We start from the raw sequence: 72,089 nt of genomic DNA, 5'->3' as shown, positions 1-72,089 counted from the left end.
ATTACCACATCCACTACTTCTACTACTGACTGACCAAATGATTACTTAAACATTGTGAAATAAATTACCATTAGGCAAATGGTTGTCTGTATCCACCCATACACCTGGCTGACTTGACAAATTTCCATAAAATGATAGACAAGGTCTCACATAGGCTGTAATTAACACATTATGTATACCCTAGGATGGGATTTATGGAAGTATTATTAACACTAAATATATTGGGCTTTCCTGCACATGAATCTTGTATTCCTTAGCTAGATGAACTCTGCAGTTCCAGTGGGGAAAGGAAAGGGACTGTACAGTGTTGTCCGGAAATATTTGAAAAATATCTTTCTCCTTCGCCTTCTTGTAAGTACAGCACACCCACAAATGACCGTGTGAGCAAGGGCCCTTCCAGCTCTGAGTTCAGCTTCACAGATGTCTGTCACCTGGTTCTAAGGAAATGTGCAAGTGTTTGTGAAAAGAGCAGAACTTCATTATTATTGTGGGAATTTGAAACCATTCTGAACTTTGCCCTGCCATTGCCTGTCAAACATATTTAAAGAGAAATAGCATGGCTCATTTTTCAGCAACCAGTGAAAGCCTGCACTATAGGTTCTTTTCCTGTAAAACAGGGTTGGTGGGGGAATGTAGAGCTTCATCTATTGGGAGCTCTCCTGGGTGATCTGCAGTAGATTACCAAGATTTCCAGACTTCTCATGAAAACTTCAATCTTACTTTTTAAAAAAGAGCAATTACTTACAGTTGTAGTATCAAGTCCCCCCAAATGTCATGTTGTTCCAAGTAGAGTAGTTGTTGCAAACCAACACCAAACAAATCCTTATCATATCCACACTTATGCAACTTCCCTTGATTCAGTTGGAATTAGACCAGCTACTTTTAGTTACTTTTTAAAAGTGGCATATGAATCTCAAATGTACTCCATTATGATTAATTCTCCCCATTCCTGGATAAGAGACATGTAAGAAACTATGAAAAAATGTGAATGTAGGAAAATATACATCTAGAAGTATGAACTAGGCAGGAAAATGTAGGAGAAAATAATTTATTTTTCAATGTGAGATAAACAATAATATTATTTAAGTTTGGAATACTGTAGTTGAAAAACACCAAAAAGTTCTAGATAGGAAGTAACAAATATGACATGGATTATTGTTATACCTATTTAATGGCAAAGACAAAGGCAAAGGGTGCTCAACCTGAAGATAATGGAGCAGAGGACAGAACAGGGGAATGTCAGAGAGTGGAAGAAGGGGAGGAGTTAGGTTGGGGTCGCGCACCTGAAGACGCCGTGCAGGAGGACCCTGGTGAAGCCAAAGAGGACAGGCTGGAACTGGCTCAAGGAGAAACAGCTGGGACTGGGGCGAGGGCCGGGGAGGAGGTGGTCCCGGGGGGGGGGGGGAGAAAAGGGGGGGAAAAGGGGGGCCGGGGGGGGGGAGAGAGGGCGGAAGTGGACGCAGGGGGGGGAAAGAGAGACAGGCTATGAGAAGGAGATAGGGGCCCGGGTACGAGACACCTGGGCGGCTGAAGTAAACCACTGGCACTTCCAAGGGCGCGGGACAGCAGGCGGTCTGGGAAGTGACCGGGAAGACCCGGTAGAGGGTTTATTCACTTATCAGGTCCACCTTTTGCTCTTAGACGGAGACGCTGGTCCATACCAAGACCAGCCTGTGATTAACCCTGGTCCACAACTGCTTTGGGACATACGGGGTCAGTGTTGGCCAACGGAGTGGGGTGCTAAGGAGAGGCCAGGGAGAGAAGTGGGCCCTGGGGTGGCAGGCTCCAGCCCAGAAGCAGAATTACAACACTAGTTACAAGGACGGTGAAGTAACCAGTCCGTGTTTTGTTGTTGCCCCACTTGGGCTTGTTAAAGTTACATTAAAGAAGTATTGAGCATCCGTTGGTGTATGCTCATGGCCCCTCCTCACCTACCGGCGTAGCCCGGGGCTCGGCGACAGGAAATTTCAGCACAGAATAAGTAAAGAGATAGTACAGGAATACCTGTTTAACCTAAACGAATATAAGTCTCCAGGACCAGATGAACTACATCCAGGAGTATTAAAAGAACTGGCAAATGTAATATCAGAGCCACTGGCAATAATCTTTGAAAACTCCTGGAGAATAGGAGAAGTACCAGCAGACTGGAGGAGGGCAAACATTGTCCCCATCTTCAAAAAGGGGGGGAAAAGAGGATCCAAACAATTATCGTCCAGTTAGTCAGACATCAATACCAGGAAAGATTCTAGAGCAGATCATTAAGCATAGAGTCTGTGAACATTTAGATAGCAATGCCATAATCACAAAAATTCAACACGGGTTTCAGAGAAAGAAGTCATGCCAGACAAACCTGATCTCTTTTTTTGATAAAATTACCAGCTTGTTAGATGAAGGGAATGCTTTGGATATAGTATATCTTGATTTCAGTAAGGCCTTTGACAAAGTTCCCCATGATATTCTTGCAAACAAGCTTGTAGAATGTGAGCTAGACAAGGCAACTGTCACATGGATTTGTAATTGGTTGACCAGCCAAACCCAAAGGGTGCTCAACAATGGCTCCTTTTCATCCTGGAGAGAAGTGACCAGTGGGGTCCCACAGGGCTCTGTCCTGGGCCCAGTGCCATTCAACATCTTTATCAATGACTTGGAGCACAAAATTGGGGGCATACTTATCAAATTTGCAGATGACACCAAATTAGGAGGAGTAGCTAATACCCTAGAGGACAGAATCAAGATTCAAAATGACCTGAACAGACTAGAAAGCTGGGCCAAAGCTAACAAAATTAAATTCAACACAGAGAAATGTAAGGTACTGCACTTAGGGTGGAAAAATGAAATGCACAGATATAGGCTGAGGGACACCTGGCTGAATGAAACTACGTGTGAAAGGGATCTAGGAGTCCAAGTAGACCACAAGTTGAACATGAGTCAACAGTGCGATGCAGCAGCAAACAAGGCCAATGCGATTTTAGGCTACATCAATAGAAGTAGATCTACATCAAGGGAAGTAATAGTGTCATTCTATTCTGCTTTGGTCAGGCCTCACCTGGAATACTGTGTCCAGTTCTGGGCACCACAATTCAGAAAGGACATTGAGAAACTGGAGCGTGTCCGGAGGAGGGCGACTAAAATGTTGAAGGGTCTGGAAACCATGTCCTATGAGGAACGACTTGGGGAGCTGGGGATGTTTAGCCTGGACAAGAGAAGGTTAAGAGGTGATATGATAGCCTTGTTTAAATATTTGAAGGGATGTCATGTTGAGGAGGGAGCAAACTTGTTTTCGGCTGTTCCAGAGAACAGGACCTGGAACAATGGATGCAAACTACAGGAAAAGAGATTCAACCTCAACATTAGGAGGGACATCTTGACAGTAAGGGCTGTTCAACAGTGGAACAAACTCCCTAGGAGTGTAGTGGAGTCTCCTTCCTTAGAGGTCTTCAAACAGATGCTGGATGGCCATCTGTCAGGGATGCTTTGATTTAGATTTCCCTTGCGGTCTCTTCCAACTTTACGATTCTATGAAGATTTTCACACAGCATCGTTATACCGTTCTTTTATCATCCCAAAGTGTTGTGGAATCGTCTTAACAGACAGACGATTCCAAAAGATTTTCACATGAGGCTGTTAGTGTTCTTAAATCGTTGCTAAATCATTCTTAAATCATTGCTGTGTCCAGTGTGTGAATGTAACTGTTTTGAAATCGTTTTGTAATCATTTATTGCTGAATTCTGATATATCAACATTTTAAGAACACTAACAGCCTCATGTGAAAATCTTTTCGAATTGTCTGTCTGTTAAGACAATTCCACTACACTTTGGGACGATAAAGGAACGGCATAACGATGCTGTGTGAAAATCTTCTATGATTCTATGAAATGTCAATGCAGAATGTGTGAATATGCTGTATCAATGTTTTTTAACTGTCATGAAAAATATTAATAAAAACTATTATTTAAAAACGTGGCAAGAGGCACCACACAATCCAGCACCTGAACTATGTGATAGTCCTCCTCCACTCCATAATATTATAATATTATAATATTAAAATAACTAAAAAATATTGTGCCATTCCAAAGGGAGTGAAGTTCATCATCACTGAGTTATAATATAACTTAGTTATACCCATGTTCATTTATTCATTCATTTATTCATTATTCATTCATTTATGGAACCAAAACTGCTTACAATATTGTACTATATAATATTTAACATTTTACTTTAACTTACAATATAAGTAAGATGTTAAACATTATACAATACAAAAAGTTTTAAAATTCAATTAAAACATTGATTTAAAATAATTAAAACATTCAACACGTGATAAAAAAAAAAACAGAACATCCCTTGGGCATCCTTCCACCCCAGCCAAATACAAGTTGAAGATGTCTTTAAATAGAAGGTCTTTGCCTGCCAGCAAAAATATTCCAGACAGGGGCCCAAACATGCCTCCCTAGAAAGGGAGTTCATAGCTTAGGAGCCAACACTGACAAGGCTCTCTCCCATGTCCTCACCAAATGTGCCTGTGAGGATTGTGAGACTGAGAGAAAGCCTTGCCTTGAAGATCATAACACTTCTTATTGCTTTATCAGACTAGGGGGCAAACAGGATTAAAACGAGAGTTAAACTAGAGAAAACCAGGAAATGCCTGATGTTTATCACACAACATTTCCTGGTTTTCTCTAGTTTAATTCTTTATAAATCCTGTTTGCCCCCTAGTGTGATAAAGCAGTTAAGCTCATATGGGGAGACAGTGGTTTTCAGATAGGTTGTAGCATAGGGCTTTATAGGTCAACACCAACTTTTCACACTGTGCCCAGAAATGGACTGATAGCTAGTGAAGCTGTTTCAGGAAGGGAGTTATGGTCCCTATAACCATCCTTAGTCAGCAATATAGCCACAGAAAGGCATGTGTCACAGTAGCCAGATCATGAGATGAGTGCAGCTGGCGCACTAGATTTAATTGCCCAAATCAGGCTCAGGGATGAGTCCAGGATGCCCAAATTGCAAACCTAAGATTTTATAGTGAGTTTAAACTCTCTCCCCATCCAACGAGATTTACATATAGAAAAACCCACAAAAAGAGTAACAAGTTATTTCTTATTTGAAGGCCCTTTTCTTCCTATATATGTCTGCCTGAGAACGGGGATGCCCCTCCTTTGTCTTCCATCACCGGGAAAAATGTGTGAGGAAATGAGAGAAGGCATTCTCAGCTGGGAACCCTGGCTGTGGATTGCCCTCCCACTGAAGATTCAATTGGTGCCAGCTTTCTGACATCATTGTAAACTTGTTTTTTTTAAAAAACAAAAGCCTTTGGGACCTAATGACTTCACCCAACATGAATACATACATAGTTTTGCATTGTTTTAACTTTGTTTGTTAAACTGTGCAATTGTTTAATATGTTATCTTCGTATCCATGAATTCTTCACCTATGGTTCAAGCATCCATCACTTGAAAACATTTTAAAAAATATATAGGCCTGTTACAGACTGCCAAAATAAAGCTGCTTCGGGTCTCTTTGGAGGTATGCTGTTTAAATGATGCATGGGTCCTAAGAGTCCGGAGGTCGCGCCAAAGCCACACTCCATTCCTAAGCACTGGAGGGCAGCTTTGGTGCAGCTTCTGGATTCTTCGGATGCATGCATCATTTAAACAGCATACCTCCAAAGAGACCCGAAGCAGCTTTATTTTGGCAGTCTGTAACAGGCCTTTAATTCCAAAAAGCAAACCTTGATTTTGCCATTTTATGTAAGGGACACTATTTTACAATGCCATTGTATTTAATGAGACTTGAGCAACCACAGATTTTGGTATCCATGGCAGGGGAGGAGGAGGCTTGGAACTAAACCCCAATGGATGACAAGAGACCACTGTATAAAGAATGTTTAAATTGTTCCATTGGTCTAAATTTTATCGTTCAGCTGATTTTCTCATAGGAAACTCATATGGGGCAGGATAGAAATATTAGAAATCAATAAATAAACTTCTAACCAATTTCTGCATATTGGTTAAAATATATCTATTTTCTTTATATCAAAAGATCTCAGAACTGGGTACAAAACAAAGAAAAGAAGAATATTAAACTAATTTTAGACGTCCACAACAGAGGTGGGGGAGTCTGATCCCTGAGTCTTAGGTAACCTCGACCCCCTTTCTGTGGGCTACCACTCCCCCTTGAGCCCTCCCAAATCTTCAGGACCATGATTTTTTGTTAAAAAATATTATATCCTGCAATGGTGTTACACTTTTATCTGAACCCTCTCCCAACCTTATTAAAAGCTTTAAAACTGGCTGAAATGCAAACCAGAAGTAGATTCCTGGTTCGTATTTCAGCTGATTTTTAGTCAAGAATGCATGAATGAGTATCCCAGCATGGGGCATGGGGGCACAAAATGTGCCCCCCACTGCATTTGCCCCCCATTCTAAAACAATAACCATATGAATTGCTTCATAAGTTAGTGTGCCATGCTTGCATGGAAGCCACAAGGCTCTTCTGTGTGCTGTGCCAACTTTAGTGCTTTTGCTGCCCGAGGGAGCAGTTGTGACGTGTTGGCTCCAGGCTCAGGGTACAACCCAGGAAAAGCTTTATCTAGATGGGGACTGCATAAACTGGCCTCTGATCATTTCTGAACTGCAGCATATATATAGACATATGCTATGGCAAGCATTTTGTGGAGCTGAGCAATGGGCTGTAACATGATTTAGTACTATACGCATAAATATTTTGGGGAAGAAAATATATCATGGAAAACTGAATCTTTGACCTGATCCAGTTTTTCTGGATGAGTGCCAGAGTTATGTCAAAACTCCATTACTGAGGGAGGATTTATTCTAGCACATGTGGTATGCTTTCTTTATGCTCACTTCAATATTCCCCCTCACCCCTTCAAATGTGTTGCTACATATTAAAAGGGTGAACTGTTCTTAACAGTAACCATTTACACAGCACTTTTAGAGCCATGTGCCAAATAGATTTCTGCTGAAGTTAGTAGCACTAAGTTCCATGGGCTGCTATTGTAGGTATGTTTAGGATTACAATATTAAAATCAAACTACACACAACATTTCTCTTCTCTGAATTAGTTCAGAACAATAGCTCCTGCCACAGTGCCAGTTAGAACTGTATTGTCCCTATACCATTCAAAATAGGTATGTGTGTGACTCTCATTTGTTGTGTGACTCTCATTTGTTTTGCCTCAGTATGGCATAAATCCAATCCTGCCCAGAGAGAGAGAGAGAGAGAGAGAGAGAGAGAGAGAGAGAGAGGTTACAAAAGGGCAAAGTACATGGTAAAAATTAATGAGCAGTTTGATCCTAAGGGAATCCCAAACATACTTTCCAGTAGGAAATCCTGTGGGAAGGAGGGAAGGAACATATGTAGTACTGTACACAGTACAAAAGCATCTGAGGTCTACAAAATGCTACCAACTTCTTTCTTTCAGTTAGTCTCAAAGGTACTACAAGATCTCTCTACATACTGTAGTACACAGTGTTGTCAATATTATAATGCTTTATATAACACAAGGGTGGGCATCATGAGCAACATCACCAAATGTTGTTTCACTTCAAGTCCCAGCATTCCTCACTATTGGGTTTTCTGGCTATGCCAACAAGGAGTTGGAGTCCAACACCATGGTACGTACCCTCCCCAGTATAGTGTTATTTTGGTGCATAGTCAATTTACTGAATAAAAGGAGTAAAACAAAAGCAGTGTGCTTTAGGGGCAAAAGAAGAGGAAGGAGAGGACAGTCTGGTCATCTCAAACTGAGCTCACTTTGTAAGGTAGCATTAACCCTTTCTGGGTTCATGCAAAGGAAAAATCTCTACTTGATTACAAAGGTGGGGTTTTAGTATAGGTCAGTGAGTAAGGAGAGCAGAAAGAAGCCTATGGAGCTGGAGAGGTAAAGGGATGTGAGACCATAATGAGGTGGTTGGAAGGAGAACCCTGTGATGTTTGTGGAGTGGTCATGAGGGATTTCCCTCCCTTGGACTGGCTTGAGTCTTTGCATGCACCTTCCCACTCGGGCCCTCCGTTCTGGTAGTCAAAGTCAGCTGTCCCAGCCCAGGGTTTCCTCTGCCCCATCTAGGATTCGCCTCTTTTCACTTACTGCCCCTCACTCCTGGAACCTTCTTCCCTCGCGAGCAAGGGCCATCACTTCATTAACCAGCTTCAAAACGGAGTTGAAGACCATCCTGTTCAGAGAAGCATTCCCAGACATTGCGTGATTGTCACTTGCTATCTGATGTTCTTTTTGTTGCCTGTTTTATTGAACCATTTCCTGTATTGCTATGTGTTTTATTTGTATTATCCTATCATTTCTTAGATTGTACACCATAGGCAGGTTTACTCTTTTATATTTGTTGTTTTTATGTACAGCGCTGCGCAAATCTACAGTGCTATATAAATAAAGAATATTATTATTATTATTATTATTATTATTATTATTATTATTATTATTACCTACCAGAATCAGTGAGCTTTAATGGGAAATAGGGATTTGAAAATGTCCCATTCTTTTTTTCCATTGTTGTTCTCCAATTTTGGGTTTCCTTTCTTGACTGAAATTCATACATATTTTAATATATTTTCTTAATGTGCACAGTTTATTGCATTTTATTTATTGCACAGGACTTTCTTAAATGACTGAATCACGTTTGTATTTATTTTTTTCTTTTGTACACTTGTCTAGTTATTTGCATGTGCACTATTTCATTTAAGTGAAAGTCTTGTAAGCCTCACAGATGTGTGCATTCTCAAAGTGTGAGCATTCTCAGTGTTTCTTCTTGCTGTGAGTCTTAAGCAGTGTGGAAAGCTTACCTTTGATGAGTCTGTTGAATCCAATGGAATGCTTTCCCATCCCTAGTGGTGAAGCCAGAAAATCTTAAAGGACAATTGTGCCTTCAGCAACCTTACAGGTGAATAAACAAACTTGCTTGCCTAGTAGTCTCTCTTCCTTCTCAGTCTGTTTTCTTTTGGGTATGGAAGATGAGGCATTTGTTAGTCCCAGCTAACCAGATTTCCCACCTTCTCTTTTGTCCTTCCATTTTCTTGTGCCAGACTTTATCCTGGAAGCCTTTGCCTGCTTCATCTTTTGTTCATGCAGTTACCATGAAGGAAACCGTTGGCAGTGACTACACTGAGGGTGCTGGAGTGGGATCACAGTTCAGCACCCTGGGCTAGACATAACTAGCTACATAGGGTAGGGTTTGGCAGTGGGATAGAGTCTCCTTCCACCTTTGACTGTGGGAAACTAAATAGTAGCTTTTTTTCAGCACACCACCCAGATAGATGTGCTAATTTCACCAACTCTTCTGCCACAAAAATGGGAAGGTAAAAAAAAAAAAGATATAAGCAACAGATGTTAAAATTAATCTCTTTGGCACAGCTTTGGAAAACCAAACTGAGGTTCTACCATTCTGTCACATGGACTGCAATTAATACTATGGGGAATTCTTTAGCACCCCAATTCCCTGGGGTTTGGTTTCAGGATCGCCTGTAGATACCAAACTCCATGGATATTCAGTTAAATACAACCCTGATCAGGGTATAGGGACATTGCCTGTGCTGGATGGGGTTACACTGCCCCTGAAATCTCAGGCTCACAGTTTGGGTGTGCTCCTGGACTCCACTCTGAGCCTGGATGGCCAGGTTTCAGTAGTGGCCAGGTGTGTATTTGCACAGCTAAAACTTGTGCGCCAGCTGTACCCATTCCTTGAGACATCAGATCTGGCTACAGTGACACCTGCCTTGATTATATCCCATTTGGACTACTACAATGCACTTTACTTGGGGCTGCTTTTGGAAACTGTTTGGAAACTTTAGCATGTGCAAAATGCTGCTGTCAGAATGCTGACTGGGGCCAGTTATAGGGACCACATAACTCCCTTGCTGAAACAGCTTCACTGGCTACTGGTTCATTTCTGGCACAGTGTGAGTATGACTTATAAAGCCCTAAACAGCTTAGGGCCAGATTGTTTGAGATACTGTTATCTCCCCATACAAACCTGCTAGAGCGCTAAGATCTTCCGGGGAAGGCTTTCTCTTGGTCCCACCACCATCACAGGCTCGCCTGGTGAGGACATGAGAGAGGGCTGTCTCGGTGAATGCTCCTGCCCTCTGGAATGCCCTTCTACAGGAAGCAAGGGCAGCCCCCTCCTTGCTTGCCTTTCATTGGCAGGTAAAAATGGCTCTGTTCAGGCAGGCTTTTAATGTATAGTTATGGGATGGATTTTATATGGGATGGTATTGTTATTCTATTGTGGTTTTAATATTTGCAATATATATATATATATATATATGATATTTAATTTTTAATTTTTTTATTGCAATATGTTTTTAAAATTGTTAGTATGAGCTGCTTTGGGTCCCTTCAGGGAGAAAGGCAGGACAGAAATATATAGGCAAAATCAGTTTGCTTTTTGGAATTTATATATATATTTGGAATATTTTCAAGCCATGGGTGCTTGTGGATACAGAGAGTTAACTGTATCTGAAATTATGTTAAATAAAACTTCTTTTGCTTAAAGCTGCTTTGGATAAGGAACTAATGAATAAGTTGTTAACAGAAGGTAGTTTAAAAAATGTCACAGGGTGCTTGATTGGAATAAAAGTGTCCTTTGTTTATTTCTTGATAGGTCTTAAACAATACCATTTTGAAAACAGAATAAGAATATGTTAATTATATTGGTGTGCTATTGGGGGGAGGGGGAGGGGACATGATTCTTGTTTTGAACAAAGTCAAAATATGTAAGTGATGCAAAAGTAAATGCTATCCAGTTTTGAAGTTTAATTCAATTAAACTTCAAATTAATGGGTTTAATTATGGTGCATCAGGTCATATGAAATTGTCCCCAGCAAACACATTAAGAAGAACAGTGTAACTTCATATATATAATCACAGAACTGCTATGAGTGAACTAATCTTATCTGCCCCAGCAATCTGCAGTTTCAGAACCTGTTGAATATTATTATAAATGAGAACCGTCTGTTTCCTTAAGGTTACTTTTATTTTTAAAAAAATCATATTCCAAGGTCTCAAAATTCCACCTCCCCATCCTAAATTGCTCCAGATGTTTCAATGGTGAGAGGTTTCTTTATGACATCAGAGTAGATTGAGGCAATGACAGAGATGTTAGGGGAAAATGAGATCATTATAATGATGAAACGGATTGGACATCATAGGAAAGAGATGGGGAGAACAGAAAGAAGAGATTGCAAGAATGAGAAGGAAATCTGAGACTTTTGTGCTGATGTCCTTAGGACCAGTAGAGCAGGGATTTTGTATTGTAATCCAGTGAAATTTTGTAATCTTTTAAAACTTCCAAAGATAAAGCCACCCTCCAATGATCTATTATTTTCTACTAGCGTTTGATAAGACCTACTGCATCCTCCATACATGGATCAACACCAGGAGATTTATTGAAATTCTTATGAATTCTGTGTGTAGCAGAAATCAGTAACTCAGACTGATCAGTAACAGTTAAGAGAACTTGTTATAAATGCTTATGAAGATAAAATGCAATAGATTAATGTAAGAGATGTCCAGAATATTGAAAGATCTTGGGCAGAGAGGTTTAGATAAACGAGATCCTGCAGTATGCTATAATACTCTCATATATTATTGCATGTGTTGTATCCATGGACACATACACATTCCCAAAACCCATATTAAGAAGAAAAGCTTTAAGTCTGTTAGTCAATGTGGAAGGGAAACTAAAAGCAGTAAATGATGGGAAGCATAGTGTACTCATTTTCAGCAAGACCCCCCCCCCCTTCAGCAATTTAATACCCATCTGGAAAAAATCATGTTATGGATGAAGCGTACCATGCCATGTACAACAAATATTTCTGCAGCTCATTTTCATCCTTTCTCAATGTTCCATCAAGTGCTACATTCATTCAAATTCTTATAAAGCATCCAGGAGCTATAGAGGTTCCTGTGATTTATATCAAAACAAGGGTGATAACATGTACTAAGTGCTCACATTTCTCTTTATTCCTCTTATACTCTACTCATAGCATACATCTACATATGTGGGTGAAGATTGGTGGATTGCCTTTACTCTTGTTGTGGCTATTTCCAGAAAGTTCACAACAAACCTACCAGTTTAGAAAACGTCTTGGCCATGGGATCACAAGTCAGTTGCCTTTCTGGGTCAGTAACTGTTTCAAAGTACAGAAAGAATCAAGTAGCAGTATGTGCAGTCTGCCTACTAAGCATGCATGCATGCATGAATAGCAAAATAGAGAGAAAAATGGAGAGCAGATAAATCTGTGTCTCCAGCTACTGCCAGCATGTTAAATATATATATATATCTATATAATGGGACTTGAGCATCCGTGGACTATGGTATCCATGGAGCATCCTGGAACTAAACCCCAACAGATACTGAGGGCCCACTGTACAAATCCCAGGATTCCACCGGATAGAGCTATGGTAGTCAAATTGGTATCAAAATACGAAAATTGTGTAAAGTTATCCCAGTGCACAGCAAGAAAATTGTGTAAAGTTATTAATTATTATAATTAATAATAATAATAATAATAAATTTTATTTGTATACCGTTTTTCCCTAGATCAAAACAGTTTACAGACTATAAAACTATTAAAAACATCTCATAAAAATAGATAAAAACAAGTAATACAATTATACAAAACACAGTCATTCACAGGGTAAGGCAGAGAATCGATGGCATCAAGAGCGCTCAACTTCCTTCCTCAGGGGGGAAGGCTTGGCAAAAAAGAAAGGTTTTAAACCTCTTTTTAAATGTTTCTAGGGGGGTCATGAGACTGAGCTCCTTGGGGAGACTGTTCCAAATCCGCGGGGCCGCCACTGAAAAGGCCGTCTGGGATGTGGAGACATATTTGGAAGATGGAATCTCCAACAGATTCTTCCCGGATGTTCTGAGTGTGCGGGGTGGATTGTGTGGGGAGATGCGGTCCCCCAAGGAACTCAGGCTCAAGCCATGTAGAGCTTTATAGGTAATAACCAACACTTTGTATTGCGCTCAGAAGTGAATGGGCAGACAGTGAAGATTTTTCAGAATAGGTGTTATGTGGTCAAACCTGGATGCGCCGGTGACCAGTCTGGCTGCCATGTTTTGTACTAACTGAAGCTTCCGGGCTTGGTACAAGGGTAGCCCCATGTAGAGAGCATTACAGAAATCTAAGCAAGAGATTACCAGAGCATGTACCACGGTTTCCCAATAACAAAGGCATAACTACATTACATGATGATTATAACTTGGTAACATTTAATAACTTTTCCACTTATGGGCCTTACTAAATGGTGGAGAAGAAGTATACCACACAGTTCAAGTAATGGCTTGTGCTGTACTTCCTTTAAAAGTACTTCCTCTAAGAGCAACCATTGTAGTTAAATTTGAGAAATGGGAAGGTAAATGGTAACTTTAAGCTTAAAACTAGAACATCAACTCCTTTGAGAGCCCATTAAAATATTTTAAAAATAACTTTCAAAGCTCTGATTGATTTCTTCACGAGTGATATGTTTTTGCTGTTACACATGTGACTGCAGTGTCCAGGTTTGGGGTGTCAACAAAACATTCAAATTGATATACAGTCAGCCCTTCACATTTGTGGGTTTGACATTCGCAGTTTTGGTTATTCATGAATGTTAAACCTGAAGTCCCTCCCACCCTGGAAATGCTTGAGAGACACTTCTCCCAAGCCTTTCCAAGGTGGCAGGGGCCAGAGGAAGGGTGCACTCCATTCCCCCAAACCCCTGCCACCCTGGAAATGGCTGCTGGGGGGGGCAGGTTATTTGCATTTTTTCCACATTTGTGGGGGTCTTGTTCCCCTAACCACCATGAATGTAGAGGGCTGACTGTACTGCATATACTTGTGTACAAGTCATGCTCAAGTATCAGTCAAGGGAAGATTTTAGGGCAAAAATTGTGGATTTTGATATGACCTGTCAAGGGTAAAATTCAGGGAAGGTTTTAACATCGGATTGAGAAAGAAGGAACTGGAGGGAAATGGGGTTGGTCAGAGAGATCTGGAGGAGGAGGAGGATAGGGAGAGAAGGTTTTAACATCAGATTGAGAAGTGGAAGGAAATGGGATGTTTGGTAATTAGGGGAAATCCAGAGGAAGAGGAGGAGGAACAGGAGCATAAGAAAATGTTTTAACATTGGATTGAGAAGTGGAGGAAAATCAGGTATTTGTTAGCCAGGGGAAATCCAGAGGAGGAGGATGAAAAGAAAAGGTTTTAACGTTGGATTGAGAAGAGAAGAAAGTGGAGGGAAATAGGATGTTTGGTGGTCAGAGAGATCTGGAAGAGGAGAGGAGGATGGGTAGAGAAGGTTTTAACATCAGATTGAGTAGGGAATCACCACACACACCTGCCTCGACAGCTCTTTCAGAAATCACTGCCAAGGCACAGAGAGTGGGGCATCAGGGGTTGCTTTTTTAAGGACCTTTTAAAGCAGTATTATTGGTTGTTGCTGTTGTTGTTGTTAGCAACTGCCCTCTAGTCAATCTGGGCCCATGGTGACTGTACTGACCTGTATATAAATTGACCCTGGATTTTAGGGTCAATTTTTGGGCATAAATTATTCAATTTATAGTCGAGTATATATGGAAATCTCAAGTGGAGTACAAAGGGCTTCTATATGATTTCTCCAAACTGGGTGGAGCTGTTCCTCCCTACCCTGGAAGAGGCATGGCTACTCTCAATTTCATCTTCCAAACACATGTGTCTCCATTTAATGCTCCAACAAACTTTTATTAACTAAACTCTAAATAACTCAAAAGTCCACACTGAGTCTTTTCTCAGACTTATGGCATAAATCAAATAGAGTTGCCTCCTCCCTTCTGGCAGGTTTGTTTACCAATATCAATAAGCACTTTTCTATTGCTTCTCACTCCGACTTTTCTAACAAGTTACGTCCTGACCTGTGCTCCCACTTCTGACCACGTTCATTCCATTAGACTCCTTCTAAGGTATCTCCCTGGGAATGAGGCTTTCCCTGGCATTCTTCAGAAGCAAGCCCTTCTTGCCTGGTCAAGGGTCCCAAATCCCCTTCCCATGGAGGATTTCACAATTTCACCTGAGTATGGGTCCCAGTCCTTGGCACTCTTTGTCTCGTTGTAAGGCTGCTGGCCAACTGGCCCTCCCAAGACTCCACAACAGTACTCTCTGCTTCTGCCTGACTGCCTGACCTCACATCAATCTTCCGCATTCCCTCTCTTTTTCTGCCTCTGCCTCTACCCTTACTATTCCCCCTGATCCTCCCTTACTCCTTGTTCACTCCTTTCACCTCTCTTCATCTTTCTTCTTCATCAATTAGGGAACCCTGGTGGTACAGTGGTTAAATGCCTGTACTACAGCCATTCACTCAAAACCACAAGGTTGCGAGTTCAAGACCAGCAAAAGGGGCCCAATCTCGACTCAGGCTTGCATCCTTCCGAGGTCGCTAAAATGAGTACCCAGACTGTTGGGGGAAAATTAGCTTACTTGCTAATTAGCTTACTTGCTGTTCACCGCTATGATCTTTGGAATAGCGATATATAAATAAAACAAATTATTATTATTATTATTATCAAGTTTCTCCATCCATTCTTCCAATTCCAATCTTCGGCATACTTCTGTCTGACAACCCCAATTCCCCTCCTCTTCCTGGTCACACTGGGTAAACAGGCAATAGGGAATCACTGTTAGTCATATATCCAGTGAGAGATTTTTGTTCCTTTCCCATCACTATTGAAAAGTGCACACCCAACCTCGATGTGAAAAACTCAAAAGATGGAGACTCCACCGCCCTTTAAGGCAAACTATTCCTCAGTAGAATAGCTATTAAAGTCTCTCTCTCTCTCTCTCTCTCTCTCTCTTTTAAAGGTCTTCCTAATGGTTAGGCAGAATTTAAAGAAAACTTTAAATTTGAATCAATTAGTGTGTGTTCTCATTTGTGGAGCAGCAGAAAACAAGCTGACCACATGTTCTACATGACATTCCTTCAGATATTTAAAGATAGCTATCATTTCACCTCTCAGTCTTCTCCTCTCCAGGAAAAACATACCCAAATCCCTCAGTTGTTCCACATGTGGCTTGGTTTCCAGACCTTTGAATATGTTGGACACCCTTCTTTGGACAATTCCAGTTTGTTGATATCCTTTTGGAAAGGCAGTGCCCAGTATTGAACACAATATTCCAGATGAGATCTGCCCAGAGCACAATAGAATATTACTAACCTGAGCATATCCTGCTGGAAATGTAACTGGGATAATTACTAGGATGAGTATGTGAAATGCTTTGTACCCCCCTGAAAAATAAAAGTGAATTTTTGGAGAAGCAAGAGTCATGCACAAAGGAGGGCAAAAGAACTCAAAGTGTCTCTGTGTTCCTATGTAAGCTGCAGAGCTGGCTTACCAGTGAATGTCCTGGTCATCATGCTCTCTGTACATTTAGCAGCATGGTTGGAGACAGAAAGTTTACAATGGGTTTTATGGGGCACCTGAAAATGCTGTTCTCTCTATATGTGTGCAGCAATAAGATTGCATCAATTGTAAAAAGCAAATGCTGGTGATAAAGATGATGAGAATGACTGATGGGTCACATACAGCTGTATTATAAAACTGATAAAAGATGGTGTAGTGATGTATTGGTGTGCATAATCTAAAATGCAAAATCTGCCGTTGAACTATTATAATATCCATTTGTTAGCTATTGTGTATCATAGCCTGGTATGTCTATTAAAAGGCAAAATGTTTGCTTCTGAGAGGGGAAGTGCATTGCAAGGGATCTTTTTAATGAAAATCAATAGCAGAAACCTCATAATCAGAAGTTACAAATATTTGAAGGGTGATCATTATTAAAGTACTTATCCAGGGATTTTCATGTTGCTAAAACCCTTCAAAACCACACTGATAGGCTTTCTCCATGGTAGTAAAGTCCTTTCCAGTTACATCACAAGAGTAGATGTCACCTGGTGTGCTAACCCATGGTGTTAGCCCCCCCCCCCCCACTGACCTTCTCATACACAACCCTTAGTAATGTTTTTTGTACTAATGTTGCTCATAATTTTTAATTCCCATATATAGTTGAATGTAATGGCAGTAACTGTGACATAAAAAAGATATACTTTTAAATTACAATATTATACACATTACACACAGCCTAAATCTATTTACATGTACATAGATAGTTTCATGTGATTAATGTGAAAATTTGGTAAGATATGGTGTTCTAAAGAAAATTTAAAAAGACTAAAAGTTTTTAAATTTTATTTTAAAAAAATCCGGAAGCTTCTCCTTTCTCCTCCCACTGAGCCTCCTCCCACTCACCTCATCTCTTCTGCTGAGTTCCAGCCTTTTATAGGAATGCGAGCAAACAGCATGGTCCATTTCTGCCAAAAGGCAGATGTTTGGGAAGCAGTGATGTCACCCCCCCCCCCTTTGGGTGTCACCCGGAGTGGTCCACACACTCTGCACCTCCCTAGTGATGCTTCTTGTCCTGTCCTGGTTTCAAGGCCACAAGGCTGCACCACTTTCATTAGTCTGATGCTTCTGGAAACTCACCAACTCTGCTTAGATTATAATTTACTTTCTCTCACAGCCCTGCCATTGTGATCATCTTAATTAATATAACCACGTGCTAATGAATAAAACTCCCTCTGGGTATAAGGTAGGCAAAAATAACTCAGTAAAATATTTGTTTAACTGGTGTCTATTAGAAGAGTTGATGGTGCAGGAAAGTTTTTCAAGTAACTATTTACAGTATTCCAACTGCTTGCCCATCTGTGGATTTAGTGTTCTTTGTGGAACTGTAATAAATGAAAGTTAAAAAAATAATAATTCTCAGCCTTAACCCCTGAAATGGATAAATCTAAATGACTATAAATTGCTTACATTGGAGGGATTCAATGCTCGCTTCAGATGGCATGCGTACCATTGGTATGAAAAACATAAAATTAACAGGGACTTTGAGCACCATTCCATTCAGAAAGCTATTCTGATGCATTGGTTAAAAGTAAAACAACTCTTTTACAAAAAATAAAAAAATAAATCCCTGCCTGGACCTCTCCGCATGAGGCGCTCTTCTCCAGATCGCAAATTTCTGTTTGGCTGAGATATGAGGACCTGTTAATAAAGAACAATGAGAACAAGCTAAGCTTGAAAGTGATATAGGAAACAACACCTATGGAGACACAAAAACATTGGTTCCTTTATACACAACTTTTGAATAGATTTAAATTGGATGCTGAAACAGAGGGCCTTGAATTAGGAAAAAATGAATTGGATAACATTCTACTAAAGGATAAACGGAAATTAACATCTAAATTATATAAAATCTTACTACAAAGAAAGGTCGATGAAGACGTGATAAAGGACTCAATGATTCAGTGGGCTAGAGATACTGGCAGAACAATTGACTTGGAAAGCTGGCAAAATGCCAGGAAAAAAACACTGAAATTTACATGCTGCCAGGGACTCCATGAAAACTATAATGGAGTTTAGATGGCACCTTACTCCGGTGAAGATTGCGAAAATCCATAAGGGAAAGAACAATATCTGTTGGAAATGCTCAAAAGCAAAGGGGACATGGTTCCACGTCTGGTGGGAATGTCCCAAGATAAAAAAATTCTGGAGTCAAATCCATCAGACAATAACTGAGATTATTGGAATGAAATTTGAAAAGCTTCTAGAGATCTATCTCCTAAACATGACAAATAAGCGTCCAAAACAAATAAAGATCTCACATTGGCGTAAGATCCTTTATATGATAACTGCTGGAAGGCTGCTTCTCGCACAATATTGGAAATTAAATATGATTCCAACTCTAGATGAGTGGCTATTAAAATTATATGATATGATGCAGATGGATCAATTGACCAAAATTATCCACGGAAAAGCGGAAAAAGAAACTGAAAAAGAATGGGAGAGGGTAAAGGCATATTGTGGTAAATGATGGAAATAATTTATGTTTGAATATAGCTAAGAATTTATACTTAAAAGCAAATCTATGTTTGTATGAAGATTAAGAGGGACAAGTAAATTATTAGAGCAATTGTTACACTGAGGTTATTAACTGAAAAATTATACTAATAGAGAAACTATATAATATAACAAGAATAAGCATACAAGACGAATGATATTCGAAGGAAGTAACTTTTATTACTTGTTTCTTTTTTATGTTGAAAACAAGAATAGTGACTTAAGAAAGTCACTATTCAACAGCTAGTCTGTTGAGATAAAATGTAAAAAAATATATAAATGTGTAAATGTAGATTTTTTTTCTATTACTATGTATGTTGATATTAATCAATGTTTCTTTTTTAAATGCAATAACATTTATTATTAAAAAAACCAGCCTTATCCTCTAATAACTATGTGTGTTGGGAGTGTGTGTTTGTATGCAGCCTATGAGCAACTGCCTCTTCCTATACTGAGACTGAAGAGTGGAGGGGCTGATAGTTGGATCTTTCCAAAATGACCAGTGAAGGTCAGATACTGGCCTTATAAGCCCTCCTTGATTGTACCTTGCATTGAAGTTTATCGCACCAGGGTTAAAACATTCCCCGGTGCGTTCTAACGTGCCCGCGCGGGGGCACACATAAAGTGTGACGGGAATGCGATGGGGCCCAGAACGCCATTTTACTGCACACCGGAACACCACTTTTGCCACCGGGTGTTCCCATCGCTTTCCCATTGAGTTCCAGGGGACGCCATTTCTGGGGACGCTTTGAAACAGTTCCCAAAAATGGCACCCTCTGGAACTCAATGGGAACGCAATGGGAATGCCCGGCGACAAAGGCGGTGTTCCGGTGTGCAGTAAAATAGCGTTCTGGGCCCCATCGCATTCCCGTCACGCTCCGTGCGCACCCCCGCGTGGGCACATTAGAACGCACTGGGGAATGTTTTGACACCGGTGCGATAAACTTCATTGACTTACATATAGACTTAGGTCCAAAACACACTGCAGAAGTAATCCAGTTTGAGACTGCTTTAACTGTTCTGGCTCAATGCTAGGGAATGCTGGGAACTGTAGTTTGTGAGACATTTCTGTCAGAGAGCTCTGGTGCCATAATAAACTGCAGTTCCCAGGATTCCCTAGTACTGAGCCAGGACAGTTAAAGCGATCTCATATCGGATTATTTCTGCAGTGTGTTTTGGATACACTGCTTTTATGCCTTACACAATATTTTTATGCCTTACCTCCTGTCAAATACAGACAGGATGTCCCCTCTGTATAAATTATTCCAAAGTTGGAAGGAAGGAGCAGAGTGAGTGAGTGAATGGTTGGTTGATTGATTGATTGATTGAACAATTATTATTAGTTTTTAATTGTCATATTTTATATTTTACTGTTGTTAACCGCCCGGATTGGTTTGCCAGAGGGCGGTATACAAATAAATATTATTATTATTATTATTATTATTATTATTTTTAATTGGACGGTTCCCTGCCCTCAGGCTTACAATCTAAAAAGACACGACACAAAAGGAGAAGGGAGTGGTGGTGGGGATGAGGGCCAGCAGTTCTTCTCTACCTCCGAGGCTTGGATCAGGGGAGATGGACTGGAGGGAGGGCTTGGCTTCTTAGTGGATGGTTAATTTTCTTCCAGGGAGGCCTGTTGGAGCTAGCCTGCCTCTCTAATAGGACAATACATATAAAATACATAGCAATGCAGGAAATAAATAAAAAAAACAGGCAACGAAAGAACATCAGATAGCAAGTGACAATTATGCAATGCCTGGGAACGCTTCTCTGAACAGGATGGTCTTCAGCTCCATTTTGAAGCTGGTAAAAGAAGTGATGGCTCTTGCTCACGGGGGAAGAAGGTTCCAGGAGTGAGGGGCAGCGAGTGAAAAGGGGCAAATCCGAGATGGGGCAGAGGAAATCCTGGGCTGAGACAGCAGACCTTGACTACCAGAACAGAGGGCCCTAGTGGGAAGGTGAGGAGAAATAAAGTCTGATAAGTAAGGAGGGGCCAGCCCATGGAGGGCTTTAAACGTCGACAGCAGGAGCTTGTACTGAATGTGGAAAGGGAGGGGGAGCCAGTGAAGGGATGCCAACACAGGAGAGATGTGGTCAGAGCGGTGGGCAGATGTGATAATGCATGCAGCTGAATGCTGGACAGAGATTAAAGGACAGAGGTGAGAAAGAGGAAGCCCAGCCAGGAGGACGTTACAGTAATCGTCATGAGACCACTAGGGCATGGACCAGGATCTTGGCAGTAGGGGCAGAGAGATATGGTTGGATTTTGGCAATATTGTATAGAAAGAATTTGCAAGCCTTGGCTGTGGCCTGGAAATTCCCTTTTGTTTAACTTAATAGGAAACTTCCTGAAGTGTCTTATACATTTAGTATCATTCTTGACCTTTCCCTATAACCAACCAATATCACAATAGTTTAACATTAGACAAAGGTGATGTTTTCGTTTGTGTAGCCATGGTGTAAATAGAAGCATAAAGCCTGGGTACAGAGTAGGATTACAATAGTCTCTCACCTTGCTTCGAGAAGTGAATGGATGCTTCCTAGCCACATTTTTTTCCTTTGTCTCCTGATTGTGATGTTACAGCCTAAAGCATCTGAACAGCATGTCCGTGCCTTTCTTGAGGCCAGTAGCTCACCACATTTTCCATTGTTCTGGCACAATGATTCTTGCTACCTGACCCCTTCTTAACAAATCAAAAGAAGGGAACACATCTAAATACCAGAGCATGATAGTGGGATGTAGCATGGCATTCAGGCTGATACACATTTCCCTTCTGAATGTCTTTTCCTTATACACCAGGGAGAAAGAGGACCTTTTAAGTGCAATCTCTATGTGGCACCCCCTTGCATCTATTTCCATTGCATTCAGGAGCTAGGACACTGGGTTTTCCATACTCTGAAGGGCTTCTCTCCCTCTAACCCCCAAATAAGGGAACAAAAAGAAAAAGGCAGACAAAGGCAGCATTGCTATTAATCTTAAACTTTTATCTCCTATTAGGGTGTCAATAAACGAACCTTTTCTTATGTCACCTTTTGATGTGCTGGACATGTGTCAGAGGAAAAAGAGGGGCCCTCCATATCTTATCTTATATTAAGAAGAGTCGTTGAGTAACATACCTTCATTACTGCGACAGCCATGTCAAAAAGAATCGACTTATTGTCAGCAGTTCTAGCCTAACAATGTTAATGGACCCTTCAGACATCTTCTCCTCCTCATTTGTTTCTTACATGCCTATCAAAGAGACAATGCAAGGTAGTTACCAAGCTCTGGGGAGTGGTATGTGTATGTGTAGCCCATGACAGCTCTTTGGGCTGCTTATAATGAAGTGAGATGGGTGTGTGGGAGGAGGGATAGGAGAAGCATTTCAACAATGTAGAAGGCCCAGATTGGAACTTCATCCATCACTACTGTGGTATTTTCTCCACACTTGGTTCAGAGTATTAGGAACATAGGAAGCTACCTTCTGCCAAATCAGGCCATTAGTCCTACTGGGCCAGTATTTTTGACAATGACTAGCAGCTGCTCTCTAGATTCCCAGACTAGATTTATTCCTAGCCCTACCAGTGGATGAAGATGATTGAACTGGAGACTTTTCATATGCAGCACTACTAAGCTACAGCCCCTTGCTTCTCAGGTAGAACCATCATAATCCTTTTTACTTCTCAGTTTTACAGTGTGAAAGGAAAGAACCTTATAGGTTACCAAACCGGGTGTATCTGTTTACATGTTGTATCCTCTGGGGCCATTCTTCAAGCTGATTCCCATTGATCACATGGAAGCTTCCATTAGCAGAATTGGAAGGAAGATGATCCTCCCACACCACCTGTTGTGGGGGATAAGGGGATCCAATGTAACAGAGTGGAAATGTCCCTGCAGTTGCAGATGATGGGGGAAGAAATAACTTAAAATATTTTCTCTCTCATCTGCTGATGACAGCCTCCATTGGATCATAGAGTATTTGTGTTTATTGCTTGGAAAATTGTTTTTATGCTTTCTTCAGGATTTGCTTGTCCTACTTCCCCAAATTTGCACACACCGAATTATCTGCCACCTTGTTTTTGTCCACTCTCCTCCTTCTAATTCCACACCTAGTTCCTCATTTCACAATGTTCATGTCAAAGTGAGTCCCATTCACCCAACTATTTTCCTCTTGCAGCAGCACAATGGGTTTGGTTATCCTACTGCTGCCACCAAATTGTCAAGAGCACTTTTACTGTTTCTAGAGTGGCACCCCAAATGATTTTTCTATTCCCTCACTGTCACCAGTTTGTCACAGATCCTTTTAAAAAACCCTCTAAACTTTGTTTTAAAATGCTTTATATTAGTAGTGTGGATATATACTCAAACTGCAGACAGGCTTTTGTTAAAATGAACATAGAACTTTATTTAGAAGATGACTTAAACAATAATTCATTAGATTGTAAGCCTGAGGGCAGGGAACCGTCTACTTAAAAATAATAATAATTGTAAACCGCTCTGAGAGCGGGGTATAAATACTGCAAATAAATAAATAAATAAATAAATAAATAAATAAATAAATAAATAAGGCTTGCCATATTCTGCCTTATCTCCACAGTTCATTGTGTACATTAGGACTCAGAACACAGTAACTTTATTTCAGTGACTGGCTGATCTGGTGATGGCTCTATAAAGACCTAGTTAGACATTTACAAGATGATGAGTTGTGTACTTGCATTCAACGTTTATTTGTATCTGATCCAGGTCATTGTCTGTTGCTTTCATGGATAGGAAACGGCTTGGTGCAATAACCCCATTTAGTAAATCTTACTGGGGAGGTGAATGAGGAACTAGGGTTGATGATAACCACAGATTCCTTATGCATAATATCTAGCTAATCCTAAGATTATTTCTACAAACATCAGATATTGGAGGTCCTTCCACAGGTCCAAGTAATTGCTTTAAAGAAAGGTCAGAAAGTAAATATTTGATGCCAGCAATGATGAGCAACACCCCCGCCGCCAAAAACAATCAGCTCATCTGCAAGGTTTCCTGGAATTGCAAAACTGAAGAGAATTCTGGCCTTTTGTACTAGCCAAGAAGACCCAGTGAACTCTTTGCCTCCCAGAAGGAACATCATGGCAAGGGGAAAAAATGGCTCTCTGGTCAGCCGCTGAAGGAGCAACTCCTTTCATACTTCCCTTCCCTTCCTATTCCTTTTCTCCCTTTCATATTAGTTGTGAGGTTTTAGGGCAGAATGTATTATTTTTTTAATCTCCATACATCACTCAGAAATTCTGAGTATGACTTATAAATGGGGGGGCAGGGTTGTGGAGGAGGGGAGAAGAAAAAGCAGCAGCAGGAAGACTGAGAGGCATCCTTGAGAAATGGAAGACAGTGCTCAATCATAGCAATAGCAACTTCATTTATATACTCTTCATACCACACTAAAAAGTCTAAGTGGTTTACAACTGTAAGCTACTTGCCCTCAACAAGCTGGGTACTCATTTTAGCAACCTTGGAAAGATGCAAGGCTGAGTTGACCCTCGCCCTCTGGCTGGGATTGAACTCCTAACCTTGTGGTTTGAGTGAGTGGCTGCAGTACTGGCAATTAGCCATTGTGCCACCAGAGCTCCTCCACTGTACCACCTTCCTTGGGCTCCTTAGACACGGCAAATACATCAGGAGGCTGTGGCTGTAGGGGTCTTTGCCTGGGAGGCCGGCGCTAAAAACCACATGAAACCAAGTTGGATGAAAGGCCACAACTTTATTAGCAACAGCAAACCAGAACAGAAGGGTTGGCACAAAGCATAAGGTCAGGATCTGAAGCATTGACTAACCCCACGGTTAATCGATAAGCAGCTTACCTGGTGACCGCCAGGGGTTGGGATGACCTAGGGGCTAAGGACTGCCAACTGGCCGTCATCACACCAGGCGCTCTCTTGTTCTCAAAGCCTCTAGTCACCAGGTGGCTTAACCATGTTGTGGCCCCCACAGTGGCCACAACGCATGCCCACCTCGCCCCCAGGTCCCTATTGACTCCCAAACCAGTGCTCCATAGCCCTGGTATCCAAACCAACCAGATCCTGGCCTATGCTGCTGCCCCAAGTTGTGACAAAAAAACCCCAGCACCCTAGCGGCAAATGGCCGCGGGGCCCGGCCACGTGGCCTATATATAGGCCAAGGCCCCGCCTCCTCACCCCATGGTGAGGCTCCTCCTCCAGGGCAGCCCAACCAATGAGCTGCCCTGGAGGACTGAAGCCTCACCATAGAGACTTCCTCCGCCCCTACAGAGCGGTGCGAGCAGAAGGGGCGGGCCCTTCCGCCCGGCGCTACCAATCAGGGCAGAGGGTGGCCCCAACCCGGAAGTTGGGGCCAGGGAGCCGCACCGGCTTCAAGTGGCAAAACAGCTGGCCCACGCAGTCGGGCAGCCACGTTTTTTAATATATAGTTAGCTAGCTAGATATCAACAAATTTCTTTCTTTTTTGTCCCAGACTGTCTTCTGGAAATCCCTAGATGCAACATTTCATTCCCACCCTTAAGTATCCCCCCCCCCCTTTAAATTCCAAAACATATTGGTAGATGTTCTCATTTCTTCTCATTTCTTTCTTTCTTTTTCATTTAAAGGAGTTATAGTGCTATAATCTATCAATGAAATGGCACTTTTTCACTATAACTCTATAAAATCTTTTTAAAAAAAATTCAGAGGGATTTGCTCTTCAAACCATAGGGCCACCTAAGCAAACCATGCTTTGGTTAATGAAAATCTCTTGAAAAGCCAAAGTGCAGAGCTGAGAAGTCTGTACAGACAACCCAAAAGAATGGAACATCTTGATGCGAAGGCATCAATAACTGGTGAAACTGTGCAAACCACAAGATGTATTGCAAGAAGTTACATTCCAGGCCAACCTGGAAGAGCCTTTTGTTAACTTTCCTGCCTCCTGCTGTTTCATGCTATAAATTTTTAACATGAGAACAAGAGCTATATGAAAAGAAATCACACATCAGACATCAGACATGAGGTGCACATGTGTGTATTTTTCTGACACTTTCCCCTTTGAAATTCAGCATGGGCCTTCCTAACTTCCGCTCTCATGTGTTGCAGACAGGGCTTTAAAAAGTCCTCAGACAAACACACATCCACTATACTAGTCTGTGAAACATGAATTTTGAATATGGGTATTGTACCCAAGTTTTTTTAAAAAAATATTCCTGAGTTCAGTGCCTGACCCAAGTTTAACTATAAAGCATATTTTTCAAGTGAGCGAACTTCTTACATAACTTGGAAGGGGTCCCCTTTTTACTCTTAATGTGAGAAATGATACATGTTACTTTGCAAGGGAAAAAGTGTGTTAATGTGCCAACATCAATTGCATTCCATTGGCCTTCTATTCATTAAACTTCTATTACTTTGCACATAATTCATCTCAGTTCAGTTATACTCCTCAAGGGCCTGCTACTAAAATGAAAAGAAATCAGGTATATTTAGCCAAAGAAGGTGCTCTTGGCTCCAGACATCTGCACACACCTTTTGACAAAGAAAAGCAGATATGTGCTGCCAAAAACAAATGAGTAATTTTCCATAATCCAAAATGGTTTTGGAGAGTATATCAAATATGTTGTTCTTCAAAGGTTTAGGTTTTCCTGACATTTTCATGCTTGTAGATCTTAGAAACATTGGAGATTTACAAAAAAAATCTGCAGGGACATTTTGGGAGGTTGGTGGGTGGGAAATATAGATAGTAATTGCATTTTATTTATAACAGTGCGATGCGGCAGCTAAAAAGGCCAATGCAATTTTAGGCTGCATCAATAAAAGTATAGTGTCTAGATCAAGAGAAGTAATAGTGCCACTATATTCTGCTTTGGTCAGGCCCCACCTGGAATATTGTCTCCAGTTCTGAGCATCACAATTTAAAACGGATGTGGAGAAACTGGAGCATGTCCAAAGGAGACTGACTAAAATGATGAAGGGTCTGGAAACCATGCCCTATGAGGAACAACTTAGGGAGCTGGGGATGTTTAGCCTGGAGAAAAGAAGATTAAGAGGTGATATGATAGTCTTGTTTATTTGAAGGGATGTCATATTGAGGAGGGAGCAAGCTTGTTTTCTGCTGCTCCAGAGAACAGGACCTGGAACAATGGATGCAAGCTACAGTAAAAGAGATTCCACCTCAATATTAGGAGGAACATTAGGAGGAAAAGAGATTCCTGACAGTAAGGGCTTCAAGGGCTGTTCGACAGTGGAACACACTCCCTTGGAGTGTAGTGGAGTCTCCTTCCTTGGAGGTCTTTAAGCAGAGGCTGGATGGCCATATGCCAGGTATGCTTTGATTTGGATTTCCTGAATGGCAGGGGGTTGGACTGGATGGCCCCTGTGATCTCTTTCAACTCTACGATTCTACGATTCTATGATTCTATTAATTTATTAAAATACTTATATTATTGTGAATTGCCCTCAAGTCAACCCTGACTCAAGCCAAACCTATGGATGAGGATCTCCAAGACTTCCTCTCTTCCACTGCTCTGCTTAGGTCCTGTAAATTACTACACGTGACCTCCCTAATTGATTCCAGCCATTGGCATGCAATCTTCCTTCAGCTGCTATGCCAGCTGTGACCCCACCTGGAACAGTGGGGCCTAGAAATGGTTGTACATGCACTGGTAACCTCTCGTCTCAATTTATGCAATGTGCTCTACATGGGGCAACCCTTGTGCCACACTTGGAAGCTTCAACTGGTACAAAATATGGCAGTCAGACTGGTCGCAGAAAAATCTAGATTTGACTGAATTACACCTATCTGAGGCCCCATACAGACTGCCAAAATAAAGCTGCTTCGGGTCACTTTGGAGGTATGCTGTTTAAATGATGGATGTGTCCTAAGAGTCTGGAAGCTGTGCTGAAGCTGTGTTCCAGTCCTTAGGACTGGATCGTGGCTTTGGCATGGCTTCTGGACTCTTAGGACACATGCAACTTCTAAACGGCATACTGTACCTCCAAAGTGAGCTGAAGCAGCTTTATTTTGGCCTGTCTGTATGGGGCCTTAAAGTCACTACATTGGCAGCCTATTAGCTTCAGGGGACAGTACAAGTTGTTGGTTATTACCTATAAAGCCCTACATGGCTTGGGTCCAGTTTACTAGAAGGAACTTGAAGGAACGCCTCCTCATATAATCCTTCCCGCATTCTCAGGTCCTCTGGGAAGAACTTACTGTAGTCGAGGAAAACTAGACTGGTGATGACTTCCCAGAGGACCTTTTCCATTGCCGCTCCAAAAATCCAGAATGATCTGCCAGAAGAGACTCCCCAAATAACCTCTCTTGAGGCTTTCAAAAAGGTGATTAAAAACAATTATTTTCCGGCAGGCCTTCCCAGACTGACCTTTGTCCAAACTAGAACAAGTCTGATCCTCTGATTAAATCTCAACACTGTCGCTATGTGTTAATTGATTTTAATTTGTTATTGTGATCCGCATACGCTGAAAGCCATGCAGGGAGGAAGGGGCAGCTTGTCCCATTGGGAGTAAAGATACGATTAGATATTTAGGACTAAACATCACAAAAAATTACAAAAATTGGAGGAACAAAATTGTAATAAATCAAGAATAGGAATTAAAAAGAAACAAGAATATAAAAAAATATTACATTATCGTGGTTTGGTAGAATTCATTAGTACAAATGAAAATGTTACCTAAGAGAATTTTTTTCTTTACCAACACAAATATCAGAAGCTGAAATAAAAAATTGGCAATTACTAGTGAATATTTTTTTGTAATGGGAATAAAATGAGGATCATTAAAACATACTGATACAACCCCTCAAAAAGATGGATTGGATCTCCAAAATATAAAATGGTATAAACGAATTGAGATATATTATAGATGGAAATACAGAGAATGGAGAATTAGATTGGTTAGAGATGGAAACAACATTTGTGGAAAGTGGCATTCCTGTGCAGAAAATGGCATTTTCATGCAGTTTTCTTCATAGAAAACATGCAAGGGTTTTTTGTGCAGAAAATGCTGTTTTCTTTGCCAAAAACTCATCCTGGTGCATTTTTTATTACTGAATAAGTCCCAAAACTACAAATAGCCTTTGAAAACTATGTAGTTTTAAATAATTTTTTCACAATAATCAGAAAAATGTCAAAATTATTATTAACATCTCTATTGCAACTTGAAATTGTCATTCTTCATTTAAAGAATATAATCAAACAAATTTTAAGGCAGGCATCCAGCCTTCCTATTCTGGGAGACTGTGCAAATGGGAAAAATGTGGGAGCTTAAGGCCATATTAGTCAACAAGTAGTGGTGGATACACACCTTTGTCAGTGTGCCCATGAGAGCATCACTGTTGGCTAATATGGGGCATGGTGATCCAGAGGGGCTCCAATCTGCAGCTTGTCAAGCCTGTCGATTTGGCTAGTTCACTGTAGTCTAAACCAGAATAATCTAATGCTCTTATTGGAAACCTTTATATTTTGATAGCCTTAAGTTTAAAACTGGTCACACTGGCAGTATTGGGAAAAAATCAAGAGAGAGGAGTAGTGTATGTAGCAAAAACATGAAAGGTGATGCCATGTTATAGGTTAGGCTTGAAATGGAGTGTAGTGGCTGCAGACCAGAAATTGATTGGTGTCCAAGCAGTCTCTAAAATCAATACTAAAATACACTAAGCACATAATATTTTAATAATAAACTCTAAATGTGATAATTTCTTAATTTGGTCATCATCAAGTGGAAAACTCATTATATTATTTAAGAAGTATAGAGAGTGTATTTCCATAAAATTAGAGACCTGAAGCCAACTGCTGGTCTCAACTGGAGTTAACCCACAGAATCAACTTATGTAAATCCCATTGATTCAATTGATGAACTCTAATTGGGACTAGCAATGGTATTTAGGCCAGAAAATTTAACCAGTGCTTTTTATAGAACTAGAACTAGGTTTCAGGAAGATGGACACATTAATTTTAAATGAGATCAGCTTGTCTTGACCCTAAGAACTGTTTGCACTGTAAATGCTCACAGCATTGGCTGTAAATGGCAGACTTTTGCATGTACAGAGAACCCCATTTATGTGCATGGATGAGCTTGATTGGGGTTGCTGGTGATTTCCATGTGAATGATTTATTTCAGATATCAAAGCAGCTATCTAAGGTGCTGAACCTTTTCTGGGTTGCTTTTTAATACTGTGCCATAAAAGCCAGAATAGATTAATGGAGGCCCCATCATCGGGGACATCAGTCACCCATGACTGATGCCTCTTCAAAGGAGTGTATATTTAACTCAACTTTCTCCACTGAAAGAGGATAATGAGCTCTGTGCACATATTGGAGCTTCCCCACTTGTAACAGAGCCTGGTCTACAATTAGTAAGAGTGAGGCAACTGCCTCAGGTAGCAAATGTGGGGAGATTAGTTTGGTACCTGTAGTCTTTTGGCTATTATTCCTGAGCCATCTGGACTTACTACTCTTTTGGAGAAAAGAGCCCATTCAACTCTTAATAGTTCTTCCTTTAAATATTTAAACAGGGCTATCATATCACCTCTTAACCATCTCTTCTTCAAGCTAAACATCCCCAGCTCCCTAAGTCGTTCCTCATATTTTCCAGACCCTTCACCATTTTAGTCACCCTCCTTTGGACATGCTCCAGCTTGTCCACATCCTTTTTGAATTGTGGTGCCCAGAACTGGACACAGTCTTCCAGGTGAGGCCTGACCAAAACAGAATAGAATGGCACTCTTACTTCCCTTGATCTAGACACTATACCTCTATTGATTCAGCCAAAAATTGCATTGGCCTTATTAGCTGCTGCATCGCACTGTTGACTCATGTTCAATTAATGGTCTACTAGGACCCCTAGATCCCCAGGTGTCCCCCTTTTCTGCCCTAAGTGCAGTACCTTACATTTCTCCATGTTGAAATTCATTTTGTTAGCTTTGGACCAGCTTTCTAGTCTATTCAAGTCATTTTGAATTTTGATCCTGTCCTCAGGGGTATTAGCTACACCTCCTAATTTGGTGTCATCTGCAAATTTGATAAGCATGCTCCCTATTCTTTCATTCAAGTCATTGATAAAGATGTTGAATGGCACTGGGCCCAGGACAGAACCCTGTGGGACCCCACTGGTCACTTCTCTCCAGGATGAAAAGGAGCCATTGTTGAGCACCCTTTGGGTTTGGCCAGTCAACCAATTACAAATCCATGTGACAGTTGCCTTGTCTAGCCCACATTTTATTAGTGCATTTGCAAGAATATCATGTGGAACCTTGTCAAAGGCCTTACTGAAGTCAAGATATACTATATCCAAAGCATTCCCTTCATCTACCAAGCTGGTAGTTTTATCAAAAAATCAAAGAGAGAGAGAGAGAGAGAGAGAGAGAGAGAGAGAGAGATCATATTTGTCTGGCATGACTTGTTTCTCTGAAACGCATGTTGACTTTTTGTGATTATGGCGTTGCCTTCTAAATGTTCACAGATTTTTTGTTTAATGATCTGATCTAGAAACCTTCTTGGTATTGATGTCAGACTGACTGGTGATAACTGTTGGGATTCTCTTTTTTCCGTTTTTGAAGATGGGGACAATGTTTACCCTCCTCCAGTCTGCTGACACTTCTCCTGTTCTGCAGGAGTTTTCAAAGATTATTACCAATGGCTCCGATATTACATTTGCCAGTTCTTTTAATACCCTTGGATGTAGTTCATCCGGTCCTGGAGACTTAAATTCATTTAGATTAACCAGATATTCCTGTACTATCTCTTTACTTGTTCTGTGCTGAAATTCCCCTATTCTGTCCTCTGCTCCATTATCCTCAGGTTGAGCACCCTTTGCCTTTTCTGAGAAGACTGAGGTAAAGAAGGTGTTAAGTAATTCTGCCTTTTCTCTGTCCCCTGTTAGCATTTTGTCATCTTTTCCACGCAGTGGCCCTACTGTTTCCTTCTTCTTCCTTTTGCTGCAGACATATCCAGAAAAGCCCTTTTTATTCTTTTTAACCTCTCTAGCAAGCCTGAGTTCATTCTGCACTTTAGCTTTTCTGACTTTATCCCTACATGTGCTTCTGTGTTCATTGAGACCTGGTGATGCAGTGGTAAAATGTCAGTACTGCACCCACAATTGAATTCAATCCCAAAGGGCTCCAGGTTGATTCAGTCTTCCATCCTTTCATAGGTCAGTAAAATTAGTATCCAGCTTGTTGGGGGCAATTGGCTTACAGATTGTAAACTGCTTAGAGAGTGCTCAGTTCACTATGAATGCAAATGCTATTGTCTGTAAAATTGAGGGGAGGGGTTTCATCTTTTCTGTTAGAAAATCTGTATGACCAGCATTATTGTTCAGATTCTTTGCCACACAAAGACACTCTGTCAGTATCTGATAACCTTACATTTTAGAAAAGCTTTGTTTGATATCCTGCACAACTTGGACCTGTGAATGTTTACTTTAAAATAAATTTCATTGGGTCTCATTCATGGGAACTTGAAGTTATTGCTTCATCTCAAGGAAGTATGTATAGGATTTTGGTCCTAATGTATATTCTACAAAAGAGTTGAATTATCTTTTGAAGTTTATGTATAAGAAGCTTTGTACGGCTCCAGATAGCTCCATAGTGAAACAAGCACATAGAATGTTCATTCCCTGAAAACACACTTCCCTTCAGTCCTAATCTAGGGGAGGGGGAGGTAAACCAGAGGAGAAACACTTTTGCAATAATATTTCCAAGACTCCAAATGTTAACGGATACAACTGATATCTACCACCATTAATGGATACCTTTTTAAATGCCCCATTCATATATAGTAGCAACTCAATGGAAATATTATTCCATTAACGCTTTGCAACTGCAGTAGAGCTCTAGTGGCAGAAAATTGCTCACCAGGGATATGAAATCGCACAGACAAGCCCACATGAAAAATGCAAGCTTACTCATTAAAATTGCTGTTATTTTAATATGTGCTTGCTGCTGTCACTCAGGTATTGGCATCCAGCCTCAGGCCCTCTTGCTGAATCTACAAGGGAAGCCCTGCACTTTCCCTGCAGTCTGAAGTCTTGGGGCTCAGGAGAATTTCTGAAAATAGATTTATTGGAAGAGATCAGGCTACAGAATACCTCACTTTAGGTTTCCCCTTGAAATTAATGATGCTATTAGGGCTACTGAGGCTCTTTAGAGCCGTCAATTTAAATTATAGCTGCTCTTGCTTTGACACAACACAACAGAAGCTTCACAAAGAAGTCATGAAGTGGGAGAAAGGTGTCCAATTCAAATCCTGAAAATGATGTACAGAAGGGCAAGCATTTCTCTTCCAAAAGATCAGATTTGATGGGAGTTAATAGCATGATACATGTGCCAGTCCTCAGAGAATTCTGCCACTGTCTGAAGCTGCTTCTGTAAGGCAAAGGGAAGAGGATATCAAAATACTTCCAAAGTGATTGAGAATAATGGTTAATTACAGTGCCATGAAATGGAGTATCTACTTGGTGGAAGGATGCAGAAAACTTTGGACAATCCACTCTTTGGACAGTTCAGTGGTTCTGGCCTCATTGGTACTATGCCTACATAGATCAAATAAAGGACAGACCAGTGATGTCACTAGGGTTTGCATCTCCTGGTGTGGTAACCCATGGTATCACCCTTGATTGAACTCCTGCCACATCACACCATGCAGAATCCTCAGTAATGTTTTTGTTTTAATTTTACTTATAAATCATAATTCCCATATGTCACTGAATGTAATGGCAATAGCTGTGACATAAAAACTAACAAAATGAAAATTATACCTTTAAATTAACAATCTCATATGCACAGCTTAGAAGTATTTAGATGTACATAGCTTCATGTGATTAAAGTGAAAATTCGGTAAGCTGACATTTGTTAAGACATTGTAAAGAGAATTAATTTTTTAAAAAAAGTTTTAATTTTTTTAAAATTAAAATTATTTTTTAAAAATTAAAAACCTGAGGCCTGTCCTTTCTCCTTCCACTGAGCCTCAGCCTACTCACACTATCTCTACCACTGAGTTCCAGCATTTTAAAGGGATGAAAGCAAACCGCACATCCTACTTCAGCCAAAAGGTTTGGGGAGCAGTAGTGTCAGCCAGTGTGGTCCATACCCCCTGCACTCCCCTTATGATACCCATGGGAAAGACTACATGGGATGGTTGGTAGTAATGAAAGCTAGTAGATAAGTTGTTCAGTTTGATCTGGGAAGCCTTGTTGGCTACAGATCAGCAGTGGGTGGCTCTAGGCTAGTCACTCTCCTAGCCATAAACTTACGTATAATTACTTAAGCTTTTTTGAAAGTGACAAAGAATGTGAAAGTGATAATAGCATTATTTGGGCATTCATATTGAACACACAACAACACAAAGTACAGTATACATGATGCTCATTGCGTGTGCCCTGGATTTGTGCCAAATGTTCCTACATTTGTTGTTTCCTCCTCTTTATTTAGGAGATACTGCAGAGAAGAAGTCTTGTAACACTGCATGAGTCTTTTGAGAAAGTACCTTGGAACTCTTACAGTGTGTGTGTGTGTGAGAGAGAGAGAGAGAGAGAGAGAGTAGCAATGTGTGCTTTTTGGCTCTATTATCACTGTCACATTCTTGTGACCCTGCCTTACCTTAACCCCAGAAACTGGAGGGCAAAGACAGGTAGCTGAGAACCTATCTTAATCTCCTCATATAATTTGCAAGCCTTATCTCACACATTTGCCGTCCAGGGTTGGGCAACTGTGGCCCTCCTGATGTTTCTGGACTACAGTTTTCATCACCCCTCACGTTTTATTTTACTAGCCAGAACAGATGGAGGCTGCAGTTCAAAAACTACTGGGAGTTCCATATGTTGGCCTCAACTGTTCTAAATGGTGAAGAGAAACCTATACTAAAGTTGGAAATAATATTCAACAATTTTTGTAAAAAAATGATCAAAAAACTTGCTTCTCACATGTCAGGCAACTGTGATGAGACAAATCCTGGACTGTTTCACAGACCATCCAAGGCGTAGCACGACATGCATTTTTGGCCTTACCTTTCCACTTTATTACAAGCCCCCTTCCATAGTTTCCATGTAAATTAAATGTAGCTGAAACCAAGCAGTAAGTTTTCTTTCTTGGTTAGATGTGGCCTTTTCTGTGTCATCTGGATTGGACTCATTTGTTCTTTAAGTGCTCTTCGTGTCACAATACAAATAACAATCTAAAACAAAGCTACCATATAAAGGAACTATTATAGCATATTTGTCTTTCTCATGGCCACTGGAATGAGCAAATAAATAAATAAATAAATAAATAAATAAAAGCAGGATGCCCTAATCACTCAAAAGTACTTGCAAGATAGATGCAGTTCCTGGTGCTCTCACAGGGAAAAGTGATTTCATTTGCGCTGTGTTCTCCCTTCCCTTTCCAAATGTCCATTTGTCAAAACCAGCAGTTATTAAAGAGAAAGGCGGGAAAGTAAGTAAATGGTAGCAAATCTCTTCTTAGTGTTCCCAGTTGTGACCGACAAAAGTCCCATCTCTAATCTTTTTCAGGAAAAACTCATATAGCTTTTTGTAATGTTTAGGGATTTACTGAGTTGGAGGCAGTGAAAGCATTTATTGCTTTAATGGTGGTATACTTGCAAAAATTGTCTGTACTTTGAGAACTTATATAGCAAAATTACTCTGAACAACTATTGCCCATTCCCTCTGCACAATGAGCAATTAAAATCAAGGGAGCTGTTAAAACGTGGGCAATACATTTGAAGGGGGAAAAAACCCCAATGACATACAACTGTTTCATTTCCAGACTGAACTTCCACATCACACACATATATGGTTGCTCTATCCACTATATAGTTATGATAGATAACAGGATCTCATTCTCCCTCACAGAAAAGAATGATGGATACTATTTTTTCATCTTCTTAGCCACGTTAACCACTGCTACAACAGCTGTAATTCTCATCTTACCACCTTTTCAAATTTTGAAGTCTCTAGTTGTGCATTTTATCCAAAGGTACAGTGCAGAGTGGATAGAAATGAAAATTGTGTCTTATAACATAACTTGCTTTCTTAGGGACTTATCACACAGCTTTATAATGCGACTTATCGCTCCTGAATTGAAGCTTAATTTGGGCTGCATCCTGGTTCTATTGGAAAACTCCTGACTTTGAAAAATCACCACTGAAGTGTGTTAAGGGATTCGAGCTGCAGCCGGGCTGTATTCGGATGGCGGATTGGGAGACAAAAGCCATGTGATAAGACCAGGTTGCAGCCCAATTAGGCTTTAGTTTGGGAGTGGTAAATTTCATTATAAAAACTGTGCAATAAGCTCCTTAGCTAGGACAAGCTTTCAGGGGAACACTTCTGACTCTAACATGTGTTTTCTTGGTGGAAATTTTGAACAGCTCCTCTGGGGGAATGTTTATAAGTTACATTTTGTAGTATGTAGGACATATCTATTAAGAGAGAAGCTTGTATGTCAATAGCAACTCCTTTTTCTTTTGTGTGATTGTAGTTTCCAGGTAGAATTGGTTGGGAGAAGTTGGTATGCTTTTCTTTTTTAAATAACTTTTATTTCCACTAAAATCAATCACATAACATGCCACATATGCCACATATACATACAACATATACATACAAATTACACATCTAACACATGCAAGCATCAAACAATTACAATAACATTACTATAGATCCAAAATGCATAAGTCATATTCACCATTTAACTAACATTCCTTCCAACCAAGTCCCTCCCCTTTCATGAATATCTTCCTCTTTATACCCAAGCTACTTCACCATTTGGATATTCTTTAGTCTCTCACATACTTTTCTTTCCTTTAGTTTCTAATACTTCCATTCTTTTAAACCTTCTTTTTAATGATACATCTCTATTTTCTTTACCATCTCTACATTGTTTATTAATTATTAACTTATTTTTCTATCCAATATTTTACTACTAAATCCCAATAATCTTCTGTCATTATTTCCTCTTCCTCTTTTATTCTTCTTGATAGTCAATCCAATTTCCTCATCTCTATAAGTTTCTTTAACTAATCTTTTATTGTAGGTATCTGACAAGACTTCCATTTCTGTGCATACAATAACCTAGCAGCCGTCAACATATAAAATAACAATTTTGAGGGTTTTTTTTTCTGTTTCCTTATCCACTATTAGATTGTATTGGATAAGGAAACAGAAGTTGGTATGCTTTGAACAATCACCTTCCTGTTCACTGTTGGTTTTATATATTGTCATTGTTCTAACCACTGTTCCCTCTTCCCAGCTTCCATTTCAAAGTGGAGGGAAATTCTTTAAGTATTTTTTATTTTAAAAAACACCTTATGTTTAAAGCAACATAAAGTTTAAAGTTACAGCTAAAACTATACTCCCCAAAGTAAACAAATGTGGATTGGAGGCCACCCACACCAGCTATCTCAAAACATGGGCACACTGTTGGACTGTTTCAATACTTCCACTGCAATAAAACTACAAGCAGTGTGTTTCAGCATTTTCCTATTGTGAAAAACAATCAATTTTAAAACCAGATCAAGATAAGGAAAACCCCTCCCCACTCTCACACACGTACCCACAAGCAAGGAAATACACATCACTTCCCAAGCAAACCACTTTCATCTTGGCATACTCTAAAACATAACCAAACTCCCTCCAGAATGCATCACAACTGGCTCAGATGAGCTGAAATTAGGCATGGAAAGAATACTCAAAGACTAGAGAGGAAAAATGACAAAGGGGCTTCTTGAAAACTCAATAGTTTTCCATGACAACTAGCAGTGGGGAAAATTGATAATTTGTTCTCCCCTGCAGGGATAAATAATGTAAAATGACATAACCCTATCTGAAATACAGACTTTGATAGTGTCAACATCAACAAATAGTAGCCCCTTTACCTTTCATAGGCAAATCTAGAAAACCCATCTTGGGTATGTATTGTGTCTTGTATAGTGAGTCAACAAACTTCAGGTTGCATAATTACATAGAAAATTAATTACCCACAGGCCCTAAGATTACTCTGTCTACCTTGATTAGTCTTCAGGACAAGTAGGGACATCAGATGCTTTCCTGGTCCAGTTGTGTCTTGCTTGGTTAGCATAGATTTCCTAAAGTAACGGGGCTGTACAGACAGCCCCTAAGGGACGGCAGGATGCTACCCGTTTCCTAACCAGATCAGGGCTGTGGCAACCACAGGTCGTGACCCAATCTGGCCTTTCTACAGTGCAAAAAGGAGCCACAAAAAGTATCATGGAAAGGGTGCCATAGCTGCTGGTGCTGCAGCTTTTCAGCACTCCATTGGTGCAGTGCATGTACACACTACTCCAAGGGAGCGTTGTGACACCTCCTCCATGCGGTGGGGTGTGCAGCATCATGCCGGCATGGGGGGCAGAGCTGGTGTATGCGGTGTACGGATGCCACAACCCCACTCTGCCCTGATGTCGGTGTTTAGTGCTGGTCTGTCGAGGCTGTTAGTCTTCCTTTGTGCACTCTCTCCATAGGTATCCCTGCAATGCTACTATTCCAATCAATCTCCATAAGGGATATAGAGAGGAGAGGAAATGATGAACTAGAAAAATTAGATTGTGAATAGGTAGTATGGGTGAAACAGGCTGGACAATGGCTACAGTGCAGATGGCGTAGGTCTCAGAGTGAATGTGATTGGCAATCAGTATTCTTTCTTGTTCCTACTATGCAGAAATGAGACAAAACAAAAACCATTTTACACCACCAGGATTGCATCCTCAAGATTCCACCAAGTAGGAAAATTTCAAATGGTGAGGAGTCTTTTGGGGATGGGCTCAGAGAGGTTAGGGATGCAACCCATGGCCACTTGCTGTGAAAAATATATCAAGTATTTAGGGAAATGTTGCTCACAATGACTCAAAATGACACCACACATGTTACAGAGACTGGGGGGGGGGGTGTCCAGTGCACCATCTGATCAGTGTCCATGGGCTCAGTTAGAGTTACTAAGGGATGATGATGTGGACAAGATGCCAGAAGAAGTTTGGACCACCACACGTAAGCTCAACTCTTACCCATATTGCCTGATGAAATCTAGCAGGGATGGACTGAATGGGTGGGTAAATGTATTGTTATGCCATAGAGAAATGCTTGAAGGAGGTGGTAGTATGCCTTCTTCTGAGAAGGACCTCCCTGGACCCAGAGGTAAATGAAAACTACCAACTCCTTGTAAATATCCCCTTCTTAGGCAAGGTACTTGAGCATACGGTTACAGTAATAGAAATGGTGTAAGGCGTTAAACATCCTGAAGTATTGTAAATACACCATAGGGCCTAGATTTAGAGATGGGACAGTATCAGTTTCACTTTCTCCTTGCATTCAAAACATTTGAACTTCAGGGTTTTCCACCTTAGATATAATGAAACTTGCAACAAATTGATAAATTCTTTAAAAATGTACTGAAATTATTTTTTCTCTCAAGTGCAGAGCTCTGATTTCAGATGTTACAGCTATCTGAAGCATGAAAAGGACCTTTAAAAAAAATCTCCCAGCCATATAGGTATTAATGATGAGGAGTGCCTCAGAGAAAAGGGAGTCAAAAAGTTTATCAGTAACATGGTTGTACAGACAGGAATGAAAAGCCATGCTATTAAAGTTTAAAAGGATGTACGAATCTGTTCATTTTGGTTTCTGCCACTTGTAATACTTCAGTTTCAAATTCTTTCCATTCTCACTATGAACAAATATGAGGAAAGTTTTGAAATTTTATTACATTTTTAGAATTTTTAAAAACTCAAATGACATTCTCATTCTCAAATGGCGTCCTTGTGTTTCAACCTGGGTCTGATGCACAAACCTCCCCACCAACCATGCCTACATACACCTTCCAGCCATCTTGGGAATCCTTGAGCTGAACAGGAATCCTCTGCTGTGATCTGAGCTTTCCAGCTATGAACATAAATCCAAGATCATGTATTGGGTAAGCTTATTTAGCCACTAAAAATATTGGTATCAGGGAATTGCATGCACCATCATTCTGCTTGTTTTAAAATTGTATTTAGAAATTATATTTTTTAAAAAAATAAATAGTTTATATTAAAAAAAGTATGGTTTAAAAAGCTTCATACACACATTAACATTATATTGTTGTTATTTTCTTTTCTTTCCCATCTTATTCTGAACAATGGAACTCAAGGTGGCTAACCAGATATCTGAAACAATATAGATTAAAAAATAGACAAATATTTTTCTAAAACTTTATATATAAGATTATTTAAAAAGCAATTAAACAATTTATCAAATTATAATATTAAACATTAAAATATTCAAATTCATTAAGATAATACAGATCATAAAACATCCCCCCACAGTAAGGTAATAATTTACAATCAAATAAATAAGCAACTGTCCTATCATCACTTAAATAAAAGCCCAAATAACTTTTAGGGATTACTGTTTATCTAGAATTTGGTTAATTGAGCCCATACAGTAGTTAGCAGATCCTTTTTAACATTCTGTCCTTTCCCATATATATTTGTTAGCATGCTGTCTTGCATATCAAACATATTCTCCAATTTTCCCCTTTCTATTCTTTTATACCTGATAATGGTTCTTGTCTCTACTTTGTAGCTAACAATATTCTTCCTATTAAGTATCAAATTATTATCTAATTGCCTAATGTTCAGATTTAGCATCTGGTTCATGTTAATATTATTCTAGGGTCCATTGGGAACTTTGATCTGACAAATCGTCAATGCAAGTCACAACCTTCAATTCTGCTTCTTCGCTGGCCAGGAGGCATAGCTGCCACTGCTCTTTAAAGAGGAGAGCCATCAAACTCAGAGAAGAGATTAAGGAGAATTTTGATGTAGTAAATCTGGACCACATCTTTCCTCTGGCACACACCAAAGATTCTATCAATACAGGTGATTTCCAGGGGCACTTGACCCCAAACTGTCTGACTGTTAGAAGGACAGGAATTTGTGGGGTGCCTGTCTTGGTAGAAAACAGTACCAGTCAATTTTTGAGGCCAGCACAGATTTCCGAAGAGATCCTCTGGTCATGGTGGCAATGGCAGCAGCTGAAACAATAAGGCAGGAAAAGTGATGACTAAAGAGTGGGGGCAGAACATATTCTTCAGCTGAAGTAGTGGGATATTTTGGTACCAATACTGATACACTGCTATCCAAGGTAAACTCTTTGCGTCAGGTAAACCAGAGAGTTTCCCATCACATGTAGCCTTAGAATTACAAGGGTAGTATATATTTGTAACTTTTGTATGATGGGAATTTTTCAAGCTGTATCTATTTTGTAAGTTGTCTTCAGTCCCATATAAGAAAAAGGCAGAATGATGATGATGATGATGATGATGATGATGAAGAAGAAGAAGAAGAAGAAGAAGAAGAAGAAGAAGAATCATAATAGATTCAGACTGAAATCTTATTGTCTCAGGTTGTCTAGATAAAATAACAAGAAAGAGATTTATTTTTGTTCATGAGTTTTAGAGCCTTGACCTTGACAGATTACACATGCAGGACAAATCTTCCTGCAAACAGTAGGCAACAGTAATGAACAGCAAGCCTTCCTAATTGTGCTTTTAAACAACACTGTCTTGACAATCTATTAGTATGGAATCCATTTTCATTAGTGGCAGGTACGATAAGCTGTGAAATACTGTATGTTGCACATTTTTATTTTGACAAACTAGCATGTCAATGGATTTCAAATAAATGTTTGTGTCAACATAAATATTCCTAAATATGTGGGATAGATATCTTGGATAAATTTAATGGTGTGGGTGAATATAATAGTAAAAATAATTTATCAGATAAAAGACTTCTGTTTTAGACAATCTTAGGCCAATACCCTAATACACCTAGTATCCACAAAACAAACAACTTTTTCTTGCTCTGATGGGGCAGGGGAACACATCCACTTTCAGTTTAACAGGTTCTATGCAATAAAAGAGAGCTTCCCAACTGTGTTCTAGAATCAGTGGCCTTTTGACACTGCACAGTTGTAGTGCTATGGTTTCATTTTAACTGTCATGGCTTTATCCAATGGGATATTGGGGTTTGTAGTTTGATGAGCAACTTTCTGCCTAAGAAGTTTAAATGCTCCGCCCTCAACTAAAAATTCCAGTATTCCATCAGATGCAACCATGACTGTTAAAATAGAATCACAGTGCTATAATTGTGTAATGTGAAATGGCCCCTGTACACATTTCCTTGTTGAAAACTACAGAAATAATAGCAAGATGGCATTTTCAGATCTCTTCAGTATCAGAATCAATGCTTGATGGGCTCGTTTGGTGCCTTTTTCATTGAGGTAATTTTCAAAAAGAGACAGTGTGTGTGGACTGTTTATCAATATGAAGAAGTGAAGTTTTGCTTGAAATACAGTCTGCTTAATAAGGTTTGAAAAGATTTTTTTTTTAAAAAAATGAAATCACATTGCTATTTCCACCCCACTACTTAAATACATACTATGATCTGCTGCCTTCCCTTTGTGAAGACCCAATTTTGAATCTCTGGAAAGTTTCCAAACAAATTAAGCTTCTTTATTGAAAGCAAATGAAAGGAAGAAGAAGAATGTAACAAGAAAGAAGAAGAAGAACAAGCGGGAGTGTCTCTTGCTGAGCAGAAGCCACATAATTGGATTAAAATCTTTGTGTATGTACAGTAAGGGGATCTAAGGAACCCTGCTGACCTTTTGATTCCTATGGAGATGGCAGGCAGAATGTAAGAGCATTGCTGATGGAAGCATGAGCAGAGGTGTGTGTAGCACAATGTGATTTGCCATCCAAAGCCTGAGGATTTACCCAGTGGCGGCTTCCCTGGAGAAATACCAGGCTCCTTTCAGCAGCTGGGGAAGGGTGACCAGCGCTCATTAGAAGTAGGACTCTCCTTGTACTGAATGCAAATCAAGCAGCCATGTTTGTGTTTGTGGTTCATTAGCAGTCAAGTGGGTTGTCCAAAGTACATCTTGGATGGGTTTTTTTCCAAGGGGAGGGAAGAAGGTTGTGGGGGGAAGAGAAAATCCACAGTCTGAGCTTTCCTTATGCATTTCAGATCACTTGCTCCAGCTAGTCTTTTATCTGCCTGTAATGCAAAATGAATTTGGTCTCAAAATCATTTTCTTTCTCTCCCTTAAAATTGTCAAACTTTGCCAGATAATGCTGTCCCAAATGCTATGTTCAATCATTGACCCCTCCATCCAAAGTTTTTTTAAAAATAAAAATAAAAATGATAATCTGTGTGATATATTTGTAAATGTGTGTGCGTACATATGCACCTTCAAGTTACCTGTCGACTTACTATGACCCCATGAATTTCATAAGTTTTTCTTAGACAAGGAATAGACTTAGGAGGTTCTGCCAGTTCCTTCTTCTAAAACATAGCCTACAGCACCTGGTATTCACTGGCAGTCTCCCATCCCATCCCCTCAAATACATTTGCAAAATTAAAATTGTGCTCCATTGTGGACAATTGTTTGTTTTCAATATTACTAATTATGGAAACTAATGAAGGTTGAGAATATCATGGGAAGAGGACTATAAAGCAACCAAGGATGGTATCATCTTAATAACTTATGATGGCATAGCTCCACTATAAGTCTTTGATGCCAGCCACAGATGCTGGTGAAACATCAGGAATAAACTCTCCTAGAACATGGCCACATAGCACAAAAAATCCACAAAAAACTAATTACTAGCATTATTTGCCAGCAGGATTCTAAATTCTGTTTGGCTTCTGCACTGGTGTGTCCTAAATTTTTCTTGAAAAAGGTAATACTACTTGTTGAAGAGACCAGCAGCCACATCTTGAAAAGATGATTGTTTGGGTGGAATAGGTGATGAAGAGGACAACTAAGATGACCAATCAGCTGGAGAAGCTGTTTATGAAGAGAAGTATAATTGCAAGGAATCATGTAAGTAGACAGAGTGGAGTTTTCCTCTCCCATCACAATACTATATGACCATGGTCATCCAAAGATGTCAAAAGATAGGAGATTTATAATGGACAAAATGAAGTACTTATTCATTGAGCAGATAACTGAAGCATGTAATTCACTATTATAAGATGTGATTATGGCCACCTCTCCTAGCTTGTGTATTCTTCCTTATTAAAAACACTTGACATCTTTACCACACTCTGGTGTTGCTTAGCCACATGTATTCTGAAATGTTGGAGGGTATGCTTAGGTCACTATTCTGTACACCTTTTGGAACTAAAAACAGAACAACAAAGAATTCAAAATACGTTGATCCACTTTGGAAGCATTACCAAGAAAATTAAATTTCCAAAATCCTGGATGAATTCATTTAGACTATCAGAAGCATCCTTCTTGTAAAATCAATAAAGTTTTGATATCTTGAATCTTCTCCACTTAATCCTTCTCACTATTTGGGGGGAATCAATGTAGAACTACTAACAGAATTTTAATCCATGTATTAAGCTAATGAGGTATGGTTATTTGAGAATTCAATTACGACTCTGGAGACTAGGGTTTGATTCCATGGAAACCCACTGGGTCACTCTCAGCCCCAGAAAACCCCATGATAGGTTCACCTTAGGGTTGCCATGAACAGAAAATGACTTGAAGTCACACAACATTTTTTTTAAAATCATAATTATGCAATTTTGGTATATATTTGTGTCCAAAATTTGCTATCTCATTCACTTTGTGCTCTTTGACTATTTGTAGGCATAGATATTTGGCATAATCCACAATATGCTGCCATTGAAATATTGCAAAAGTAAGTCAATGTTATATGAATACCCTTTATTGATACACTGAGCTTCTTATTCTGCTAGGTCTCCTTGCTCTGAATTCTCACTTTTACATACTGGTATTGGGAGAAAGGTTCTTCAAATAATAAATTGACAGAGAGATGGGTAAGTGCTCTGCTTAGGCTGCAAACAAGTTGCTTTATTTTAATATGAATAAAGCATCTGGAGTCAAAACAGCAGCAGACTGTGACACCTTTTTGATACACAAGTCACTTATGAATGGCTTTTTTGTCATGGTTGCTGTCCCTCAGCTTCCAGTGGGTGTTCCTCATTCTTTTCCCTATCCCATCACTGCCACACACTCCATGGCAATGTATATGTGCCAAACAGGATTAGCTTTTCCACAGCCTATGCAGGCTTCTATCTCCACCCCACTAACCTCCCTACCGCCAGCCCACACTTTGCCTATCTTCTATTCTCAACCTCCACCTCCTTCAGCAGCCTGACACAAGCCTTGTGTATATAATTTAGCTCCCTCACTGTAGGGCAGCTGGTAATGGGCGCTTGGCTGAAAAGAAGCCTTTCAGGCTCATTGCTTTGGAAGAATAGGCGGGTGTCTGTTCTGCAGCTTTCCTTTTTTGATAGGAAGGGATAATCTCTTCTATTAGACGGCTGTGTCAAAGCCACAGAGAGAAAGGGATCAGGGCTCTCCCATGATATGGATGGGGGTGAGGGGGGGGGCAGACCAGCTTTTCAGTGTAAGACAATCTGGAATTTGACAGCTTTACCACTTTAGGGTGGCATTTATTTCTGATCTAATGATTTAATTTTCCAATTGAGGGTTGTAGATATCTTCTTGAAAACAGTTCGTGATATATTTTTAAAAAAATGAAATTTCTAGCCCCAATTTACTCTTCTGCACAGAATCAGATGTACAATGAATGCTACACCATCTGCTCACAACCTTTTCAGTTATCTTATCTGTTCTCAAACACTCCATATAACAACTTATTCTCATATTGTTTTATTATTTATTTATTGGAAACCCTTGACCATTTGCTAACTTATTTGCTAACCATGTCTGTTTTATTTCATAAAACAGATTAAGGAGCTTATCCCATTGTTTTAATTTGGCTTACCTCTATCCAGTTTAAACCTTAATTTGGGCAGCATCCTGATATTATCAGATGGTTTTTGCCGGCTAATTTGTCACCTGAATATAGTCCAGTCCATCCCTGCTTCCAGTCATTTTCTCAAGCTGGAAAACTCCCAAATCCAAAAAGAGCCAGGAGTGGTGGCTCTGGAAGTGGGGATGGGCCCGGGATGTATTTGGGTGGCAAATTAGGTGGCAAAAACCATCTGGTAAAATTTAATCCAGATAGAGATAAAATGAATTAAAATGCCATGGGATAAGCTCCTAAAACTGAAAACCTATAGACTCTAAAAGCACCCAAGAGACTATGAAATAGGTTGGTTCTCCCTTGCTCAGGACAGAGATTGATGTTTGGAGGAGAAGTGATACAATCTTGGAATATGACTCTTGGAAGTAAGAAGCTGGAAGAAGGGAAATGATGATTTCTACAGCATCCACAACCCCTCTGGTCTCCTAATGTGCCACAGAGCAGCTCTGTGTAATCCCTACAGCTCTTGTGGATGAATTGCCTCCTAATGAAATGAAAGAGAGCACATTCATAAAGAAAGGAGGAGCAGCCATGGCCACCATAAATATGACTTCAGCCAAGGCCAGGAAATGTGAGAAAGCAGCATAAAGGCAGATCCTGCTTTTCTCCTGTCCTTCCAGTGTGAGCCCAAGGAGGGTTTTGAGATAGTTGAGATCATCAAAGCTCATCCCATTCTAAAACTCTAAAGCCATAATCCTGGTGTGTTGCAACACGAACATATAAAATCATGTGAGAATTATGTTTCAGAGGTTAAGTATGGACACCCAGCTGACTAATCAGGAGGCAGCTGAGGGCCAGCCAATGAAATGGCGACTGGAATTTGAACATTCCAGGCGTCTGTTGGCGATGAGCAGTTGGAATGCTGGCGGTTATGAGGCAGTTAGGGGGTTAGAACCCGAGAGGGAAAAGGCTGGAGGAGAGGTTGGGGAAGACAGTTGATAGAAGTATGTCCAGAGAGGGACAGGAGTTAAATTAAATCCTGTTTGGAGTTGGTAATGGGCTGGATGAGGGAAAACAAACTCAGTTTGAATCCAGAGAAAACGGAAGTACTGGTGATAGGTTCCCCGGGTCTGGGTGGTGAGATTTGCCATCCTGTCCTGAACGGGGTCACGCTCCCCTTGAAGGACTCGGTCCGCAGCTTGGGAGTGCTCTTGGACTCTTCACTCCAGTTGTCATCTCAGGTGGATGCGGCGGTCAGGAGCGCTTGTTATCAGCTTCGGCTGATATGCCAGCTGCGCCCCTACCTGGACTGGAGAGACCTTGAAACTGTAGTACATGTTCTGGTAACCTCTCGATTGGATTTCTGCAATGTGCTCTACATGGGGCAACCCTTGTACCAAATCCGGAAGCTACAGTTAGTGCAAAATATGGCAGCGAGACTGGTCGCTGGGTGTTCCAGGTCAGACCACATAACACCTATCTTGAAAGATCTCCATTGGCTGCCAGTTTGCTTCCAGGCGCAATACAAGGTGCTGGTAATGACCTATAAAGCCCTAAATGACTTGGGCCCAGGGTACTTGAAGGACTACCTATGCCCATATAATCCGCCCCGCACACTCAGGTCGGTAGGGAAGAACTTGCTGGAGGTCCCAACGGCACGTTATGCGAGGACCTTGCAACGGGCCTTTTCTATCTCGGCCTCTAGAATATGGAATAATCTCCCAGACGAGCTCCGCTCCACCACATCTTTAGATCTCTTTAAGAAGAATCTTAAGACCTTTTTCTTCTCCCAAGCCTTCCCACCATGAGATGTCATTTTATGTTTTACCCCCTCTGTCGATGACCTTGCAATGTTATGGATTCCCCCCACTCAGCTGACCCTATTGTTGTTATTCTGATTGTTTTTAAATGCTGTTTTAATTGTTTTATCTTGATATATTTTTTATCTAAATCTGTATGCCACTTTGATCAAAAGTTGGAAAAGTGGGATAAAAATAAACTTTATTATTATTATTATTATTATTATTATTATTATTAAAGAGTCTAGAAAGGAGAGACTCTATGTAACCAGACCCAGGCCGAGGGGTTTGAGTTACTAGTTTGGTTGAGATATAGAGCAACCGTAGTGGCTGGGATATTAAAAGGATTACCCAGAGAGGGACAGAGAAGTCCTAGGGTAGATAAAGAGGATTGAGGGGAAGAAAGGAACATAGATGTTTCTCACACTATGCTCTTAAAGAGGTACTATTCCAGTGTGACTCCTCTACAGCCTCCTGTTGCATGCTGGGATTGGCAGTTTTAAGGAGCTGAACTTCTCTGCCTGAGAATTCTAAATACCCCTCCTTAAAACTGCCAATCCCAGCATGCAACAGGAGGCAGCTAGAGGAGTCACACTGGAATAGTACCTCTTTAAGAGCTCGTCTGATAAACACCATAGTAACGAGGGGAAGAATACATTTATAACCAAAAGGAACGCACCTGAACTAAGTTCAAGTCATATCTGTTAAGCAATTTGTTAAATAAAGTTCATATGTTTTGTTTTCATCTTAAAGACGTGTCGGCCATATCTATTTATCCACGCTACTATATGGAATAAGACTGTGAACCCGCCATATAGTAAAAGGGGGTTCGTTACAAGAAATTGGTTGGAGGCGATGGGATAAGTTCAAAGCGCCTACCACAAAGGAGGGGTTAGCCGTTACATGTACTTCAGCCAATCATCCTGCAAGTGCACACAAAATCCTCTCTCACAGTTTTGAATTGGCAAGACAGAAATTAAATGCCAGGTATACAGTACGATGGGTGAGCTCAAGGCCTCAGGGTCCATTGGACCAATAGTTGCACTCTTGTGTGATTCAGAGAAAGTGTGCTGGGACATATTTATACTATGCTAAAAGTGTGCAGATTTTGACTCATGTATCTCATCTGATGCTCTTTCAGGGGGAAGGTGGTAGATAGATATATGTGTGATAAGGACTAAGACCATGACCAAGACTAAATGTGACAAACAGCATATACTTCTTCCACACAAATGCAGCTAAAAGGATTACAGAAATCTGGGTTGTTTCTATGTGCTTATAAATCCCTATATTATAACATGTTCATATTTTTGAGAGGCCTATAGGATATTGTCCAAACACACATCAGAGCTTGGGAAAATTACTTGCTGGACTACAGTTACTAGAATTCCTAATCACTATGGGCAAATGGCCAGGCTAGCGAAGGAACTCTGGGATTTGTAGCCCCAAATGCCATTTTTTTTCTAAGCTCTGACAAACATACAGCATTTGAGAAAGGTAGATATGTGAATGGAGCCATGGTCACTAACTCGAGCAACTGGAGCTGGTTATCACCTGGGACCTAATCTACTACATACTCTCTTTATTAGATCTACACTCTGCTTTCATAGAATAACAAACAAAAAATAACACATTGGGCTATAGATCACAGAGAAAAATAAGATTTCCTTGTTAGATTTCAACAATTTCAACATGTATCTTCTGTCTACAGTTTTATTAAATGCAGAAGACACAACATGCTTGATGATAAAGTCCCCTGTCTGCCGAAGAACAGAAGAACACTGTAACATTAGTATCTCTATACTCATTCTTATTTCTGAAATTTTCCTTGTGATATTGAGTTTAACTGCAGATTTCATGGCCAGGTTGCTAGACTTCCTTGATTCTTCCCCATGCCCTTCTAATTTTTATACCACTTGGAGAATTCTGTAGAATGCAAAAGCTTTTATGCACACTTCTGTGAAATTATACAGTAGTTTGCCCTAATGATGTTGCTGTCTATTAATGTTGGTTGGTGTTGTTTTTGTTGTTATGTTATCATGGATAAGTCAAGTAAATAAAACAAATAAATAAATGGCTATCTTTATTTTTAGGAATTTTTCTGGTCAGTATATGATTTGGCTAAATTACCATATTCCTGATGATTACAGAAAAGAAAATACTTACTTTTTTCAGAGAGAACAGAGAGAGTAGAGGCATCTCTGTCTATGAATTGTTACACTGAGAACTATATGGAATTCATATGTATCCTATATTTTATCTGCCAGTTTTTTTTGGAAATTGATTGGTATGTAGCAATGTAATGCAAACCAGTCAACATTTTATTTTGTGCTTGAAAAAATGAAAAAAGCAAAACCTATTATTGAAAAAGAAAAGAGGGTGGGAGTGGGAAAATCTTGGATTCTCTCAGCCAAAGGGGTTGGCATGAGAGAGGATCATTGTCAGCCCCACGTCTGGAAGATTTTTTGCCCCATTGTTGTGGGACATGATTAAATTACATCATTTTCATTTTTCCATCCCTAATGCTCACCACTTAAAATGGTTTGTCCTATGCAATCAAGTGTGATCTTCAAGTTTCACTTCAATTTTTGGAAAGTAATAATAATAAAAGCACTCAAAAGTATTTTGTGGCGTGAGGATGAAGAGAAGAGATTCAAAAAGGATCTATATTAATTCTCTAAAATTTCTGCAGAATCCAGCTGAGTTCTGCTCCAAACATGGCACAATGAAATCCATATCCTATCTCAAAATCTGCCCCAATTCTCCCTTCTTTTTTTCTCAGGCATGTGCCAATATGTTAATTTTATATGTCCATAGTTTTAAGGCTTCACTGAAAAAGGATGGTAAAGAAATATAGATTGACTGAAAAGATAATGTCATTTTAACTGCCCTACTATCTAAAAGCACTATAAGAAAAGCAAATAAAATTAGCACCATGTTTGGACTCTGCAATATAATAAAATGAACATCCCTCCAAATTAGGAGCATAGTCAGATGCTTCTCCAATCCCCCAGTTGCTCTCTATCAGCCATGGGAGAAGGACTGGTATCTAAACAGTGAGTCCTGGGAGTGGTTTTTCATCATTGAACTGGGAGAGAAGGAATATCAACCTGCAATGATCAAAATAATACACAGGTGAAAGTTGCACATAAACCATTGGAAGTCACTAGGATGCAAGCCAATATATACACAGACTTGAGTGGAAATTTACACATTATCCAAATTCAAAGAAAAAATGTTAAAGGAGAGGGGCTTTTGAAATTTTCAGCCAGAGAGATCTAGTGCTTCCTGAAATTACAAAATCCAGGATCCCATAGGCAGCTAAAGTGGAAGCGTAATGCTTTCACTGTGTAGTGCAAAAGAGCCACAGATTAGGGCATTTTCTAAAATATATTTTTTAAAAAATCAGAATGACAGTATACCACCAACCAGCAGACAAAAAACAGAGCATATGAAGAGTTAATGTGCGAAGGGGCTTCTCTCCATTCCTCCAGATTGGTAGAGCATTGCCTCCTGCCTTCAGAAATAGATGGTTAGATGAGTGTACACATGTGCACTTAACCTAGCAATACAACCATTTGGGTTTTTTCCCCTTCGTCTGTTGCCAGTTTTTTTAAAAGAAAGACCTGCAAATTTACTACAATTTGAACCGAAGGAAACCTATGGTTCATGTCAGTTTTCCTTTGTGACTATCAATATTTCAGTGCAGAAATCTGTATTTTAAACCCAAACATGATATTCTTCTGCTGCTGCATGGGGGAAGGGGGGGGGGGAAGCGACTGCCCGCTTAGAAACAGTGTGATTGAGGTAATTAGCTGGCAGTTTGTGGATAGTGATCTACTGTAGGCAGCTGGTCTGTGGGACTGAATGTCATACTCTGTTTGTCATCTATACTGCTAGGCCCAATTTGGCACCGATGGCGGAGGCTACTCAAGGGAAAAGACTAGGCCTGAACTAGCGTGGATGATTAATTATCTTTCACACAAACAGTGGCCCTCTGAGGTCAGAAATGAAGCCACAGGGCTCAGAATATATGTAGCTTCCTTTATTGTGCCTGAATTCCAAGGCTGCTTAAAGGAAATCAGTATTATTGGTCTCTAGCAGTTTGGTTAGTCCTCCTGCTTAAGACAAGACCAGAAGGGTTGGATTTTATGTGTTAAAAGACATATTATACCTCCTGAAGAAAAATGCATGCAGGGCCAGACTTAAGACTTTTTTGATGTGTGAGGGAAGGATGATATCACTTCAACTGTCCTGATTTTGCAGAGACAGTTCTGATTAATCCTCTGCCCCACACTTTTTCAACTGTTTAAAAATATTTAAGTTTATATCTCTTCCCACATTCCCCTTTTGTCCTCCGCTTACTTCAGTTGCTGTGGACTGAGTGAGTAAAAGTAGTTTGGATGCAGTTAAGTCAGCAGGGCAGAGGGAAGAGAAAAAGACAGACTTTTGGTCAGACAAAGTAAATTGTTGCAGCTCCTCCCAGCTTTTGCATTTTTTTCCTCATTAGTAATTTTTATCACATTGATCACACTCTGATGTTGCCTGAGGTGGGTTACAAACCGCCGCAAAGCGGCGGTCTCCCGGCGCTGCTGTTTGCTCCACGAGGGAGTCGCAGCAGCCAAACCGCGCGACTCCCTCGCGGAGCAAAAAAGGAGCTCTAAAATGGAGCTCCTTCTCGCGGCGCAGCTATGACGCTGCGAAGCGCCGCTGGTGCACTCACGGCATCATAGCCACCACGACACATGTGGAAGCACAGCGTCCGCTACGTAAAAATGGTGGCGGCTGTCTGGAACGGCTGCCGTCATTTTTTACGCGCAGAGCATGTATTAGGGTTAGGGAGGTGCGGAAGCACTGCACCTCCCTAACCCTAGTACGCGCTCCACGCATACTTTAATGGCGGTGTGTAACCCGCCTCTGTTTTCAAGTCTGAAATGTTGGAGAATATGGGATAAGATGACATCTGGTCCCCAGTCCACATTTAAAACCTGACTGGGGAGTTTATCGCATAGCTAAAATACTTGGCTTACCTTTCCCATTTTGAATTCTAATTCAGGATGCAGCTGGGTATTATTGCATGCATTTTGCTACTGATGCTACCAGCCAGGTGAATCCCATGTAACTTCCAGCTAGAAGCTACACTTAGTCAACCTCTTTTTAAAACCAGGAAGCTCCTGGCTTTGCAAATTGGCTGGCTGAGCTTGGAAGTTAGCCAGGCTGCACTCAGCTGATGGCATCGGCAGCAAAATGCGTCTGATAATACCCGGCTGCATTCTGAATTAGAATTCAAAACAGGAAAGGTAAGCCGGATTTTTTTAGCGATGCAATAAACTCCTGCGTTTCCATATTGAGTAAAAAGCAAGTTTGTTTTCTTCTTCTCCAGAGACTAGGAAATAGAGCAATGAATTCAAGCTACAGGAAAAGAGATTCCACCCAAACACAGGAAGAACTTCCTGATGGTAAGAGCTGTTTTACAGTGGAACACGATGCCTCAGAGAGTGGTGGACTCTCCTTCATTGAAGGTTTTTAAACAGAGGCTGGATGGTCAGCTGTCAGGAGTGCTTTGAATGCATCTTAAGGTCTCTTCCGACTCTATAATTCTACGACACTCACAATGGGATCTTTCATCACATGTGGAACTTGGGGTCCAAGATAGATTTTGTGACATACTGAGCCCTCTCACCAGCAGAGGCAAGGGAAGATGAGGAAGATGCAAAAGGCAGAGGTGGCTGACTTACCAAGTCTAGTGGTCAGCCCAGCCACATACGTACACCCACGTATACATGCACACACTTGCAATAAAAATGTAGAATTTGAAATTACTATGCAATTGACTATGCTCTAATCTAGAGAGTACTATAACCTGCATGTGACAGATATTTCTTTTCTTCAAGCAGTGCCTTCCTCTTGAAAAGCATTGCTGTACAAGTGGCTTTACAAATTCATGAGAATATTATATCCCTCAAAATTGAGGGATGTACAAAAGCAAGGGGGAAAGGGCTAGGAAACATCTGTGGCAAATATCATTAATTTTGTTCATTCCCTCCATCTTCATCTGTTCTGGAAACCTAAATGTTCTCCTTCTTAGGCTTTTTGGGAGAGACATTGGCGGGATACACACCGCCATATAGTACGTACTGTATACGTACTAGGGTTAGGAAGGGGCGGTGCTTCCGCACCCCCCTAACCCTAGTACGTATACAGTACGTACAAGATGGCGGCGCCCCTTCCACATGGGCGCCGCCATCTTTACGTACTGGACGCATAGCGTCCAGACGTGTCGCGGCGCTTATGACGTCGCGAATGCGCCTGCGGCGCCTCGCGACATCATAGATGCGCCACAGAAAGAAGCTCCGAAATGGAGCTTCTTTTTTGCTCCGCGCGGTAGTCGCGCGGTTTGGCTGCTGCGGCTCCCGCACGGAGCAAATGGCGGCAGCGGGGGAGCGCCGCAAAGCGGAGGTCTGTATCCCGCCATTATGATGTAAGGACTATAAGACACTTCTCAAAATGCAATCCTCTGTATCACCATGCACATTTAGAAATCCTTTTAACATATACAGTATCACTGGCTGTATGAGGAAACACATACCTACAGTTTTGATAAATGCTGGCCTATTCTCTTTCTAGAGTTCCTGTCTTATAATAGTTGTTCCAGGCTTAAATACTGTACCCTAAAGGCACCAGATCCCCTTTGATCTTGGAAGCTAATCAGGGACAGCCTTGGCTAGTACTTGGATGGGAGACTGCCAAGGTATACCAGGTGCTGGAGGCTATAATTCAGAGGAAAAAACTAGAAAACCCACCTCTGTGTATTCCTTGCCTAAAAAAACCCTATGGTGTCCATATGTTGTCAGATGATGTGAAGGCACATAAACACATACAACAGTTGTTTCCATTTCTACAACCAGTCATGTCCTAAATATATAAGAGTTTCCTCCATCTTTTTCCTGCTTGATGACTGGTTAACTGTGGTGTGGGTATGGTTTTCGTCTCTTCGTGTCATCTCCCTCCATGAATTCAACACTGCCTCATTCCTCTCTTCCAGTATCCACATTCCCAATGTTTAAATGCCTGTATTATAGCCATTCACAGCCACAAGGTTCTAAATTCAATCCCAAGGCTCCAGGGTCGACTCAGCCTGGCATTCTTCCATAGATCGCTAACATGAATACCCAGCTTGTGGGGGGCAATTAGCTTAGGGAGTGCTTAAGTGCACTGATAAGTGGTATAGAAATGTACTTACTAACTATAAATGAAAGGGTGGGGAGAGTAGAAGAGACATTTGTTCTGGTAACTGGGAATGTAATAAAGGAAGAAAGAGATAAACCTCTGCAGAGAAGGTCATACACTCATTCATCATGTCACCAGTGGGACCGAACAGAAGTGCACCAGGAATAACCAAGGATGCTATCACTGAGGATGATTGCAGTTTAACACCACCTTAACTGCCATGGCTCCATGACATGGATTATGGGATTTGTAGTTTGTTGTGGTACTTGAGTGCTCTGACAGAGAAGGCTAAATATTTCACAAAACTATAAATTCCAGAATTCCATACGATGGACCCATGGTAGTTAAAGTGGTGTCAAATTTTATTCACCCTGCAGTGCAGATGTAGCCCAAGACAATAAAAGCCCACTCTCTTGCCCTGGATTTTAAAAGTCAGAGCTAGTCCCAGAGATTCACAAGAAATGGACCAGGACAGGAGGTACATCATAAGGCTATTTTAAAAAGATCCTGGTGGAGAGGTACCACTCCTACCAAACCCCAAAGCTTTTGGCCAGTCTGAACCCAGAGAAGCAGATGCTGCTGCTGTCTTGCCCCTAGCTGCTGATGCTGATGGATTGTTGTATTTTATTGCATATTGTCATGTTGATTTAATATTTTTGTGCCTTTTTATAGTGTTGAATGTATTGATTTTAGTAGTCTGTAACCCCGGTTTGATCCTTGGGAGAGGTGGGGAAACACAAATAATAAATAAATAAATAAAAAATGTATTTCTCAGGGCTGGAATCCTTGATTCAAATGCTGTGTACTGGAATTCACTTACATATCTGTAAACCAGGGATAGAAATTGTACAGACTCCTGGCCATATGTCACCACCAACCCCAAGAGCTTTGTATAACAAATTAAACAAACAAACAAACAACTGAGTATGGATTTGTATTTAGTTCCAATCATTCTACTAGTATGGAAAAACAGACAAGATGGCCATTTCCTCTGTTTTCCATTTTCCCCTGAAGCCACAAGCACCAGATCCCATGTAATTTGAAGGATCAGAGGACCCTAGTTCTCAGTGAGTGTGTGAAGTAGCATGGGGGGGGGGAGTGACTACAGGAAAAAAGAATGAGAGAGAAATTATTTGTTCCTCCAGTGGGAACTCTTGGACTCCAATTCATTCCATGAATTGAAGGAGTGCTCCCTTTCACTGAAGGACAAATCTGGATTTATAACTTGTTAAGAAGGGAGAAGAAATGTGTTTGAATTCAATTCTCCACTTATTTGTCCTACATCTTGAATACATAAATCCATCCTAGAGTAAGATACACCACTGGTCCATCTAACCCATAATGTCTCCTCTAATTGGCTAGGATTTAGATAGACATTTTGCCTATCCATCTCAGGTCCTTGAAGCTGAGATACTAGAGAAATACTGTGTCTGGATATCCTGTCAATTTTGTTGGCACATTGACTAGGCCAGGTTTTTTTTCAGCATGGGAAAATATGTAGGTACCATACTGCAGTATACATGTATAGTTGTATCACAGTTTTATTTATTTACTTTGTTGTATTGTTTTCTAATATGAGGGATGCTAAGAAAATTCTGGAAGCTTTAGTCCTGACTGCCGTAAACCTTAAAGCTAGGTTGTGATTGTTCAGTAGCTGCAGTCACTCTTCCTTTTAAATGCTAAATGCAAAGTCCAGACATGGAAAAGCATGGTGAAAGCCAGCTGTACAAAACCTGCAGTAAATTTTGGAGAATAATTCTGCAATATTTTAGGATTATGTTTTTATTTTTTAAGGATGAAATCTGTTACATACTCCCCCAGCAAAAAATGTTGTCAGCCAGAACTTGAAAATATCAGATTTTGGAATGCAGGTTTCTGGAAATTATAGTCCAACAAGATAACAGTTCCAAGCTATGATTCCAGTGAGCTCATTGTCAGCCTCTTGTCAGCTGAAAATGTACACATGTTAATTGGGGAGTGAGTCCCATTGAGGCTAATTGGGCTTCCTTCTAGACAACAGTTGAAATAGCTACTTTCACTTGAAGTTTACTTCTAACTCTTTTCTTTAGCTTGTTTTTCTTTCAATCTCTGTATCAAAGCAAGATAATGCTCCCAAGCCTTGTAGGCACTTCTGTGAGAAAACACAAAGGGGTTTCTCCCTAAATAGCATGTGTGGTGCTTCTGAAAGGAAACATACAACTGCTGTGTTACAGAATCACTTCCACTCAATAAAAAAGGGAGACTTTCACAGGAAGATCTGTGACCTCAGCTCTCCAGAATTGGTTAACCTGTTGCGTATATTTCACAGATGAATTCTGCCCCACGATTTCCACTTTGCTATACCCTGTGACAGAGAGAGACACACAGCATCTGTTGTTCATATTCCTTCCAAGACTCCAAAAGCCAATCTCGTGGTGCCAAGGGAAGCAGTAAAGAAGAAAAGAAAAGAAATTATGCAAAAGGGCTGAGAACAGATTTAGTTTCCCAGCTGCTCTTCTTCCACAATAATCAGAGTCTGCCTGAAGAAACCTATCTAGATTGGATTTTTGTCTACTGGATATTCTGATCTTTGGATTTTTCCACATTTGTGAAACCTGCTGCAGTTTATAATAATAATAATAATAATAAAATTTTATTTATATACCGCCCTTCTAAAAAATCAGGGCGGTGAACAACAAGAAGGAACAATGCAATTATACAACCCAAGATAAAATACATTAAAAACAGTACGATAAAATAACAATAACATGTCGGCAAGACAATGGGGCAAAACACTGAGGGGGAGAATTACTGGTCAGGGTAAGCTTGTTCAAATAAGTGGGTTTTTAACCCCTTCCTGAATTGAGGTAGGGAGGTGGCAGAGCGGAGCTCATAGGGCAGCGCGTTCCAGAGGTTGGGGGCAGAGATGGAGAAAGCCCTCCTAGAGGTGGAGTTGTATTTCACCTCTGGAACTCTTAACAATAGCTGCCCTAAAGATCGAAGTGTGCGGGGCGGATTGTACGGGGAGAGGCGGTCCTCCAGGTACCCTGGGCCCAAGCCATTTAGGGCTTTATAGGTAATTACCAACACCTTGTATTGCGCCCGGAAGCGAATAGGCAGCCAATGTAAGTCTTTAAGGACTGGAGTTATATGACTGGCCCTGGCAGTGCCAGTGACCAGACGGGCTGCCATATTCTGCACAAGTTGCAGCTTCCGGGTATGGTACAAGGGTTGCCCCATGTAGAGCGCGTTGCAGAAATCCAAACGAGAGGTTACCAGGGCGTGTACAACAGTTTCAAGGTCTCCCCGGTCAAGGTAGGGACGCAGCTGGCGTATCAACCGAAGCTGATAGCAGGTGCTCCTGACCGTCGCATCCACCTGAGATGTAAGGTGGAGCGACGAGTCCAGAAGCACCCCCAAGCTGCGTACAGAGTCCTTCACGGAAAGCGTGATTCCGTTCAGGATAGGTGGAACCACCGCCAACCCCGGACCAGGGGAACCTATCACCAGTACTTCCGTCTTCTCTGGATTCAGGCTGAGTCTGTTGTCCCTCATCCAGCCCATTACCGACTCCAGACAGGCCACGAGAGGAGAGACGCCACTCCCGGTCACTGCATCAGTCGGAGACATAGAGAAGACTATTTGGGTGTCATCAGCGTACTGATAACACCGCGCCCCATGTCTCCGGATGATCTCTCCCAGCGGTTTCATGTAAATGTTAAAAAGCATGGGAGACAGAATGGCTCCTTGAGGGACCCCAGATATAAGGGCCCTCTCATCGGAGCGCACGTCTCCCAGCTGCACCATCTGGGACCTCCCGGAGAGGTAGGATCGGAACCACTGGAGCGCAGTGCCCCCGATTCCCACCTCCGCCAGGCGCCCCAGAAGGATACCATGGTCTATGGTATCGAAAGCCGCTGAGATGTCCAAGAGCACTAACAGGGACACGCTTCCCCTGTCCATGCCCAGACGGAGATCATCGACCAAGGCGACCATAGCAGTCTCAACTCCATAACCAGCCCGAAAGCCGGTTTGAAATGGGTCTAGATATTCCGTTTCATCCAAGATCGATTGAAGTTGGACTGCAACCGCCCGCTCGATCACCTTCCCCAAAAATGGCAATAGCGAGATTGGCCGATAATTGTTGTGCAACAGAGGGTCGAGGGAGGGCTTTTTTAATAGAGGTTTTACTATGGCCAATTTCAAATTTGATGGAAATTGCCCATCCCTCAATGAGGTGTTAATAATCTGCTGTAACAACAAGGTTACAGCCGGACCCCCCTGTGCCGCTAGCCATGAGGGACAGGGATCGAGAGGGCATGTTGTCTTCCTAACACTTCCAAGGATCTTGTCCACATCCTCGGTACTGACAGACTCAAACTGATCCAGAATAACCAAGTTCACGGATGCCCTGGATACCTCTACTCTAGGTTCTGCTCTAAGGCTGGCCTCAAGACCTTCGCTTATCCGAGAGATTTTATCCGCGAAGAAGTTGTTAAATTGGTCACAGCAGGCCTTAGAAGGTTCAAGGATCTGGTTCGGGGCAGGAGGGAGCTGAGTTAGCTCCCTCACTACCCTGAACAACTCTGCCGGACGCGACTCCGCGGACGCGACACGTGCAGCATAGAACGAATTCTTAGCTGCACGAATCGCCTCTCCATAGTCCTCCAAAAGGTGGTCCAGGAGAGTCTTGTCGGATAAGCGCTGGTGTTTCCGCCAGCGGTGCTCTAGCCGTCGCAGAACCCGCTTCCTCGCCCGGAGGTCTTCCGTGTACCAGGGCTTTCTTTTGGAAGCAGGCCTGAGAGGGCGCTTGGGAGCGATACTGTGTATAGCCTTAGATAGACCGGTATCCCAGATACCGGTCAGGGCATCAACAGAATCGCCGTCATTTCCAACCATAAGCCCCTCTAGGGCTACCTGGAACCTGTTGGGTTCCATCAGCCTTCGAGGGTGGACCATTCGAATAGGTCCGCCACCCCCGGGAGGGATCTGGGTAGAAGCCTTGATCTTTGCCTCTACCAGGAAATGATCCGTCCATGACAGGGGGGAAATTCTAGTTATTTCCGCCCACGGATTTTCCATGTTCGTACAAAAGACCATATCGAGCATATTACCCGCAGAATGCGTTGGACCCGAGACCAGTTGAGACAGGCCCATGGAAGTCATGGTATCCATGAATTCACGAACCGCACCGGATGGAACATAGCTGGCCGCGAAGGGAATGTTGAAGTCTCCCAGGACGAGAAGCCTGGGGGACTCCAACAGCACCTCCGAGACCAGCTGTGTCAGTTCGTTAAGGGAGTCTGTTAGCGCACGGGGTGGCCGGTACACCAACAGAATCCCTAGACTGTCCCTGGCCTTCAGGGTCAGGTAAATACACTCGATGTAGGAAGTTTGACGAACATGGTTCCTGGAAAGAGACAAGGTGTTCCTATGGATCAAGGCGACACCCCCCCCCCCCCCCCACCTAACCTGGTCTGGTCCTTCACTGAGTACCCGGCAGGTAGGGCCTGGGCCCACACAGCTTCCCCTCCAGGCCCAAGCCAGGTCTCAGTAATGCAAGCCAGGTCACAGTTGTTATCATCAATTAGATCATGAATAATGTGGGACTTGTTCTTGATGGACCTGGCGTTGCACAGGAGCAGAGTCAGGGTTTGTGGTATGGTTGGAGTGACCCTCAGGTCCCTTTGGTTAGGAGAGGGACAGGAAGGGGAGATAGGTATTAAGTATCGATCTCTCCTTCCCCTGTAACGCAAGTCCCTACTCCTACCGCCATACCTTCCCCTGCCCCACACTACCTCAATAGGAGCTCCGCTCACGTTAGATGAACTATCCCCTACCTCCCCAACCAAAACATCACCCATTTCCGTATCCTCCCCCTCCCCCCCACAGTACAACAAGAGAGACGAAGAGAAATCAGAGCGAACATTCTTCGTCTACAGGCCGACAGGTGCGACTCCTCTGCCCTCTAATGGCCCTTACAGGAGCACTGTTCTAGCAGCGAGGCAAAGTCCTCCTAGGCCGCTGCCCGGGTGAAGCAGGGCGGGCGGCGTCTTCTGGGGGTGGCCGGGAGCCGGCTTCTTGGGGCCGCTCTCACCGGCCCCGCCCCCGCTGAAAAACGCCGCGTCGGCGGCGAGGCAAAGTCCTCCTGGGCCGCTGCCCAGGTGGAGTTTATAATGAATCTCTCTTTAAGAGTCAATCACTCTCCTCTTTGAGGCAATTCTAGGACTCAACAATCTCTCCTTCTCTCCCTGTGTCCTACATTGAGGAAGTTTGTGATCAGCAGTGGAGAGACAGCACTCTTTGAGAACTATAAAAGATGTAGGCTGCTAAAATATTTTTTGAACCCTTAAAACTAATTTCTTTCCTTTTTGTCTCCATAACAGCATGAGTTTTCTTTTGTCACTGGGGAATGCATATCAGGTGCAAGGGATCATGGAATTTTGTGGGGAGATTTGTGTGCCTGTAATACTGAAACTGTTTACTCATGATTAATTCACTGGTTCACTCAGGTGAAAGACAATGACCAAACACACATATTGCATTTCACCAAAAAGTTGCTTGCTTATCAAAAAACTTTATACACTGACCTTCAACTATAATTCTAGTGTGGCCTATACAAGAGTGAAACAGAATAAAAATACAAAATGCATATGTCAAAATGTATAACTTTAGGAATAGCTAACATTTATTCAGAACATTTATAGACTGCTATAGTTCCCAGAGGGCTTTACACAGATGGAAGTTTAAAACAAAAATTAATAACACAGCACAGGATAAAAGAAATTTAAGTGTATGTTTTAAAACTAAATTAATGTCTCCATGTCACATCAAAATAAGAATAATATTTTTTCCATGTAAGTCTCCCTCAGGAGATAATTCCAGAAGTAGGGTACCACCATCATCAGTCCCTTGCTGCTTTCCACCTTGTTGTTGTTTGCCTCCAAGTTATTTTTTATTACTTATAAGTTTATTCTGGGGGGGGGGGGGGTGTCATTGCCATTCTCTGAGGCTGAGAGAGTGTGACTTATCCAAGGTCACCCAGTGGGGTTTTATGGTCGAGTGGGAATTAACCCTGATCTCCAGAGTCGTAGTCCAATGCTCCCTTTCAGTTGCTATTCATTGTGAGAAACAACTGAGTGTCAGTGATTTTTACTTCAGAAAGTTCACACAGACCCATAAAATATCACTGAGGACATTTGGGGAGTATAATTCATGTGACAAAAACTTCTGTGGATTTTGAAGTTACTTCTGTGTTCACTCCAGTCACTTTTATGGCATATAAAAACCACCACAACATTTTGCTGATTGAGCATAAAAATATGAAGTAAGAAATGAACTGAAGGACACAACAACAACAACAAGCAGCACTTTATTTTCATAGAACTGTGGCTTAGTTTGGGGTTGTTGTTTTTTTGGATCTGTGCTGCCAATAATCTAAATCTAGCCAGTTTAGATGCATATTATACATCCATACACAACTCAATAAATATGATGGATTTAATCAGAAGAAGGGGATGTGGATATATAGAAATTTGAATCTCTAGAATTGTAAATTAGCTACATTAGCTTTATCTACTGTAGTTAATATAATTAACAAAATGTAGGAGTGCATACATTCATTTACAGGTTCTTTATCAGAAGAGAATCTGCTGAAGAAAGATGGGTAGAAAAATGGCCATGAGGTAATTTATATCATATAAAATCGTATACCTCTTTTTCATTATTAATAAATTTGATTAAATGCTTAAAAGGGCTACAAAATCCATGATCAAATCAAGTGTATACCTCTTTCATTATGTAAAAGCTCAGGTGGGAGAGAGAATATCAAGTGCAACAACTAGCACAATATTGTGTGATTTATGTTCATAGTAGAAACTACCTGTCCAAACAGCACAGAGAGCTGTGTATGCTGGCTCAAATTCCTTGTCCACCCATTCCAATGATGCTTACTGTGACGGGCAATAGCCTCACAGGGATTCAGTCACAGATTGTTATTAACATCAGCCCAATCCTGATATTCCAGGAATTGAATATGGAACCTTCCACATGGAGTTGCAGTATGCTACCTCCTCTTGCATACTACCAGCTGGAATGGACTAAAATGACAGTATGTGGCCTTATTATTATATGTCCTATTTGCACATATTGAAGAAAAAAAATCAGGAATAATAAATGGGCCTCCAAGAATACAGATACATGACATGCTACATTTTCTTTTCAAGACAGGCTACTATAGATTAGGAATGGAGATCTTCTCATTCCACAGAAATGAAAAAAGATAAAAAGATCTCCATTTTGCAAAGATGTTCGCCACAGCATTGTAGCTTTTTCCCCCTGCACTTGAAACTTTTATTTTTATTTTTATTTAATTTTATTTATATACCACCTTTCTGCCAATATGGGATCCAAGTCAGCCATAGTCTCCCAAGTTTGATTCCCAAGCTAGAATTCATTCAGAATGTTTATACCCTGCCAGAGTGGCTTACAAATTGTTAATTAGACTGCCCTCAGGCTTACAATCTAAAAAAGACATAACACAAAAAGAGACGGGAATGGCAGCGGTAGAAGGGATCAAGTCCAGCAGATACTGCTGGTTCTTTTCTTCCTCCGAGGCCCCTGTGGTGGGAGTTGGAATGAAGGGAGGGTCTTTCTTCTGCCTTTGGGCTAGGCTTGGTGGAGGTATGCCTGCCTCTTCTCTCTTCTGAAACCAGTGGTATGGCAGTTGGAATGGATGGAGGCCTTTTATCTGTCTCTGGCTAGGCATGGTAGAGAATGTCCTAAATAATAAAGACATTGAGTAGTGGTTCATATGATGTAAGCAAAAAAACTCATGAACAATCCAAACTAATCTGGCTGCTTGGTAAAACCAAACCTTTATAGTCCCAGCATCTGCGGTGGCTATTGGCTTTCATGTGAGGGGTTTTATTCATGCTCTGGATTTTATCTGACACTTTAAAGGCACTATCCAAAGCTCAGAGAACCAGCAGGGCATATTGTTGGACTATGACTTTGGAGACAGGATTTGATTCCCTGCTCAGCCATGAAACCCACTAGGTGATCTTCAGCAAGTCACATGCTCTCAGCCTCAGGGGAAAGGCAATGGCAAACCGCCTTTGAAAGAATCTTGCCAAGAGCATAAATAACTCTTGCCTTAGGTTTGCCATAAGTTGGAAATGACTTGAGGGTACACAACACATACATACATCCAAAGCTCTGAACCTGAACCCACAAATAGCTTCAGCACCTTGGAGAGCACCTTTAAATGCTCAGATAAAACCCAGAGCAGATTCACCACACCCATGACACAGAAGTCTCTGGCTACCCCAAAACATCAGCCATTCTGGATCCTATCTCATGATGGGAAGGTGAGTGCTAACAAAGTACCAATTGCCCTAGATAATAAGCAGGACCAATTTAAGTAGATTTCTTTGAACACTACTCCCATAATGCAAAGTCTGCTCATTGTCCAAGTACGTATGTGTATGGGGATGCATAACCCTGGAACGGCAGAATTAATTTGTGAAATTTGTGAATTTTGGTACATGTGCCAAAAATGAACTGAAATGAAATTTCCTCCTATCTTCGCTGGCCAAATTCAATAGGTCCAGTTATTTTCCTAGCATGTGTCACACTTCCTTACATGTGTTAAAGATGAGGAAACTCTCAGAAAATGATTAGCAACCCTAGTTAAAATGCCTAGAATATACAAGAATATACAAGATTTCAGACATAGACTTTGAAGAATTAAGCCCTCAAAATCCAGGTTCTCGTTTATAAAGGTTCTTAAAATTTCATTTTTTTTTCATCCTGAATGTGAAAAAAAGGTGATTTCCCATAAATTCTTATTCAAAATGAGCTTAAACAAAATCCTCACTCATCCCTGCTACAAAAGGCACCTTCATTTCAATTGCTGTTCATTGTGAGGGAGACAACTGGGTGTTAGTGATTTCTACTGCAGAAAGTACAAATGGACCCATAAAGTATTACGGAGGGCATTTTGCAAGAGATTTGGGGAATATAGTTCATGTGGCTAAAACTTCTGTGGATTTTGAAGTTATTTTTGTGTTCACTTCAGTCACGTTTATGGCATATAAAGACCACAACATCATTTTGCTGATTGAACATAAAAATATGAAATTTTCTGTACTGTCCTTCTATTTGACAAAATACCACCCAGGACACTTACTGATAATGGAGGAGTCTGCTATGCTATGTAATTTTTATTAGCTACCCAGCTGATGAGTTTTAACAGATTGTGTTTTAGGGAGAGTCGCAATTACAGCTGCGACACTGACACAAGGTTCACCTACTTTTGAAAACAAGCTTGGAAGGGTTTGGAAGCTAATGAGCTGCAGCTAAAGGAGTGAGCTCGCCTTCACTTCTTTAGGTGGGTTTCATTTGAGAGAATCTCATGGCCTGCTTTTCCTCTTTGCTCTCCAGTGACTCACTGTGTTGACATTTGCCTTCACCTCTCCAAGCCTCATTCCTATTAGCTCCAGTTGGAAAGCTGTCAACAGTTTCCATCTGTTTTCTCAATACTAAATGTACACATTTTGCCCCCTCAAAGAAAATTTCCCTTGGAACAAATGATTATAGACGATGGGGGGAATATCATTCCATGTAACACAAATCTGTACATTTTTGCAATCGATGCACTGTGGGGAAGATTTAAAAAGAAAGAACAATGCTTTGTTTCCATTACTCTTAGAACAATCTTGAGAAAAATCACTATAATTCTTGTTTTGGGAATGGTGTGTGTGTGTTTGGGGGGGGGGGTAGACTGGAAAATGCATTTGTAAGTGACAGGCACTAATTGTACTGCTATACAAACACCAGACTTAAAACTGAGAACACTAGATTTCAAACCAAGAAAAAGATTACATATCTAGGAATAAGCATTACAAATTAAAAACTCCAGTTAATTTTAGAATAATTATGTCAAAACTTGGAACAATATCAGAAAAGATTTGGAAACAAATGGAATAAACTGAGATTGTTTTACCAAAGATGCTGTTTTTTGTTTCAAACAATACTTGTTTTGTCTAATGATGTACCATTTAAATAGTGGCAGAAAGACATTTCAAAATTTGTCTGGCAAGGTAAGAGTCAGATTTAAAATTCAGATTTAAAATTTTGCAGGATGCAAAACAGTGAGGGGGCCTCAGGCTTCTAGATTTAAAATTGTAATTCTCTGCCTGTGATTTGGTTAAAAAATTAGATAAAGTTGGCAAAAAAAAAAAAGAGGCTACTACAGTTGGAGTGGTTTGATATGAGATTTGGTTGGCACAGTTTTCTTTGGTCTGATAAAATTAAAGCAATGTTACTGTGTTAGAAAAACCTGTTAAATGAATTGAACAAGTATAAGGACTCTATCACATGTGGTTAAAACCCAGGCTTACCTTTCCCAAATTCAGTCCTAATTCAGGAGGCAGCCAGGTGTTATCACAAAGAAATTGCCAATGAATCACCACCCGGGTCTATCCCAGATGCAGCCCGGGTACTGTAAGCTGCTTCTGGGTCATTTTTAGAAGTCAGAAAGTCACTTTCTTCTAAAAATGGCTGCAGAAGTGGCTTACACGATGCAGGCTGAATCCAGGATGGACCCAGGCAGCAATTTGGTAGTGATTTCTTGGCGATAACACCCAGCTGCATCCAAAATCAGGATTGAATTTGGGAAAGGTAAGCTGGGGTTTTAACCCCATGCAATAGGGTCTTAAAACAAGATTATATCTTAAATTGCCTTTATGGATCTCACCTCTTGAAGCTCTATATAGAAGAGAAATGTTAGTGAGAGAATGAGTAACTTACTGAGACCTCTGAATCTTTGAAGGGGGCAATGAAAACAACTGAAGAACTGGAGGTGGAAGTTTATGAATTTCAGTGGTATTTTTATAGATGGATATTTTAGAGATTTAAGATGGATAAGCATAAGATGAATAAGCATATTTATGGTATGGAAATAACAAAATCATATTTTGTAATTTAGTTATGTGCCTGTGATGGCCATTTAATTGTCAAAGTTTATCAACCAAAGTGTATAAAGAAAGAACAGGTTAAAGAATGTATGATATAGGTCATAACATACAAATGGACCAATGGGAGAGAATGTGGACAAAATACTTTGAGTTATGATTTCATAGAGAGAGAGAGAGAGAGAGAGAGAGAGAGAGAGAGTGTGTGTGTGTGTGAGAAAGCGAGAAAATACTGGACTCAGATATATTTTATTATGGAAGACATTTTGAAATGTAAATACCAATTGAAGCCAGAACTTTTTCTATTGGGGTTAACGGGCGAGTAGATAGAGAGGAAACATGGAAGAGCACAAGACATTTGGACACTGCTGACATTCCACAGATGAGTTGCAAGGGTGGGGAAAGTGCTGTTCATTAGCTCTCAGCTTCAGAGCTTCATAGGAATCTCTCAAAGCCCCTAGAACCCTCCCTCCAATTTCAATTTTTCATGAGTGGTTTTAGTGTGACTTTCTTCCCAAATGAGCACCAGAGTACCAAAACAATGAACAGAGATGGTGGCTTGGTGTTATCCAGACCTCCATTTTGGCTGAACAGTGGTTGAAAATGATCACCAGAAATGAAGTCACATCACATCCAGTGTGCTGTGATCTACCAGATGATTTTTAAATTATGAATTTTAAATGATAAGTTTTAGATGTGGATTATTTTAATATGTGGGCATCTAATTTGTCTTTTTTAACTCATATGTGTTTTAAGTGTTTATTAATTGTTGTTGTCTCAATGGGGAGAGGTGGGTAAGAAATTATTATTATTTTTAGTGTGGCAATTGTGAGGGGGACAAAAAACTTGGCTTTCCTCCTCTACACATACTTACCCCGATGTACTGGGTGGTAATATCTCTCAGCAATTAAACTATCTGGGATCTGGGTCTTTGTTCCATTGATAAACATCTCTGAGGTGTAAATGATAAAAGGCTATTTTATGATAAAAGAACCAGATGCAAAATCTGAAGAACAATGGATAAGCCTCCTCTCTTACTGTGATAAAAAGTGGAACTCCACAAATTAGAATTACCCGAAAATGACTGGTTAAGAGACATTTGTACTCACAGTTTTATTTTCATGAGCGTTTGTATTGAGTTCAAGCTTTGTATTTTTTCAAGCAATCAAAATAATTGATATGACTATATTAGAAAGAAGTTGTGTAGAAGAATATAGAAAGAAAAGAAAGAAAATGATGATTACCCATTATAGCTTTTTTCCTATTGGAAGGTTAATATTGTCAACATAAATGCTAAATATATTTATTTGGAATAGTCGATTTATACAAAATGAACATATAACTGTAATATAGAAAGATGTATATATATTAATGAATACACTGTATTTTTCTTTCTAAACTAATAAAATTTAATTTTTTTTAAAAAAAGGTCATTCTGGAATGACCTCTGCTTCTATCTAGTCCTTCTTCCTGTGCTCCATTTTGCTCCATGCTGTGAGGTCAAACACATGGATATTCATTTCACTCTGTGCAAATAATGTATATTTGATATAGACATCATGGTGTACATGCAGTGATTAAATGCACTGTTTTCCTTCAGAAAATTTATCTCTGTAGAATAACGAGTTTGGGTCAAGTGGTTAGCTGATGTAGAAAGTTGGAACACATTTGCCAGGTCTAGATTTCTTTGTTGCTGTTAACCACCCTCACATCAATCTCATGGCGACCCTGTGAATGAGACATCTCCAAGACTCCTATCTTCCACTACTCTTCCCAGTTTCTGCAGATTCATACCCATGACCTCTTTAATTAAGTCCAGCCATCTAAAATGTGGTCTTGCTCTCTTTCTAGTTCCCTCCACTTTCCTCAACATTATTTTCTTTTCTAATGAGTCATGTCTTCTCATGATGTGGTCAAAATATGACAGCCTCAGTTTAGTCATCTTTGCCTCCAGGGAAATTTCAGGCTTGATCTGCTCTAGGACCCACCTATTTTTTTTCTTTTCTTCTTTTCTTTCTTTTTTGCTGTGCATGATATCCTCAGAACTCTTCGTGAGCACCGCATCTGAAATGAATTTATTTTCTTTTTGTCCATTTTCTTAATTGTCCAGCTCTCACATCCATACATGGTAATGGGGAATACAACTGCTTGTACAATTCTGACTTTTGTGCTTAGTTATATATCTTTTGCTCTTTAGGACCTTTTCGAGTTCTTTCATAGCTGCCCTCCCCATTCTTAGTCTTCCTCTGATTTCTTGACTACAGTTCCTGTTCTAATCAATTTGATCCAAGGTACAGGAACTCTTTTACTATTTCTATGTCCTCATTGTTTAGACTGAACTTGTTAAGCTCCTCCGTATTTTTGTTTTCTTTATGTTCAACAGTAAGCTGCCTTTGCACGTTTTCTCGATGTTCCTCAGTAGTTGCTCTAGGTCTCCAATGTTTTCTGCTAATAGTATGGTATTGTCTGCATATCTTAGATTGATTCTCCTACTTTCACTCCTCCTTCTACTGTGTCCAAGCCTACTTTTCATGTAATATGTTTTGCACACAAATTGAAAAGATATATAATACTGGCTCCCAATGCTTTTCTGTTTAATATTATGTCTTTCAAATGATATTGCATATCAAAGTGAAAATATGGCCTGCCCCCTCTGCAGTATCTTCTTGAACCTTTTGCATATAGATTGCACTCTTTTTTAGTGGATTTACAAAAATGTGAGATTTGTGCTGTCATTATTACCTGTGCAAGGACTGACATTCAACAAGTGAGGGCAGAGCACAATTGTGTTTTTTCCCCTGTTTTTACTTCTTGATACCAGCTTGCTTGTTAGTGAGGATCTCCATCCTTCACCATCTATCCAAATGATAGAGGGTGACAAGGGTTTTTTGAAAAGTCCATTTTGATTTTCAGGTGCCTGGCTAAGCACAGTCTTCAGTCAGTGACTACTACTGTATGTTGACCTTCAGACTGAGTGGATTTGATAGGAACATTACGAAAAGGAGCATAAATATAGAACACTCATGATGTCATGTCATTTTGAAGAGTTGCTCATCTGACCCTAAATTCCACCCACTGTGCTGCTTCAGTTTGAGATCAGATAGTAAAATCTGACCACTTTTCTTTCATCTCCCAACCACTTCCAAACATAAAAAAGGAATGTTAAAATAGTGGCATCAAAACTTCTTTCAAAATCCATGCTTCCTCTATATTTTTCCAGTTCAGAATGTGTGGAGAGGAAAACTGGAGCTGAGCAGATGACATGTGTTTGTGTGTGGTGCATGGGTATCTCTCCTTGAATCTAATGAAAGCCTGTCAGGGCAAACTCTCATACCAAAGATATAGATATGACCACAGGACAGGGTTTTCTGTTCCCCTTCAGGGTACCGTCTCTTCATATTTGTCCACAAACAAGGAGGAAAGAATATTCCAAACCCACTTCTCTCTCATTTCTGATCTCTTAAACAAGACACTAATTTGTACTGTTTGTAACTGCTGGCACCAATATGCAGTACCTCAGGTAGGTGTGTGAAAGGGAGAAATGACAGTCATGCATGCAATGAATATCTACACTGTATTTAGGGTGAAGGAGGTAGTGGTAACAATCACAAGGATCATATATAATGCAGTAAAGCTGTCTACCTGAAATAAAAACAAAAGCTCTTTCCTGAGGCACTGGAAGATAATCATTCACAGTGACAGCATCTTCAGCCAAAAACAGGCAGCCCCAGAGACTTTTATTTCAAATGCATGGGGTTTTGCTTGTCTTCATTTACATCTCACAATTAGGGCCACTTTTTTGGTCTCTGTTTCAAAACTTTGGACTTGTAAGTGGAGTACTAGAGTACAATTTTCACTGGACTACCATTTTTAGAATTGTAGGGAAAAACTCTGAGGAGCCAAAAGCCTCCCTCGACCCTCTTCAAAATCTCCATGAACTCTGAGCATTTAGGTATCCATTTAATTTTGGAAGCAAAGGTAGCAGTGTGGGCTGCAAGACAAATTCAAAAATAAATATTGCAGTAGTACTTTTATGAGGCCAACTAAAAAGCTTGCCCATATGGCCCAAAAAGGATATTTGTGCAACATAGGTTTTGGAACAGAATGCTGAGGATCTGTTGGAAAAGGAAAAGAGAAAATATAACTGTAAATGTTAAGAACTATATTAATATTCTGCTCTACACAATGAGGATTTCCCTACTACAGTTACCCCTCCTTTCTCACAGACTTGAGGTCTGCAGTCTTGAATATTCACAAGGGGCAACTTCTGTTATTTTCACTCACGGGCATGTGCCCCATTCAAGCTTACAGAGCTTCAATATCAGCAAGTCTCCATTTTTGTTGCGGGGTCTGGAACGAAAACAGAGGGTCCACTGTATTTATTCTACCTTTGTATCCACTTTCCTCCATAATTTTGAATGTCCATCCATCTCATTTCACACACACACACACACACATATTGGGGGAGACAATATGTGCATTTGTGTCTCTCTGTCATTATTTACAGTGAGGTATTTTCTTCTTCTGCCAGAGTTAAGGTACCCACTTTGAGAATCTCCGACAGCAGTTTGGAGCTATTCTGCTGGTGGCTTTGTACAAAGCCACATACACTTTTTTTCTTTGTCATGTGCTTTTTGTTGTTGGCACAGTTACTCAAGGTGGCTAAATTCTGCTGAAAGACTTAACTGTTGATGGTGATCTTTTAGGGAAAGTAAATTGACTGTGGGCTCATTAACATTTCTCAAATTGATTAGAACAAGCAGCATTCAACTCAACAAGATTTTCCCAAGGTCATAGAATGAGTTCATCTGTCTTGCAGTAACAGAATCCCAGGGGAATGTGATTCAAGCCTTTTCCTCCAACTATGTTTCCTTCCATCCCTACCCATAACTTCTCTTTTCAGTAATAAGAGGGAAGAGCACAAGCATAAAAGAGGGGGAAATCAGAATATACCACACAAAAATGTCCATCCCTTTAATTCTCAGTCCAGCCCACTCACCCCTCTGTATTTTTCAGGGAATAAATTATGCATCAAATGGAGCTTTTTCTGTGGGAGGGTGAAGGCGTGCCACAGGTGACTTCCATTAGTGCTAATAGATTTAAATAGCAGTAATTCCCATGTGCTGCTGCCAGAACTGAGATCAAGACACTTGTCCACTAGTGCCTTCAGAGGTTTTCAAAGTCAGAAACAGGAAAAAGGAAGGGAACAGTCCTTAGTGGCAAGATACACTCTATCCAAACTCCTTCCCAGCATAGGACTGCCTTTTACAAAATTCTGGGTAATGCTTTGACCACCTTTTACCACTCTTGTTGTCTAGAGGACTCCAGAAAGCAGTCTTCCAGACTTTTCCCAGGAACTAGGGAAAAGCACTATAGAAATAGCCGTGTTT

This window comes from Sceloporus undulatus, chromosome 2, assembly GCF_019175285.1.
Source record: "Sceloporus undulatus isolate JIND9_A2432 ecotype Alabama chromosome 2, SceUnd_v1.1, whole genome shotgun sequence".
Lineage (NCBI taxonomy): Eukaryota > Metazoa > Chordata > Lepidosauria > Squamata > Phrynosomatidae > Sceloporus > Sceloporus undulatus.
The sequence above is the reverse complement of the archived record's forward strand: the minus strand, read 5'-3'. Positions refer to the sequence as shown.